Source organism: Ambystoma mexicanum, chromosome 1p (genome assembly GCF_040938575.1).
Source record: "Ambystoma mexicanum isolate Mex_15411 chromosome 1p, UKY_AmexF1_1, whole genome shotgun sequence".
In the NCBI taxonomy this organism is placed as follows: Eukaryota; Metazoa; Chordata; class Amphibia; order Caudata; family Ambystomatidae; genus Ambystoma; species Ambystoma mexicanum.
The window spans coordinates 648,690,314-648,762,402 of NC_090921.1; the positions used below are offsets into that span (position 1 = coordinate 648,690,314).

Genomic DNA, 72,089 nt, shown 5'->3' on the forward strand with positions numbered 1-72,089 from the left:
TTGTAGCACTGACATATGTTAAAGACCTGTTAGTAATATTTGCATTTCTATCCCCCCCTTTTAAATGCCCAGCACATATAAAAGTGAATCCTAAATACATGCCTAATACAAACATTGAAAGTGTGATAAACTAGCTACACAGTGCATAACACAGGTATACGTGGAGGAAAATGCTGTTATAAGAGAATATTCATGGACACAAGAATGAGACTGTTTATAAATTGAGTTTATAAACAGTTTTGCTCCAGCTTTCTGCAACTGGGTCAGAACATAGCGCATTTCAGCTATATGTATTTATTAATTAATTTTTTTAATTTGTAAAGCGCACTAACAGCCCATGGGCATCGATATGTTCCTCCACAGTTAAGCTCTTGATTAACACATCATCTACATAGGTCAGGTTTCCCCTTTTGCCCCCTTACTGAATTAATTTGGTCAAAGGCCTTTTTGGACAGGAGGGTGGCTTGGGATCCAGTATCCACCAGCGCTGGGAATTCACATTGACCCTGTATCTTGATGGAGGCATAGAATCAGCTTTCTCTCTCTTCAAGGGGGCAAAGACAATGTGCATTTTGTGCCAGCTTGGCAGTTATTATTTTTATTTTGAACTCCAACACTGTGCGATCTTGGACCGTTTTCTGTGTCGGAGTCCGGGAATCTGTAAAGAAAATGATGCACTCATCAAAAAATGGGCTGGGGAAGTCCCCTTTTTCCCCTGATTCTTTGCTGTCCCACTTTTCCTGGAGACAGTTGCCTGAACCTGTTTGGGGGGAGGATCCCTTATTGCTTTCAGAGTCATCTGGGTGACATCACTGGTGTTTAGGAATTGGTTGCCCTGGGTCAGTCTCCATACTTACCCAGTCTAGGTTAGGGTCTTTTGGGACCCATTCTTCCTTGGGAGGGATCCCTCCATCCCTGAAAGATAAGATGTTCTTCCCTGAATCCTCCATGGATTCATCCCCTTCAAATGGCATGGCGCGGACTTCCTCCATAAAGTGGGTTTTCTTTCGGTCTAGATTTCTCCTACTTACCCTCTGTTCCTTAGCTTCCAGCTTTTTCAGGGGTAGGAAATTTGTGTTCAAGTTCAGAGGTTTCCAAGGTTTCTGCTCTGGTGAGAAAGGAAGTTTCCTCTAGGGCTTTGCATCGACCTTCCCCCGGTCCCCCTCCTCTGGAACTTGTTGTTTGTCTGTGTTTTCTTCCCGTCATTGCTCCAGGGCACCAGACCTAGGTGTTGAGCTGTTCTGGGCAGCAATTTCCATTTGAGGGCTCCGCTGAGCCCTCAACATGCGACCCAGGTCTTGTGCCAAAATTTGGATCTGGCGCTCCAGTTGAGACATCCTTTCTGGTTGGTATGGTGGCCTAGATTCGTACCTCTGCTGCTCTCAGAAAGGGTAGCCGTTCCTTCTCCCAGAGTAGCTCGGGTATTGAAGGTTTACCTGATAACCCTCCATCCTTGCTCTCCCTTCTCCCTGATTTAGGGATATATTGTCCTGAAAGCGGGGAGAGAGAGGGGGATTGTTCTGAAAATTGGGGGTTGGAAGGTATCTGGGAAAGAAACTTAAGTTGGAGGGTGGAGTATTTCTTCCCTTCTGAGCGAAGTTCTGAGGGAAGATTTGAAGGATGTTTTGAGGGAGGTTTCCTGCAGCAGTACTTACCTGATTGGTCACCCCCTTGTTCCGGGGCAGTCAATACATACCACAAGATGGGTCTGTTACCCTTGTATATCGGGCTGATGGAGTATTTGTTGGGTACCTTACCTGTCTACAACCTGATTGGGATGGATCAGAGGGCCTCCTCTGCTTTTCATTCTGCTTATTTGGATTAGTGGGAGGAGGATGTTTAGGCCCCCCATTTCAAAGTCCAAAATGGGGGTATTTTCACCTCCACCACCTTTGCAGCAGTGGGGGTGTTTGACGGTTTGGAATTTCTGGGATTATTTTTGTTCTCAGATGGCTTTTGGACTTCATAAATCTGGGTGGCCTGTTCCACCACCCAATCAAGTGTCCTACGTTCATGGAAGTCCCTAACCGGTTGAGACATAATATATTTCGGGACTGCGTGGAAATAAGTATTAATGAACTCCCGGCTATTTGTGCGCACCCATCTAGAGGTTTGGGCAAATGCCTGCTTCAGCTCTTGCACAAACTCTCTATATGCTTGGTCTTCTCTGCACTACAGGTTGTAGGCCACCCTGCAAGCCTCCTGATGGTTCCTGTGAACAGAGAGATGCTTTAAGATGGCCGCCGTATAGGTGGACCATCTTTGGTGATCTTGATCCTCCAGCCCTGCAAAGAAGCTGGAGCATACCGGGGAGAATGTCCATTTGACAAGCTCCATGGAATGTTGATCATTTTTGATGCCAAATGACATCATCATCTGGTTATACAGCTCTAGATGCTCCCATACTGAGTATTTGGCATTCTTGTGATATGGTGTCACAAAGCTCCTGATGGCTTTTTTTTGCCAAATTGGGTCTTATACCAGACCTCTCTTCTGTTTGGCAGCCTTTTTTCTCCGCTGCACCTGAGTCCACTCGACCTCTGACTCAGAGCTGCTCCTATTGGTAGACCACTCACTGTCCTCTAGGCTCTCCCTACCTCTATGAGACTGGGAAGACCTCCCAGAAGGATGGGATCTGGTCTCTTCTCCCCTGTGGTACGGTGGGCTCTCTGGGTTACTCCCTTGGGCTTCCTTTTTCGCACAGGGGAGTACTCGTCTTCCTCATCCCTTCTTCCGGGTATGGCAGAGAATTCCCCCCACCTCCCTGAGTGTGTGAAGGTTTTCAAAATACTCTTTTGAGACCTGAACTCTAGTTCTTCTCTGTCTGCAAAGCGGATAAGGTGGCTCATTTGTAACTTGTGTTTCTGCCAGTCTAACTCCCTGATCTTCTCATCATAGGAGCCCTCCTCGTCAGATGCACATGTTAGGGTATTTCTAAATCTGGGTAGAGATGAATACCCGTCAAAGTCTGATAATGACTGGCATTCCGGCTCAGTTAGTCTAGGCCTGATTCAGTCCAGCTGCCTCATGTTTCCCTGTTCTTGCAAACTGGCAGAAATGAAAATGAAAATGAAATTAGCAGCGCCCTGTGCATATAATGTGGCGAATTGGCTTGAGGTCCCTGGTAAGGATCTCATCACTCTGTGATTGGAGGTTGCCTGTCCATACTCTAACTGGTCGGAGTGCCTAAAAGCCTGTTTGTATCTGGCTATTTCCTTCTCCATTCGCTCAGATTTGTTTTTCTCAGCCCCTTTCTCTTGCTGATAAAGGCCTGAGCTTTCAACTTTGATCCCAGGGCTTGAGTTGCTTCCAGTATTTTGTTTTGTGCCACTTGTTCGCGTCACAAAGAAACTCATTTTCCTTCTGTGAGGCTTGTGTTGTCTGGGCATACTCATAACATAACTTGCTTTGCTCCATGTCTTTCCTTAACTGACACACTTTCTGACACAGGGCACTTTTCTCCTGACACAATTTTCTATTCTGTTCGCTGAGGTGTTCTCACTGCTGTTTCAAAGCGTTCAGAATTTGGTGCTCCTGCTCTAATTCTGCCTGAGAATTGACCTCCCTTATGATCAACTGGCTATTCTCATCTTTCAATTGTTTAACCTGCATTTGAAATGCACAAATGTACTCTAAACAGGTTCTATTGTGCACCACTTGTTCACTTCATTTTTGTTAACCCTCTCTCTCAGATTTTCCACACCTTCTTGACATTCCTCTTTCAGTGCTGACAATTTTGATTCTTGCTCTAAATTCAATTCCTGCTGTGCCACTAACTCATATTTTTGCTGCTGAACAATGTTTTCTAATTTTAACTCAGAATTTTGACTCTCTTGCACTATTTCCTCTACTTACTTCAACTCTCTCTGTGCTTAATCCAAAAGCTCAGATTGGTTTTGCACAGAGGCTGGACTAACCTGGTATCTTTCTTCCATGATCATCATATGGAAGTACATACATACTTTGAGTTGAGCCATTTTAATTTGCTCATCTCTAGTGGTCTGTGTCATATAAAAGTCTGTCAGGGCCCGAGGTAACAGGCCATTATCCTGCCGCATATCAACATTTACAAAGGTAACCTCCTGCATCATTCTAGATTGCCACATTTCATGCTCCTGTTCTACCCATTCACCTTTAATAAACAATTTGGATAGAAGGTTTTTCCTGGCCACATTGATTTCTATGATGCTCATTATGAAATGTGTTCTGCACCTAATATGCTCTCTATGCAAGAGGAAAATCTCAACCCTGTTCTTGCTTAGTTTCTATTCACAATGACAACTCAATTATTACTTTTATCTACACACACTGCCCTGAAGCCCAGGGTACAGGTCTGGATGGCGTCTTCACAATGCAACACAACTTTCCATCCACTTACATGCAATAATACCTTCAATGAATAGTCTGCTGTTACTGCACTGTCACAAGTGAAAACTCTCTACCAATCCCGGCATGATCCCCCAGTTCTGTTGTGGCTTTTTACGCAGTCACACCCAAGTCAGGGAGATCCTTTCTCCACCATGAATATGTCACACAATAAAACGCTTTTAGTTTTTTTGTAAAGTTCAATGTGGTAAGGCCTCCAACCCGTCTCGCACCCCCCCTCAACAAGTATATGTATATTTATTCATTTAATTAAATCAAATTTCACGAATAGGTTAACATTAGCCACCAATGCTGTGGCAACACAAAAACAAAATGATGTTCATAAAGTACCAACACAGAGATGACACTAAAATATGCAGTTACAATAGTTTCCTTTTAAATCATCCACACTGACTGCAAATTTAAAACACAGGGGGCCTGTTCACGACCTCGGCGGTTACGCTAACGCTATTAGCGCGGGGGCTATTAGCGCGACCGATCACGAGTTGGGCGGACTTGGAAGTCCCCATTCCCCATTGAGCCCATTCGGGAATGCCCCATTCCCCATTGGGCTCAATGGGGAAAATTCGTGCTGAAATCTGTCGACGGTAATAGCGTGAATTTTCGGCGGATTTCCCCCCAGCCAAGAGCTGGGGCGAAATCCGCCAAAGCCCTGATTCGGCAGACCCTTAAATCCGGCGGTAATAGCGCTAGCGCCGGATTTAAGGGTTACCGCCAAGGTCGTGATCAGGCCCAATGTGATGATACCTTTCCTCCCAGCAACTCTCACCCTCCAAACATCAATCACCTCTTTGAATGGAAGGCAGTGGCAGAGAGAGGGAGCTCAATGGGAAAATTGGATTTTGAGTATTAATCAAAGAAACAATGTGGGAGACAGAAATGTAATGGGAAAATTCGTTTTGCTACACCTAACAAGAACAGTTAGGGCTTTAGAGTTTTGGTGAGATCACAATGGGAAAATCGTTTTTTTTTATTAGGATCACTGATGCAATGTGAGAAAGAATGAACAGCAATGGGAAATTCGTTTTGCAGAGCACAATGGGTACATACGGGCAATTTCGTTTTTCACCATGCATATGCACAGGCACTAATTGGCTCCCCACTTCTGATTTAAAATGAAGGGGATCAATGGGGAATTTCATTTTTAAACCCTGCGCAAACACATGGAGCAGGGCTTTGGGATTAATTATTTTGGCAAGTCCTTATGTCTATAGCGGTTCAGAACACACTGGGCCAAGATTTTTGGTTTTGAATGCCAACAATACCCATTCCATGATTACTATAGGTGAATTAATTGATTTACTTTGATTAACTATGCTAGGGATCTACACAGATGAACAAGATATTTTTCTATGGGGAACTAACTAAAACAGTGCTGGAGAAATATAGGGCCTACGCAATCTATGGCTTTGAAGTGGTTCTACTTACAGGAGAGGCCTGGAACTGGGAATCATGGAGCATCAGGGCACCGCTGGGACAGCTAGGGGGTCAGTCAAAATTCTCCTATCTTTCCTCGAAGGGGTCCCAGTCAGCTTCTATGTCTCCTGGCTCCTGTCTCCAATGCAAATTAGGCCCCTCTGCTAGGATTTTGTTCACCAGTTTTCAGCAGCAGGTTGCCTCTCGGAATTATTGGAGGAAGTCCAGCTCTGACGCAAATTGACTTATTTATATATAGGTCAAATGACATCACAAATTTGTCATGATTCTCGCAAAAGGGATTGGTTGATGGTCACTACCCCCTCCCCCTTGTGTGCTGATAGGCCAAGGGGTTGGGGGAGTGATTTGGGTTAGCTGTGGAGGAGAGAGCTTCATCATATCACTTTGACAGGTGGGCTCGGCATGCTTTAGGACATAGAAATCTCACAACATGGCAAGTACCCTAAATTTCCAAATCTTTACATGTATGAATATATTTATAAGAACTACATTTTAAAGCAAATCAGTTTAGACTAGTCTAAAGTCTGCACGTCCTTCCTGTGCAGAGATAAAGTTTTTCTTAATTTACTCGGGAATCATATCAGTAAAAAATATATCACTTTATAGTCGTCAGATTAATTATTACTGGCATGCTTTTGCTAACTTTCGCATCTCTTAATCAAGAGCTGCCAGAATAAACATAGCTTATCAGTTCCCCACTGTGTTTTCCATCTAAGGCATTGTATTTATTTCTATATAGTGAAGTACTGGCTTTAATTGATGACACCCAGGCCAGGTTTTCAGGGCAGCAGAGGGAAGAATGCTGGAGGTTAGTTTCATTTCTGAAGAAATGTTTTAAACTGAAACACAATTTCACTTTTAAATGACCTCTTAGAAGGCACACCGTTTCAGCATATTTATAAGTGTCACTTCTAAGCTGTCCCTTACATACAGCTGTTAGATGAGTGTAAAGACTGGACGGGTGGTTATCTGTACTCCTGCCTACTATATGGCAGAGTAGGAACACAGAGCACCCCAGCCAAGATTCTCTATTGTTGGTAGCAATGGACGAGCAATCAAGGCTTAGCTGTCAGGAGGTGATGCAGGCTGGTTCTTAAGTGCAGTGCAGTCTCCACGCCCCCACAAAGGAATGTCCACACACTATTTCATGTGATAACATAGTTCTTTATATAAATAAGGTTCAGAATAGATACACAATCAATAACACACTTTGTGCTTTGGCAGTACTAATATGATAAATATGTGCAAGGTCTATGTGGAACCACAGTTAACTCTTGACTCCTTGAAAAGGCACCAACTGCTGGCAGTCTCAATGGCATACAAATAAAATAGTAAAGTGAATCAACAATAGACATGGGGAGGAAGGCAAGTTGCATTTAACAAATGGCAGAATACTGGGCCTCTACCGCTAGACAAAGTTCTGTGTGAGGATCCGCCCACCTGGGTAACCTGTAAATAAAGTGTATCAACAAAACCAGTCCATATATGTTTAAAATAGTCTTGGTTTCCTTCTAAAATGTTCTACTACCCCGATGTACATGAGTTTAGCAGAGTTCTTCGATGGTTTGTTGACATATCCCTCTTGAGTGGACTCCCTTTAAGACAGGAGCCACGGGTCATCGAGATTCCTCGAAGAAAAGGTGAACAATGTCATGGAGACCGAATCTTCTGCCTTTGCGGTGCACGTCCATGATCGGTTGTGGACGTCCTGAGAAGATGAGGCGTGCTGTGCACCTCGATGACGAGAGGCCCAGCACAGGTGTCGGGGCATTGGCGTCAACGATCGGGACTCGACCATGGCTGGCTTTCGCATCTTCATTGACGTTTTTGTGGACTTCGGTTGGCGGAAAAGCCACCAACGGATTCTCCTAGATTCATCGACGACATCGACTTTCTCCAGCGGGAAATAGCGGTTGATGGTGATGGCAAGGCAGTCCTTGATTTCAAAGTGTCTTAGGCAGAGCATTGCGGCTCCAGTTGAAGAGGTTACAGCGGTCCTCCGAACCTCAGTCGACGGTGATGGGCATCGACAGCCTTGATGTCCTGATGCTTACTTCAATGTTTCTCTGCAGACCCTGTCTCCGGTCAACAGCTGTTCGGCACTGACTGCCAGGGTGCCTTGATGAAGATGAGCTTGTGCACGATGTTCCCTCATAGCTTGGGAAGAGGTCTCCTAGCCAGGTCCTCTCTTGGATCAGCTCTTGGAGACACAACAGTTTTTGGATTGCGTCAAAGGAAAGCAGCAGCAGAGACTTCATCTTCCAGCTGGGCTTCAAGGCTAAGCATCAAGATTCGACTTCAGCTTCTGAACAATTCTGATAAGTGAGAGGTCCCTGGATATACTGTTCTGTCTCTCATTCACACTGCTGAGCCAAGCTCAGGCAGCCAATCATTCAGAAGGGCACTAATGCAGGCAGCCAGCCAATCAGGCTCACAGCGCATTCAGGCGATTCACTTCCACCCAGACATCTATAACAAGGAATGTGGATTGGGCCAAGCACCCAGCCTTTCAGCACACCACACTGAATTCATGTCAGTTACGGGCACGGCTGTCTCATTATTTGAGTCACACACACAGATACCAGACACCCATGACATGGAATGCATATTGGTCACACACTTCATTCACCCAGGTCCCACCCAAAGGGTGTACCCACAACATACAGTTACTGGGAAGGCTCCAGCGAGTCTGGCCAGGACTTGCCCACAATACCATATATGGTTCTTCCACCCAACAGCCAGTCAGGGGAAGGGTCAGAGTCAGGGTTTCCCAGGACTTTGGGAAAACAAGGTAACAGGTTATAGAAACCAAGAAGCTACAGGGGCCATCTTGTCTACTATCAGGAATCCACTAATTCCTATGGCAGGACCTGGGTATCCCAAAATGGAGGATACTCAGAGCCCCCGTCAAATTCAGCATGTACCTACCACCAGCCCATACCCTGCTCTGTGGGCCGCACAAAGGTGCCCAAAAACATACACTAGGGGTACAGGGTTGTACCCCCACCCATGGGTGCCATAAAGGTATCCCAAGGATCTGTTCACCACAACCAAAAAGAGGAGGAGTTGCACTGCCAGGAGTCACACGTGGAGTCCTGTGCATAACAAAACACAGAACACACATGATAAGGGAGTACAGGGCAAGGACATGGAGGCCCTGTCCCTCCAAAACATTTCCAGCATCACAGTCGCTTCCTCCCCTCTCAAACTGAGGTTAAGGTGGACTAATCTCCCACGAGATTGACACCCTCATCCAGATGGTCAACATACCTTCTGGAAATGCGTTCTGTATTATCAGGACTCTTCCCTGGTCTATGCTCAATAGTGAAGTCTAGCCCTTGCAGGCTAATGGACCACCGGAGCAGTTTCGGATTTTCACCCTTCATATCATATCAGCATAAACCATTTTAATGGCTTATGGTCTGTTTGGACCTTGAAGGTAGAACCTGTAAGGTAGGACCTAAAACGCCTAAGTTCTCTACCTTTGAGTTGCCTAATGATTAATATGATAGGATGTTCCCTCCCTTTTTAATCTAACTGGGACAAGACAGCTCCAATTCCGGTGTTGCAGGCATCAGTTTGAACAATAAAGGGTTTGTTGTAGTCAGGCAGACACAACACAGGTGCCCTACACAGACTTTCCTTCAAGCCAACAATGGCAGTCCTCTGACAATCTTCAGTCCAATTAACCTTCCTCAGTTGTTTGGGCGAAATCAGAGCTGTCTGAGGGGCAGCTGTGGTTCCATAGTCCGCCATGAAGTTACGGTAATACCCAGTGAGGCCCAAAATAGCTCTCACCTGGGTTTGAGTAGTGGGAGTATCTCAGTCAGGTATATCCTGCACCTTCATGGGGAGAGGTTGGATTCTACCCTCCTACCTCATAACCAAGGCTAAGTGACTTTCCACTGAGCTATCTGGCACTTGGTGGCTTTGATAGTGAGGTTAGCCCTTCGTAAGGCCTGCAACACCCGATCCAAATGAGTCAAATGCACGACCCAGGTGGAACGGAAGACAGCAATGTCGTCTAGGTAGGCCACACAAAAGGCCTCCAGCCCACTGAGCGCATGGTTGACTAATCTTTGGAAGGTGGCAGGTGCATTCTTCAACCCAAAAGGCATGACTCTAAACTGGTAGAGCCCCTCAGGTGTTGAGAACGCATTCTTCTCCTTGGCATGGTCCGTCAGAGTTTTTTGCCAATAGCATGAGGTAAGGTCAAAGGTGCTCACAATTTTGGCAGCCCCTATGGTGTCCACAAACTCATCAGCCCTGGGCAATGGGTGCACATTGGTTTTGGTGACGGCATTGACCCCTCTTAGTCCACACAAAACCGCCAGTCCTTGGTACCTGCCTGAGAACTTGCCTTGGGGACAAGGACCACTGCACTGGACCAGGAACTGGTTGAGTGTTCAATTGCAGCCAGATCCAACATCTTGACGACCTCAGCCTTGATGTGGTTTTTCACAGTGTCTGACATCCGATAGCACCTGCTTTTGACAGGTACATTGTCATCAGTGTCGATTTCGTGGAAGCACCATGGGGTGGGGCCTGGTGTCAGTGAGAACAGAGGGCTATACTGCCGGATAAAAGCCCTGCAGGCCCTCTGCTGCTCTGGTGTCAGATCGGGAGAGAGATGCACTCCCTCCACTGAGCCAACCTGAAGGTTGCTATACAGCAAATCAGGAAGGGGCTCCCTCTCATCCTCCTATTGCTCTGAAGCTAGCAGAAGACATGAGACTTCTTCTCTTCTGTGGAAACACTTGAGCCTGGTAACATGGAATACTTGGGGGGCTACCCCAGGAACTCTCATGTCAACCAGATAGTTGACTTCGACCATCTTGGACAGTATCCTGAAGGGTCCTGTCCACTTGTGAGTCAAGGCTCTAGGCTTGGTAGGCTCCATCACAAGGATCTCTCTGTCCCGGAGTCCAAGCCACCTGTGAGGCTTTAAGGTTGTGCCAGTACTTGTTCAATTATTGACTCGCCTTTAGATTTGCTGTCGCCTGGCCCATCATCTGTGTCATACTCAGCCTGAGGCCTAACACATAGCCCCACACTTGCTTGGCCATACCTGGAGGGGTGGCTTCCAAACCTTCTCTGATCAAGGCAATGGAGTATCCCCACGTAATGTCCAAAGGGAAGCTCAAAGGGGCTGAAACCAACACCCTCTTGTGGCACTTCTCTGTAGGCAAACATCAGGCATGGTAGGAGGAGATCCCATTTCCTCCTTAGGGGCTTTTCCAAAGCACCCAGCATGCCCTTGAGAGTTTTTTTTCAAATCTCTCAACCAGACCATTGGTCTGGGGATGCTAGGAGGTGGAGAACTTATATGTTACTCTGCATTCCTTCCAAATCACTTGCATATAACTAGACATGAAGTTGGATCATCTATCAGAGACCACCTCTTTAGGGAATCAACTCTGGTAAAAATTCTCAGGAAAGACCTGGATACCACCTTGGCAGTCATGGTCCAAAGGGGTATATCTTTAGGGTACCTGGTGGCATTATTAACCAGGACCAGGATGAACCGGTGTCCACCTGATGTGGGAGGGTCAAGGGGATAACAATGTCAATGCCAACCCTCTCAAATGGTGTGCAACCACTGGCAAAGGCTGCAGTGGAGCAAGGACACTGCCTTCAATCTTTCCAGACAATTGACAAGTGGGACAGGTCCGGCAGTGGGACTCCACTTCTACTCCCATTCAGGGCTACTAGAAATGTGCAGAGAGACTTTGCTTAGTCTTCTTGGTCCCAAGATGACCAGCTAAGGGTACCTCATGCGCCAACTGCAACAGTAAGGGCCTGTAAACCTGGGGTAACACCGACATCTTGAGGGCACCAGATTCAGGCTTAGTGGGCTCACTACAAAGGAGCTCACCCTCCCAATAGATTTTGAAAGACCTAGGCACTTCACCTTGTGCCTGCTTTCTCAGACCCTCGAGAGAGTGGCACTCTCTCTGACCCTTACAGAAGTTGCCCCTAGTGGGCACCCTTCAGCCAGCAGGCATTGAAGGTTGGGGTGATCCTCTGGGTTGAGCACCTCTCCTTCAGGAGGGTCTTCTAGCTCTTCTCCCTCAGGAGTTGAGTCTCGGGTTACCACTGCACCCAGCCCGTCCGGAGCCTGAAACCCAGTGGGTGCTGCTGAAGCAGCAGGAAGAGAAGGAGCCCCCTTCGCAGAGGTGGCCTTCTTGCTCTTCCTTCTTGCCTTCTGTCTCCCCTTTGGCTTGGGTACCTGACTAGCAGTCAGACCCTGTGTGTCCTGTGATCTAGCGACTGCAGCAGCAGTCAGGAGTAGACCATCAGAGATCAACCCCAACTCTACTAGATCATTCCCCAACAAAATGTTAGCAGGTTCATTGTCCTGAACCTGGACGGGAAGCTTTGCTGTCTTGTCCGCAATCGTGATGGTGACTAGGGCACCAGGAGATAATTTGGGAGGCTCACTAGCTAACCTGGTAGTTCTGAGAGGAGTACCTACATAGTCCTCTGGCATGAGCAGGGTCCTGTCCACCACTGTCATACTTGACCCAGTGTCTCTCAAACCAGTAGAAGGCTGGCCATTCAGGAGGACACTTCTCAAAAACCTGTTGGATAGCTGCCAGTACTTCTGCATACTGGTCCCAGGCCCCAAGGAACACTAGGAAAATCTCTGCAGGAGCACCAAATGCGATTCCTTTAGAGCAGGGGAGGACTGTGGCCTCCACCTCAGGCATGAAGTAAGGGTAGGTCAGGCTGACAGCCTGGACTCCAAGTGCCTTACCTTTACACTTGGGGTCACCCTTCTTGTGGTCCAGAGCTCCGCAGTCACAACAAGTGCCAGGAATGTGAGGTACGGTACTGGAGCCACTGGGAGCCTGCTTTATAGCAGGAGGGCCACTACTCTTACTTCCAACCCCATGAGACTTATCCCCACTAGATCTTTGGGTTTTAGGTGAGGAGGTTTTAGGGTTATTCGACTGAATGCTTTTGGGACTCCTCTGACAGGCCCCCTTGTCTTTGTCCTTGTTTTTCCCACTGGGTTCCTTAGGGCACACCTGGTGGGAGACCCACTTGTCAGCCAGCCTGACCACCTTAAAGGGATCCAAAATGTTCTGGTCAGCAACATACTGATGCAGCTCTGGTGAACAGGCTTCAGAAAAATGCTCAAAAAACAATAAGGTGAGACAATTAAACAAAGGTTTTCACCTTGTATCCATCAATCCACCCCATCATGTTCATATGTGCAGCACTCACCCAGTCAACCCATGGCACATTCTCTATCTATAATCCCTGAACCTTTTAAGGTATTGGGTGGGTGTCTTGCCAAACTTGGCAATCAAAGCAGATGTCATGCACTCATACTGACCCCTTTCTTCCACACTCAGTTTCAGAATACAGTCATAACCAGTCTGAGGCACTCTATTTAAACACTTAGCCCAATATCGTTTATCAACATCATGGATTCCACAAGCCATTTAAAACGCTTCAATCCATTGGAGGATGTCAGAACCCTCCACATACACACCAACCAAATCTTTCATAAACTTGGTGGCAGGGGACCTGACAATCTCAATTGGTTTGGCTGAAGTCTCCTCTCTAGCTTTCTCCAGCTGGATTCTCTGACATTCAGTGTCCATGTTTTTAAGTTCAAGATCCCTGTCTTTGAGTTCAAGATCCCTATTTTTGAGTATCAATTGCTGTGCCAACGCCTCCTTCCTAAGTTCAGCTTCAGTTTCCAACTTTTTATATTCATAGGCCAATTTCATCCATAATATCTCAAGTTCCAAGGAATTCCCTGAAGTAACAATGCTGGGTTTCGGAATAGAGGTGGTGGGCTTGGTGGCATCCTCAGAAACAGATTCAGTAACAACCCCAGGGGCAGGTTCCTCAATGGTTGCATCACCCCCTTCATCAAGTGCATCACAAAGAGTCCGGTAGTCCACCAGGGCAGCTGTTAGCTCAACCCTAAACTAATCTTCAATGTCTAACTCCCTGGCTTCACAAGCACAATGGAGAGCCTCTAAGCTCATCCTAGGCAATCTACCATTGGCAATAGATTCCATTGCTTTTAATTTAGTTATCCTAGTAGACAACTAAACCTCAAATTAACAAAGTGTGGATATTTAATAAGTGCAAAGGTTACACACTGATTTTTAAAACCATTAGCATCCCACTGCTGCCACCAGTTTAAAGACTGGAGGGGGTTATCTGTACTCCTGCCCTCTATATGGCAGAGTAGAAGCACAGAGCACCCGAGCCAAGATTCTCTATTGTTGGTAGCAATGGACGAGCAATCGAGGCTTAGCTCTCAGGAAGTGATGCGGGCTGGTTCTTAAGTACAGTGTAGTCCCCAACACCCCCACAAAGGAATGTTCACACACTATTTCATGTGATAACACAGTTCTCTATATAAGTAAGGTTCAGAATATATACACAATCAATAACACACTTTGTGATTTGGCAATACTAATATAATAAATATCTGCAATGTCTATGTGGTACGACAGTTTTGACTCCTTTAAAATGCACCATCTGCTGACAGACTCAATGGCATACAAATGCAATAGTAAAGTGAATCAACAATATACATGGGGAGGAAGGCAAGTTGGGTTTAACAAATGGCAGAATACTGGGCCTCTACCGCCAGACACAGTTCTGTGTGAGAATCCCCCCACCTGGGCAACCTGCAAATAAAGTGTATCAACATGCCCAGTCCATATATGTTTATAATAGTCTGGTTTCCTTCTAAAATATTCTACTACCCCAACTTACCTGAGTTTAGCAGAGTTCATCAATGGTTCATTGACGGATCCCTCTTGAGTGGACTCCCTTTAAGGCAGGAGCCACGGGTCATCGAGATTCCTCAAAGAAAGGGTGAACAATGTCGTTGAGGCCGAAGCTTCGGCCTTTGCTGTGCTTATCGGCGATCAGTCGTGGACGTCCTGCGAAGATGAGGTGTGCGATGCACCCCGATGATCAGTTTGTTGCAGCAAAGCAGATTGATGAAGAACATAGGCCCAGCAAGGCCTTTGCGTCATCGGCTTCAATGATCAGTACTCGACCCCGGCTGGCTTTTGGATCTTCGTCAACGTCTTTGTGGGCTTTGGTTGGCGGTACACCCACCAGTGGATTCTCCTCGGTTTGGCGACGACCTCAACTTTCTCTGGCAGGACAAAGCGGTTGACGCTGATGGCGAGGGAGTCCTTGATTTCAAAGTGTCTAAGGCAATGGAGCGTTACGGCTCCGGTCAACAAGGTTACATCGGTCATGCGACCTTGGTCGATGGTGATGGTCGTCAATGTCCTGGTGCTTACTTCAATGTTTCTCAGCGCACCGGGTCTCTGGTCGACAGCTGTTCAGGACTGACTACCAGGGTGCATTAATGAAGATGAGCTGGTGCATGATGTTCCCTCATAGCTCGGGAAGAGGTCTCCTAGCCAGGGCCTCTCTTGGATCAGTTCTTGGAGACACGACAACTTTCGGATTCGTTGAAGAAAAGCAGCAGCAAAGCCTTCTTCTTCCTGCTGGCCTTCTAGGTTAAGCATCAAGTTTCGACTTCAGCTTCTGAAGAATTCTGATAAGTGAGAGGTCCCCAGATATACTGCTCTGTCTCTCATTCACACTGCTGAGTCAAGCTCAGGCAGCCAATCATTCAGAAAGACATTCATGCAGGCAGGCAGCCAATCAGGCTCACAGTACATTCAGGCCATTCACATCTACCCACACACCCATAACAAGGAATGTGGATTGGGGCAAGCACCCAGCAATTCAGCACCCCACACTGCATTCATGTCAGTTTCGGCCAGGGCTGTCTCATTCTTTGTGCCACACACACAGACACCTATAACATTGAATGCTATTGCTCACACACTCCATTCACCCAGGTCCCACCCCAAGGGTGTACCCACACCATACAGTTACTGGGAAGGCTCCAGTCAGTCTGGCCTGGAGTTCCCCACAGTACCATATATGGTTCCTCCACCCAACAGCCAGTCATGGGAAAGGACATAGTCAAGGTTTCCCAGGACTTTGGGAAAACAATTTAACAGGTTATAGAAACCAAGAGGCCAAAGGGGCCATCTTGTCTCCTATCAGGAATCCACTGATTTCTATGGCAGGGCCTGGGTTTCCCAAAATGGAGGATACTCCGAGCGACTGTGAAATTCAGCATGGAGCTTCCACCAGCCCATACCCTGCCTTCTGGGCCACACACAGGTGCCCATAAACATACACCAGGGGTACAGGGTTGTACCCCCACCCATGGGTGCCATAAGGTTATCCCAAGGGTCTATTCACCTCAACCAAAAAAGAGGAAGATCTGCACTGCCAGGATTTCCACATGGACTCCTGTGCAGACGACAACACAGAACACACATAAGGGAGTACAGGACAAGGACATGGAGGCCCTGTCCATCCAATGCATTTCCAGCATCACAATGAAAACATCATATTCACACTTTTTGTGGTTTTGGTGAGCATTTCGCTTAATAGATTGTCAATTTGGATGAGGGAAAAACGGAAATGACATTCTTTTATTTATTTTACGTGTAGTGAACTCCGATTTACTTTAGCTGTTTGGAAAACAATCTGGTATTCCATTGAAGATACTGTGCACTGTGGGTTCTTGAAATATCAGTGCAGCTCTTCCTGGATTTGTCAGCCACATGTCTTCCTTTTTCTTCCTGAAATGCATTGCGCACATCTTAGCATTTTTGGATTGAGGCCCACTTTCTTTCCTTTGTGATTAGGTTCAATGGGCCTGATGTCTGACCTTATTTCTGTGCTGGCCTTATATTTAGGTCAACATTCACAAGTGACTCTGGCCTCTTTCTCGCATCCCAGGGCTACATTTCACCCAACACAACTTTAGTGAGGCCTCCAACCTATGTAGTACCATTCAGTAAATACCCTCTTTACCACCAATAAGCTAGAACCAGGCCGGTTTATAGTAAAAAATACATATTCATTTAAGGTTTTACAAAGAATAATAGAACAGTCACACAAACATCAGCCACCAACGCTGTGATCTTACACAATATCACAATTTCGAATTACTTGCATCAATTGACTGACTTATGTTTCTAATGGACTTTAAGTTAATTCAACACACAGGTAAAATTTAGAGATGGGCAGTCATCAGATTACAGCAGATTTCTTGCATTTGAACCCATAGACAAATGTAAAACGCACAGCGATTGCTTGGTTTGTTACCATGCTCTTTTCTCTCAGCAACCCCCACCCTCAAGCATCAAGTAGATAGGACCCCTTTTGTGTGAAGGCAAGGTACAGGGAGTGGGAGTGCAATGGAAACATTTTTTGGCTTTTTATTTGAAAGGCAGGCTTTGGGAAATAAACCAAATGGGAAAATCGTTTTGGCTTTTTATTAGAAAGGCAGAGATGTTATGTTATGGTAGCAGTATTGGTCCCCAGGTGCTCTGGCAGATCTGTAAACAGGAAGGGTGGGGTAGGGTTAGTCGGGAGGAGGGGAGAAGGAGAGTGGGAGAAGTGGTGTGCTGTTGGCAGCTTCAGCTCGGTATACACCGAGTGCTGGGATTTGGTGCTAGTATCGGATCGGATGAAGGCCTCGAGTGCTGTGGGTGAAGTTTTATGTGTTGTTGGTGTGGTGTGGTAAAGTGCGTGCGGATTGCTGCGAGAGAGACGGTTGTGTGGTTTTGCGTGGGTTTAAGTATGCAGAATATTGAGGGTTGGGTTAGTGGGGTCTGTATCCTGGTTCAGGTACTTATGATTCCGTTAGAGTTGTATACGTGTGGATTCGGATGTTGCTGGTTCCTCGTGGGCAGACTCGATTTGGTGGTGTTGCGCTGATCCAACTGTATCCTATTGAGTATAGTTTGGATTGGTGGGTGCGTCTGAACCTAATCTCAGGTGTGGGACTGGGTGGGTGATATCTATTCTCAGGTGATCTAGTGTGACCCTGGTCGGTTAAGGCTTTGGGTGGTTCACGGTCGGGGTCGTGTTGAAGTGTTGTCCTAGTGGATCTGTCTTGGTGAGCGTGTATATTCAGACGTTCGTATCCTTCTGTCCTGAATGGTTCTTTGATTTCCGTGGGTTGATGAATTATACATATGTGCCTTGGACAGAGCTGGTGGCAGCTGTTACTATTTATGTGTTTTACACTACCTTCAATGGTCCAAACCGGGTTTACCGAATTTGGCCCAGGACAGTGGGTAGTGCTGAAGATGGCCATGCCACGAGGTCCTTTGTTCTGTCCTTTGGCCATCTTGTCCCTTTGCCTTCCCCAGGTCGAGCGTAGCCCTGGGAAATTCCTTATTGGTCATGCAGACCCCCATGCAAACCAAAGCTTTTGCAGGCTTCGGCATGCCTTGTGTGTGTGCACCCAGGATGTGGGCTGGAGCCGTCTAGTTCCAATACACATCCTGGGTGCCAGGATGTCTGGTATGCTGGGATGACTGCGACCACCGTGGTCCGTGATTGGTCGGCGTCTGGGATGACTGTATGTGAGCAGATCTCCTATTGGTTTCTCTTCGTTTTGGCGCAAAGGAGACTTTGGATAAGAGAAGGCATATTACACCCATTCCAGTTCGATCTTCTGAGTTCACACGAAGTTAGTTGTCATGGCCATTGTACAAGGGTACAGGCTTTCCTCACCCCCAAAGTCCAAATGGACCCCGTTCTGGTGCCTCTGGCACCAGGCTCATGGAAAAATGTGCTTTGTACACTCTGTGCCTAGGGCACGTGCATCAGGGCCGGGCTTGGCCATAGAACATCATTGGAAGGCACATGCAAGAGTCCCTGGGAGGGGCAAGGTGGAGCCACAAGGCAGGGCCAAAGGGAGGGGCCAGGGCCAGCCTATTTAAGGCCAACCCACCCACAAACCTGTGCTTTGCGTTATTCTGCTTTCAGCAGTGTAACGCTTACCGCTGTCCTTACTTGTTCTTCATCTCGTCGTGCATCCATTTGATTCCAACTGCCCCATCGCTGAAGGCCATCTTACCTGGATCCCCCTACTTCATCAAGGAAGGCGCATCTTACCAGATTCCAGCTACTCCATCACTGAAGGCGCCTCTTACCTGATTCCAGCTACTCCATCGCTGAAGGCGCACCTTACCCGATTCCAGCCGCTCCATCGCTGTGCGCGCATCTTACTTGCATCCCATCGCTATCGGAGTCAGAGCCTTTCCTCACCTGATCTGGGCATCCAGCGATGCGGGAGCTCCACTTCTATTCATCATCTTCGCTGTACCTTCATCCTGCAGCCGCGGAGCTGCTCCCGAGCATCCAGACTCTGCTCTACACTGCCAGTCTTCTCTGAACTGTCTGGGGAAAATAATTTTTCAACATACAATAAAGTGTTATGCAAGGCTTTGGGGATTCTGGTTCGAGAATAAATGGGAAATTTCATTTTACGCCACTCATATAAGGGTGGGATTCTTGTTTGAAATGATTGGGAAAATGTGTTTTACACACTCTACATTCACCTGAAAGACAGAGTTTTAGGGTTGCTTCTTTTTGGGATTAAGGACACCCCCTTCTGTACAGTTAGTTTCAAACTCCAACAACACACATCCAATGATTTTTCTATACGGGAATTAATTGCTTTTACTTTAATTAAATGTGTATTTGTCTACACCGTTTCACCCCCCCTCCACAATTTAACGGAAAGGATTAAGCTGGGCAGTTTCCAACACAATTCAATTTAAACTGAGAGGGTGGTTTTCTATGTAATATGTGCCAAGGGTCTACCCAGTTCCACCCCCATACCCGCTATGTGAGATGGAGATTAAGGCTGGGAGATTCCCCCCTCTTTTGTTGCATTTGGATTAATCTACTTAGTGGGAATTCTTGGTTATGGGGCATCCAGGGAAACAGCCAGGCTCTTCTGAGAGTAGCACACATCTGGTCAAAAGCTGCGGGTCAAGTATAGGCCCCAGCACCCAGTCCTCCACTGGCTTCCCAAATGGCAGGCCCAGCTAGCTCCTAGATTTCCTAGTCACTGTCCCCTATGCAAGGTTTGAGGCCCTTCCAGGTAAACCGCCTTTCTCCTGGCAAGGTTTACCCTGATGGCATTGGTAGCTCTCCTTGCCTCTTTGCTAGTTGTTTTTCGCAAGACTCTAGCAGTAGACTATCCCCAGGAATAGAGTCGGAAAGTCAGTCCAGAGTGCAAAAGTCTCTCTCAGATTGAAAACCTATCTCTTATAGGGCAGCAGACACTCACAGATTATAATAATTCCCATGATACGGATTGGCTAGCTCTCTCCCTCCCCCTCCCACTATACACCCACCGCCTGCTGATAGGACAAGGGGTTGGGAGCTGTGGATGATGGAGGCTGAGGGAGGAGAAAGATTAATCATCCCAAAATGACAGTGGCTTTACCTTTTCAGTGTTCTTATAAATATCACAACAGGGCAGCCACCTTAATTTTTCAGATAGCTGTATGCACATATATATATATATATATATATATATATATATATATATATATATATATATATATATATATATATATATATTGAGTTATATATGTTATGGTAAGTCGGAAAATACTAATCTTATTTCAGCATGCCCTTCCTAGGAGGAGCTATAATTTTTTTCAATTTGCTCCCGAGCCGAAATAGTTATAAATTGGACACTTCAAGATTCAAACATTAATCTACCACTCTATCACCTCACCAATTTTCAATTTCCTCTGAATTAGGAGAGGGCCAGAATCATAATTTTCTTCTTAACTCAGATTGTATACATCACACAAAATTCATATTTACATGGTTATGATGGGCTTCTTATCCCCTTTAATGTGAGCCTGGGATGAGCTTGCTGGGGCACACAGTTCTAATTGTATTATGGAAAATGTAATCCTAGGTTGATCAGCCAATGCTTCACATGTGCCCCTCCGTTTCACAATAGCCCACAACTTTTTTAAAGTTTAATTTCCCTTCTGTCACATGACCAGGACATCTTCCTGGCTGATATTACTCTCCCCTCCTCAGCTTCAAAAGACCCTGTGCTCGGCTAATGGACAGTTAATGGGGATGTATGACCTTAAAGGTCATTTCTGCAGGCCATGTTATCTACAGCCTCCACAATCCTGATCTAATTCTTTGTAATTATTAGCATTCAAACTGAAAACCAGGCCTGCTTTTTCTGGTGGGCCCAGCCCAAAGGTGTGGAGGTCAAGGTTTCAGAGGTACAGACATTTCAGTTCAGTGGGGGAAACAAGCTACATACATAATTCTAACAGAATAGCATTTTAAATTGAAAAGTTTGTTCAACATGACCTTCTGTATGGCATCTGGTCCTGCTGTTTACAAAGCAATTACATACTGTTTGAACAGATATAAGTCCACTTTTGGTATTATTCACACATAGGCCACAGTATTTTTTTTTTACACAAAACAAAATAGGCCTTTCCCTTTAAAGGTGGTCATGTTATAGGATGAAAATAATTCTTTTTTATTATTAGCAAATGCAAAATGCTTAGCTTCACTTTGGATTTCTGGATCACCGCTTTGTGCTGTATAGCAGTCCATGTCACATGCTGCTATCTTTCTCTTTAAGGTGAATTTGCAACTTTTTATATTGTAAGAAAAAACAGCATCTCCAGCCAAACGTCTTATTTTTCCATGCACCGGGCACATTCAGTAATTTTAAGCTCTCGTGCATATTTTTCTTCACTTGAGCACCTGCCCATTTTAACACAGTGGAAGGAGGACCATTTCATTCATTTCACGAGGCCTTTTGTCGAAAATCACTGTTTTGTACTGGCTTTTAGATTTCAATGGTACTATATATTAGCCACCTTCACTCTCACAATAGGGGCCTAGCATGGCCTATAAGTGTCCGTCACTCTGGGGCTGTATTTTAACCCACAGTGCGCTGCACCTTTTTCCCAAGTGGGTTGTATTTTTTCTGGTGTGTGCATTGAGGGGTTACTCTACAGTTAGGAGACACTTGATCTGCCTTGCCCATTCAAGTGCTTGATTGGCTCGTGTGAAGACAGGTATGAAGGATCTTTCAATTTTATAATATGATAAGTTATCAGGCATGGTCTCAAGCGCTCTTCTCCAAAAGGTGTGTTAATCGCTATATGAAAAACAGGGTAGTTGGGGGAAGGGTCTAAATAAAGTTAGTGAATGTAATTGGAAGGTGGTAGGTAAGAGGCTTTGGTAGGTTTCCCCCACTTGCCGTGGTTGCTGGGTGGTTCTACCAGTTGGAGTGTCCTCTGGTCTAGAGCGTAGTATGGCCTAGGCATGGACTCCTGCTTTTCCTCTGTGTATATATGCAATTTGAGAAGAATTTTAAAGGTTTCCTGGATTAGAATCTGTTATGAGCATTCAGTATTTGCCCGTGTCCATGTACACAGAAAGGTGTCTGCTTTGAGTCAATGGGCCTCATTACGACCCTGGCGCTAAGTGGTTAACGGCGCTGTAAAAGGCTGCGGCGCCGTTAACCACTTAGCGCCTTACTACGAGGTCCCTTTACGGGACCCAACATTAAAGGCTGGTCTGGACCAGCCGTTAAAGTAGGGACCCGCAAAGGGACCTCACAGGCAATTACGGTACCGCAATTTGCGGTACCGTAATTGCCGCCTTCCCCATTCCCATTGAGCCCTATGGGGCAAAAATGGGAATGGGGAAGGGCCATGGCGAAATGGGGAAATACCGCCCCGCCAACCTTGGAATGGGGCAGTATTTCCCCATTTCACCATGGCGGACTCGTTACAACACCGGCATCAACCATGGTGCTAATAGCGCCATGGTTTAGCGCTGGTGTTGTAATGAGGGCCAATGTATTCTCACATGGATTTGCCACTGTCTGGTTTGTATAGCTTACATTTTGAAGGCGGTCATCCCTTGCTATGTGGGATGTGGGATTTGGGTTTGGCGTGAGCAACCTGGTGGGCATCACGTCTTCTTTGAGAAATCCCTTTCCTTATTTTATCTATAGCCAGTCTTAAAGGAGGAGAAGCAATTTGATTCCAGACGCAATAGGGGAAAATGTAAACCCTCTACAACTTCAACTTAAACTTCCTAAAATTGAAGTTTTCTCACGTAAAGATATGGGCGTGAAGAGGCTGCTTGACACAGCCGCTCTGTTCCTTCTGCGAATTGTCTACTGGAGCCACTGTGAGGTTGCATGTACTGCTTTGAAAAAACAAGAATTAAATTGCATTCTTACTAATAAATCACATCTTTCGAGCCATTGTGATTCGTATCGGAGAGTCAATATGGTTTAATTTCATCCACTCAACAAACACGCGATTACCCATTTCAAAAGGTCGGCTTGCTTCATCCATTTTTCAACCCCCAGTCTTGCTGCGCTTCGTTAATATACACTGTTACGTGATGTAAATACGTCATTGTCAAGTGCCAGATGGGAAACTCAAGTGCGAGTACATGCTAAACATGTAGTGGCACAACTGATCATCTCATATGCAGGCTAAGTGGGTCAACAGTTTCTGAAAAGCTAAGTGGCAGTGGAGTGATTTCAGCAGCATCACGCATGTCTTGGCCGAAACGTGTGATAGATAGGTTCTGATCATCGTGAGTGCTTAGACTATCCCCACAGAGGGTTATGGAATTCGCGTGAAAGTGCATTAATAGACAGTTTTATAAATGCAACTACTTGAATTTGAATAGGTGCAATTATGGAATAAAGTCATGCTTAGGTTGTGGGTTTTTTTTTGCCAATCTACAGCTAAGCGTTGCAATTTTTTCTCTCGGTTTTCTAAATTCATAGATGACATTGGATTTTTCGAAAACGTACTTATAAAGCCCAGCCTTTGGAAGCGGGGCCAGCCTCTTAGGTGAAGTAAGGACCATCTAAAGAAAAAAAAACTAAAAAAGCAATGCTTCTGGCTTACCAACCACACTCTTAGATCAATTTCTGAGCTACTGGATGTGGGTGCCACGTGATGTGTGGTACACGTTGCTAGGCATGCCTGGCGTGTGACCGAGTCTGCCCCTGGGCTACTGGCCTTTTCAGCATAGGTCTAATGTATGGCCAGTTACCCATGCTTTCTAAGCTATTGCTGTGAAGCAACACCCTTCACATTGTAGTCACCCATTTCCATTGGACAAATGTAAGCGGCAGATCCTGCTATGGATACTTTGTCATTCCAGCGTGCGTGCAGAGGTGATGACACCAAACTGTTGATTAATAAAGACATCTTTTATTAAAGAATGCTAAAAGCACTCTTATAAACGATAGGGAAGAATAAAGAATAGACATCAACAAGTAAACAATTATAAATTACAAAAATATTTATTACTGTATTTAAATATAGAAAAATTAAACAGTGAAGGTTAATTTATAAAAGATGCTGCATTCTACAAATTATTATTTACAAGTGTCAGCAGCTGACGAGAGCTACAGTCAATATGACTTAATAGGGAACACTGCTGTGAGGGCAGGACAAGGGGAGTCTAGCTCATACTCACTGATCATTGCAGTGACTGGCCCAGAACATTGCAGGGTTCCACTCATCGCCCACTCTGTGGGCATCTTTGGAATTGTATATACAGGCACTGGCTAAACTGCACCAGAAGGAAACTCCAAACCACTGTTCTGTTGCTCTAAGGAAAGGACGAGAGTAGAGATATTGGCGGAGTAGCTCATATGGCAATTTGGAGAAATCCCAACAGACCGTGCCTCTGAAAGGCCAGAGGCACAGACCTACCAATCCCTCAAAATGTACAGGTCTTTCAGCAGTCGCCCCAATCACCCACTGGCCACTCCACTCGGATAATGAAAGGACATCCAGGAAGTAGTCAATAGTCAATCTCATCTATGGTCGTCTTCGACTTGACTTTCAGCTCTTGGTCAGACAGGTTCCTGGGGTTTCGGTGTATGAAGGAGGCAAAGGAAGGAATGCTGTCTGGGGGAGGCTTCTATTCCTGACCTGCAATGCAAACCTGTGGGGGTCTAGCAGGATGCAAGACAAGCCTCGGCAGTTTAAAGTAACTAGAAGCAGGGAAAAAGTCGAACATAAAAAGGTGCTTGCATCATGAAACATGTGACTGTTGTTTAACTCTGCCCCTCGGAGTTGAGCAAGCACATTCGTCCGACTCCAGTAGAAGTTAGATGGACACATCCCTAGCTTGGGAAACTACACAAAATCGCTCAGCCAAGCAAGGCTTTTATTCTCTATTTTACTTCACTTTTAAAAAGTCGCAGGGAATGGACATTCAAGAGACTGGGAACGATCAATGGCCGGCTATTGTCCACCAAACCACTCTTCGATGAATTGGAAGAGTCCACCTTTGCAGCCAGTCTGGTGGATCGGCCACATCCACTTCCATTGCTGGTAGAACATACTAGTGCCTAGCACCCGCACGGCAACAGGGTAGGACATGGCAGACCCAGCCATTGCTAGAGCGATATTTGCATTCCAGCAGTTATGATTACTCTTCCTACTGGAAGGGCTCCTTAATCACATAATCAAACGTTGGACAGGCTATACCTGGAGCAATCATGGATGTTATCCTGCTAACAGAAGCAGGGTACGTTCTGCTAGTACACACCATTCTTCCACTATGTGAGCCTATGTCGACGCTGTGATGCATGGGAAGTGCAAAGGTCATGGCTGTGCATGCAAAGAGTCTTAACCCATGCAAACTGCAGCTTTCACATTGCTCCACTTGCCATGTCTATCGGCTTACTGCTGTGACCCAAAACTCATGGCAGGGATGTCCTGGAAGGAGAGTGAACCAAGTTCTACTTCATTATGCAGACTCATCTCAAAAGAAAGTTTGACAAGAAGTACATCTTTGTGTAAATTAAGAAAATCTTGGAGCCTTAGAGTTAAGCCGGTCTTTCAATGTAGAAACGGAACAGTGGTTTTAAAAATAAAAGGACTGTCCTAAATTGGAGCGGAAAAACATATACAGCAGTCAAACGTAGCACAATTCATGTAACACCTGTGGCAATAGCAAACGTTTGGAAATACACTGTAGCTTTGATGAGAACAGTTCTCTTCACAAAATATATACAGTTGACATGTAACAAGTTGCTATTCTAGTGCGCCTAAGGTCACTTTTGTACAAGAGTCCACAATTCCTTTCTCTGAAACAATGGTTTGCACACAGAATTGGGACAGAGTTCAGACTTGCATTGCTTTGTTGCGTAAAAAGTAAAGGAGAGTTCAGTGTTCTGTGCTTTGGCTGCAAGGATGGCGTTATCCTTTCGCTAAAGCTCTCCTCCCGTAAGGACCGGCTGCATTTCTTGTCACAATGTAAACATCACATTGGAGCACACTTCAGGGTGCCCCTTTCAACTATGTGACATGTTGATGGCTGGGACAGAGATGCAGAGGCCGGCTCAAGCGTTCCTTCAGGGCTATGCCTCCACTTCAATTGGCCGGATCTTCATGATGGCAGATTTCAGCGGGTAATACCTTCCTTTCCAGGTCTTCCAAAAGATGCCCTGCTTCCTCTCGTGGCGCTGGCGCGGGATGGAGCGAAAGTATTTCCCGTTGAGATTGGCAGGACCACAGGAACTGAACCACCAGCCACCTGCAATAGAAGCCACAAGATTAGCCATGCCAATGAATCATCACAGGGAGAATCTACAGCGAAGAGAATGAGCTCCACACTTGAGCAGTCAAGCACTCCCCAGCACTCCCACCTCAAACCTGGGTAACTCAGCAAGAGTAGCCAAAGGGGCGGAGCTGGAGATCAGCATGTCCCAGAAGCCCATCTACTCAAGTGTATGGATATTTAGCCCACCAGCCCTGGGGAAGAAAATAGGTAAGGGGTTGGTGGATCCCTCTAGAAGAGCTCTTCTGGAGCTTGGGGCAAGGAAAGGGCCAGTGGGAGGTGGAGAGGAGTTGCATTATGCGTGGAATACGTTGCAGCTGCTTTCACCATCGGAGATTAGGGATAGTGTAGACAGCCAACAGGAGGCAACTAATAGCAGAAGGAACTCAAAGCAGTGCCACTTTGAAAATAATTCGTACAAATTAACACTGTGCTGATTGCATGCCATGGGCTTGCTTGAGACAGATTCATGAATAATAGGACCATTTTATAAGGTATTTTTAAATTTATGAACACACTTTATCCACAAGTGCAAATTCCATAATCCCTGAAATGAAATCCTGTATTTGAGCGACTAGTGTTGCACACAAGCAGAAACCATGTGTGCCAGGATAGAGATTATCACACATGCGGGAACAATGTAGGTGTGTGTCCATTCCATACAGGAGTGCAGCCCGCAATCTTAACTGGTTGTGTTGTATTCGTGTTCACCATTCCCTCGCCTTGCCCGGCACCTGCCCAGAATAAGTGCAGGCACAAAGAGGTAATGCCCGAACCTGGACCTAATTGCAAAGATGGGACATTTTCTGAAGAAAGCTCTAAAAGAAAAGAAGAATGCTGATTAGGGGGGATTGAAAGGAAGCTGGTCCATTATGGAAGCTTTGAATCTATATGATGGAATTTGTTAAAAACATGATCGAAATCATTGTGGTACTGAATGTCAGTGCAAGATGGTGAAATGTACTAGCAAAACACTGCTCCTGAGACACAAAGGGAAACTTGCAGAAGGAAGGCAGTGTGGATAGGCTCAAGAAGGCTAGCGAATCAATGGACCAGCGTACTTCACAGAAAAATCTGTGCACGATCTTGTGTACAGTCAGACTTGGTAGCTAGAGCAATGGTGTAAAAAGTATGAAGGGTAATTCACAGACAGGAATCTTATCTGTCATCAAAGGCTATGATGTTATCTTAGTGTCCTGGGTACATATGTCTTTCTTGGGCAGTGACCATTGAGGCATGACACATACACACTCATTTTGAAAGGAGAAGAATACAGACACATCCTCGGCCCTAATGGAGATCTCCCTACCCTACTTCCCCCATGATCCCAAATCACTCTCCTGCCGCTGAACCATCGTCAGCCCATCACTCATCTTAGCAGGCTCTCCTTCACTCACTGAACATGCCGCATTGCTCTGTGCTCACCTGACAGATGCTTGGCACAATTGAGGTCCGACTTGAGATCCTGATCGTGGTCTCGGGTGGAGAACGGCAGTGGTCGGGTGTCACCGATGGCATTTTCCAGGTCCCCGGAAACCAAACCCTGGATCTTCAGCTCATAGCTTGTATCCTGGCCGCCAAGGCTGAAAAGCATCTCGATAGATTGCATGCTCTCCTCCCAGTCCTGGAGGTCAATGTGGAGGATGTAACTGCCCTGCTGGGTTATGGCGAACAGGTTCTCCAAGCCTAGCCAAAAATCACCTAAAAGAGAACATAAGACGAGATGAGAACATAGAAAGTCTGGACACTGCTCCGCATGCCACATCTTTCTTGCACGTGTAAAAGATTTCATGAATACAGTTGTTTTAGCACAATTTATCAAATGGTGAGACTCCAGCACACACACACAGGAAGCAGGCAGTGCAGCCAGAAAGGGCAGCAGCGTGCCCGAGCGTAGGTAGGCGTACAGCCTGCTGGAAAATCTGAGGCACCGACATGTTGCTGACTGACCACCGCCCTATCAAATGGGATGGGCCTAGTTACTGTATACATGCATGATCACAGGAACTCAACGTACATCAGAAAACACATACAATACATTCATGATCATTCTGCCAACAGAATCATTATTCTAAATGTGAAGTTTGCCCAAGGATAATCTGCACCACCCCATCCCCCCCTCAGTCAATTAGAATAACCATTTGTGAGACCAGTCTGAGGGCCACAAATAGTCATTCCATGGAATCAGATGCAGAAGAGGGGGTAACAAGCATTGCTTCTTCATGGCTTGCTCCAGGCATTATGCATGGTGAAGAGAACATGGGTATTCCCTGCACACATGCACTGACCCTCCTTTTCACAGGCTTCTCCGACAGTTTATCCGCCAAAATTGGAAGTTCTTACAAATGGTCAGAACAGTGTTACTGGGCACTGTATACAAAAATTGAACATCACATACAATTTCAGTAGCTGGGCAACTAACAAGAGACTTGAGAATCGGAGCCAGTAAATGGATTTACAACAATAAGCTTATCTCATTTACTTATTGAGTACTGAAACTGTAGCCGTACACACCAGTGAGATTTCCAAATCCGCTTCTATAGTCTTCCCAAAGACGGTCAAAGTCTTCTGCGCCATCGCTTCGCCGTTGAACCACAGTCCATCCCCTTTCTAGATAAAAATATAAATATATATATATGTATATTATGCACTTGTTTCAAGGTTATGGTCATTCCAAGAATCCTTGAACACAAAGGGCCTCATTTAACAAAAAAGGATTCATTTCACAGAGGAGACCACCTATTGTACCTTCATGCAAAACGGTCCCCCCTCTAATCGGTCACCTGCACTACCAAGTGCAAAACAAGTGTTAAAACAGGCGAAATCGCCTGAACTCTTTTTTTTTTACCTTGTTGTGCAAAAGTGTAAATGCTTTCCACAAGTAATGCTGGCAGGATGCATTTGCAATGGATTGCTTTGGAATTCGCGTACTTTTAGCAGGTGCTAAAAACATACGGACACGGAAATCTGGATATGTTGCAGCGTCACCTGCAAATATGTATAGGCTCATTTTCTAGTTCCCTGTAATTTGGCCGTGGGGACCCGTTAAGTTTACAAGTAAGCCAAACGTTTCTCTCATTTGCAATGTGGAGTGCAAAAAGGCATGTAAAAGGCAGCGTACATGCTTATATGTTATGGATGGGTTTTGGTAAGAAACACAATCGCCCAGATGTGCAGCTCGTCTTGTTTGCCGCCCGTTTGCACTCTGCTGTGCAAATGAAGTAAACTCTGCCTGCCATGTACTCATGGAGCCAGCGTTTACAACAGATTCAGATGGAACCCATCTGATTTTTGCTGGTGCAAAAAAGCGGGCAGACTACATATGAAACTGCAATATTTGCGCCGGTGCAAATGCAGAAGGTTTTGCATGGCAGAGAGGAAGGAGGCAGCAGAATCGAAACTTAAGATCCGCTCCTCCTGTCCGCCAAACAAATGAAGGGAAATGGGGAGCAGCATAAACCAAATGCGTACACGCCTTACACGAAGGGTTTTACGCATTTTGTTTTTGGTATACCCAGCTCAAAAGGAGCTCCTATGCCAATGTTTAGCGCCGATGTTAGCGCTGCGGGGAAAGCAAAATGAGCAACAGTTCAATGTCTCCCTCCCTTTATTAAAGGCGCTCACATTTGTATAGCCGCCAGGCAACCAATACATGAAGAGGAGGCTTTGTTTAAAGTACTGACCTGGGGTGATTTCACAGAATACTAGAATTGGCGCCGATCCGCGCGGCTGGATGCGGAATGGGCCGCTTGCGCGCGCTCCTTCCAGGAAGGCCTGTTGGCAGTCCGAGGGGAAGTCTGTGAAAAGATGGACAATTGCATCATTATACTGTACAATTGTGTTGGGTATGTTACTTTACACGTAGCTTCTACCGTGACAGTTCAGAGGCACGGGAGAGTTGCAGAAGAGCGGGTATGAGCATTGCATCCATTATTCATCCCTGGTCCTTTCTCATGCCAGGAGTCGATGGACCTATTCCTTTCTAGTCAACGTCCCTCGTCTACACAATGATGGCGAACAGCCAACCACGGTCGGATTCAGACATTAAGTGCTTTTATTTTTTTTTATTATAAATTGCATAGGAAGCCAGCCGTCATTTGCACTTAGTTGCATATCAGCCCACGTCTTGCAATGTGTCATTTTCATGATATAAAAGAGTTAAACCTGGCAGAAACAGATCAACACTTTTTTTGTCCTTCATAGAGCTAAAAGTGCCTCCTTACACAATTTACTCCTGCAGGGCATTTACAATCTAACGCATTTCTGAGAGCAGGACATTGATATGGAAGCGAACATGCATTAGAATTCTGCAGGCCCTCATTGGGGCAAGAGGAACATGCCCTGGAATGGTGTCTAAGAATAAACGATTTACGCATTATTTTTACGCCTCCCATAGCACTCTGGCGCCGTAGTATTGAAACTTCTTTATGCTGAGCATCCCCTCGAGTATAAGTAGTTTTGACGACCCCCAGAAACACAGCTACTCATATTTCCTAGGAAACAAGCCACTGGCCTGTACTCTTTCTGAAGAGCCTCGTGCCGCCACCGCCCCTTACCTCATCCTTCCGGAAAGGGGGCGGAAATGCAATTTATTATTCTTCAGGACAAAATGGTCCCCTTGCTATACACGGTGATGTTTTGGGAAAAATGTACTGCAAACAATGCATTTTAAAGCACCTTTCTTCAGTAACAGGGATCACGTTGCCGCTGACGCAGTTACTCAAACTGTCCCCCTTTGTCCCAGGAGACTGGCCCACACCAGCAGAGTGGGTCAGCCTCCCTCAGAGAGGGTTGGGGGGGCAGTTCAAGCCTGGCAAACACAGGTCTACTGGGAGAAATGGGTTTCATTTGGGATTCTGGGATCTACGCAACATGACCCAAGAAAACATACATGCGTTTCTGGTTACATGGTTCTACTGGCTCGTAAAAAATAAACTACAACTTTTTTTAAAAAAATGTATGCATTGGACTACAAAATATATGAGTTCCGGTTCAATATTCCAGCCAAAGTTGGCTGCAACAGAGCGAGCACTACACATTCTGGGCCTTCCAGCACATTCTGCCCCAACATAAGCCCTATGCGTTATAGAAATGTGTGCAATATTGTCCGATTCACTGTGCAACGTGGTCATGGTGCAATTCTGGGTCTGCGCCACACCCTGCTTTCTGCTCCACGGATAAAGACTGAAAGCAAACCATGAAAAGGGCACTAATATTGCAACTAACGCAATTCCCGAACCTGCATGACCAGTCCATCTAGACCACACCACAGGACACGCACGATTACCCATTTACAGCATATCCTGGAACATGCAACGATTGGCCATGCAGAGTAGCACATCATGGGACATACACGAACGGGGGCATTCAGGATTGCCCGTTTTATAGCACATCCTGAGACATGCAGCGATTGCACATCCAGAGCACATCCTGAGACATGCAGCGATTGCACATCCAGAGCACGTCCTGAGACATGCAGCGATTGCACATCCAGAGCACGTCCCGAGACATGCAGTGATTGCACATGCAGAGCACGTCCCGAGACATGCAGCGATTGCAAATCCAGAGCACGTCCTAAGACGTGTTGCGATTGCACATCCAGAGCACATCCTGAGACATGTTGCAATTGCACACACAGAGCACGTCCTGAGACATGCAGCGATTGCACACCCAGAGCACATCCTCCTGAGACATGCAGCGATTGCACATCCAGAGCACATCCTGAGACATGCAGCGATTGCACACCCAGAGCACATCCTCCTGAGACATGCAGTGATTGCACATCCAGAGCACATCCTGAGACATGCAGCGATTGCACACCCAGAGCACATCCTCCTGAGACATGCAGCGATTGCACATCCAGAGCACATCCTGAGACATGCAGCGATTGCACACCCAGAGCACATCCTCCTGAGACATGCAGCGATTGCACATCCAGCGCACATCCTGAGACATGCAGTGATTGCACATCCAGAGCACGTCCCGAGACATGCAGCGATTGCACACCCAGAGCACAGCCTGAGAAATGCAGCGATTGCACATCCAGAGCACAGCCTGAGACATGCAGCGATTGCACATCCAGAGCACATCCTGAGACATGCAGCGATTGCACATCCAGAGCACATCCTTAGATATGCAGTGATTGCACACCCAGAGCACAGCCTGCGACATGCAGCGATTGCACATCCTGAGACATGCGATTGCACACACAGAGCACATCCTGAAACATGCAGCGATTGCACACCCAGAGCACATCCTGAGACATGGAGCGATTGCACACCCAGAGCACATCCCGAGACGTGTTGCAATTGCACATCCAGAGCACATCCTGAGACATGCAGCGATTGCACACCCAGAGCACATCCTCCTGAGACATGCAGCGATTGCACATCCAGAGCACATCCTGAGACATGCAGCGATTGCACACCCAGAGCACATCCTCCTGAGACATGCAGCGATTGCACACCCAGCGCACATCCTGAGACATGCAGTGATTGCACATCCAGAGCACGTCCCGAGACATGCAGCGATTGCACACCCAGAGCACAGCCTGCAAAATGCAGCGATTGCACATCCAGAGCACAGCCTGAGACATGCAGCGATTGCACATCCAGAGCACATCCTGAGACATGCAGCGATTGCACATCCAGAGCACATCCTGAGATATGCAGTGATTGCACACCCAGAGCACAGCCTGCGACATGCAGCGATTGCACATCCTGAGACATGCGATTGCACACACAGAGCACATCCTGAAACATGCAGCGATTGCACACCCAGAGCACATCCTGAGACATGCAGCGATTGCACACCCAGAGCACATCCCGAGACGTGTTGCAATTGCACATCCAGAGCACATCCTGAGACACGCAGCGATTGCACACCCAGAGCACATCCTCCTGAGACATGCAGCGATTGCACATCCAGAGCACATCCTGAGACATGCAGCGATTGCACACCCAGAGCACATCCTCCTGAGACATGCAGCGATTGCACATCCAGCGCACATCCTGAGACATGCAGTGATTGCACATCCAGAGCACGTCCCGAGACATGCAGCGATTGCACACCCAGAGCACAGCCTGAGAAATGCAGCGATTGCACATCCAGAGCACAGCCTGAGACATGCAGCGATTGCACATCCAGAGCACATCCTGAGACATGCAGCGATTGCACATCCAGAGCACATCCTGAGATATGCAGTGATTGCACACCCAGAGCACAGCCTGCGACATGCAGCGATTGCACATCCTGAGACATGCGATTGCACACACAGAGCACATCCTGAAACATGCAGCGATTGCACACCCAGAGCACATCCTGAGACATGCAGCGATTGCACACCCAGAGCACATCCCGAGACGTGTTGCAATTGCACATCCAGAGCACATCCTGAGACATGCAGCGATTGCACATCCAGAGCACATCCTGAGACATGCAGCGATTGGATGTGCAATCACTGCATGTCTCAGGATGTGCTCTGGATGTGCAGAGCACATCCTGAGACATACAGCGATTGCACATCCAGAGCACATCCTGAGACGTGTTGCGATTGCACACCCAGAGCACAGCCTGAGACATGCAGCGATTGCACATCCAGAGCACGTCCCGAGACATGCAGCGATTGCACATCCAGAGCACATCCTGAGACGTGTTGCAATTGCACATCCAGAGCACGCCAGGAGACATGCAGCATTAGCAGACTTGCCACATGGATTGAGTATTCAGGGGTCATCGAGGATGTGGTATGTGGGTGGTGGTGGCGCGGTGGCAGGGAAATGGCATAGGTCAAATAACATTGAGGCCTTATGGTTCGCGTGTGACAAGACCGATTTTGTTCCACACATGTATAGGTCCTGATTCACAGAATCGTTTTATAATGGCGCAATCCCATCGAAAAATGCTTTGTGAATCAGGCCCACCTTCTAGCCACTGTCAGTGTGGGCGGGCGGGTTTTGCTGTGACACGTGTCCCTGGGCCAGGAGGCGTTATTCATCTGGGGAACCTTGGACTTCGGTCGCACTGTAAGCTCCAACATGGCAGTGCGAGTTGTACGGTTAAAGTCCACCTCCAAGCCTCCAACTCACATTCCTTCAAAACAGAGTGTTGCGAAACTCGAGAGAAAAGAGCAGCAATGCGCTGATGGCAGGCCATGAACCTTACCCCACTTATTTCCTAACCTCAGCCACAAATGTTTGGTCAAACAAAACAGCTTGCTAAAAAAACACTTCACAAAGAAATGATATCATGTCGTGCACATATCAGGCTGCCTGGCAAAGGGCTGACTGTCCCTGGGCCCAGGCGCAGAAGTTCCTCTAGTGGCACGAGCCTTTCGCGTATTGTCCCAGTTTGGGCTCCAGCATATGAGCGAGGAAAGCTGCCCCTTTAATATCAGGTGTTGCTTCCACACCGAGGAGATTATCATCGGCTAGTGTCATAATAATGCGCCGCAGAGCAGCCTGGGAGCGTTCTCTGTGCTCTATGGGGCCGTGAAGATATTCCAGCCATGGCGCACAGTGACACCGAGTGCCAGCGGGGGAAACAGGAAGCCGCTGTACCACCCACGCTGCTGAGTCGGGGCAACCCTGCCTTTGTTGTTCTTCATGTGTGAAGTGGTGCACTTTTGCTTACATGTGTAACTGTCTTCAAGTAACCTTGTACTGCTCTGCGCCCAGCTACCCTTGTGGGTTTGGTTCCGCGCTATATCAAATAAACAAACAAACAAACAAACAAACTACTGCAGGTGTACATTTCTTTCTGGCATGCACTGGAGCTGCTGAACTTTAATCCAAGGCAGGGAGAGGCTCCAGGGTGCCCAGCGCCAAGCACGCAGGGCAGGGGATCCAGAGTCCATTTTGGCCAAAAAAACACAATTCTACTAACTTGTGCGGCCAACGTAAATAGGCGGTGAAGGGTGCCAGGTGCGGTTCATTGAACGAAAAACTTGTTTTCTCTTTCCTAAAACGGCAGTGCGATAAGCACAGCAGTGCAGGGGCAACCACGGAAAGGCCAGAGGCTGTTTTTCACATTCCATTTACAGCAACGTACACCTCCAACCCGTTTATATTAAACGAGCCATGGGCTACCATACCGAGAACAGCAATCAACAGCCACAAGGAGGGGGGGAGGGCGGGTATGCCCAAAAGGTCACCCAACGCAGTCCAACTGGAGGAGGATGGGTTGTGATAAGACATCCTATGGTTTGGCAAGTGCTGTAGTGAAACCCTAAATCCTGTGTACACGATGCCCATACCCCGAGGCCCCTCAGCGCTACTGGCAACACAGCGTGGGGGCATAAAAGGGACTTGCTCATCAGCTGGACGCATCCTAACATTGTATTTTTACCGCAGTAAGTACACCATGCTTAAGAACAATGCCAACTGCGGCAACAGCCAATGGCTACGTGTTGACGATGAGACGCCGTTGATGTCCCTGTACGAAACTCTACAGCTGAATTCATGTCACTGAGGGATTGGAAGTAAACAAAGGAAGCCTGGACATTCACAGGACTCGGGAATGCTGAGCAGGAAACACTAGTCCGTTTAGGATCTCCAGAAAGGCGAGCAATGTGGCCGATGAAACACTTTCGTACAGAGCCAGCTCCCTCGCTAGATCGTGCAAGGAAAGCAGATTTATTTTGTACTGCTCTGATTTCACCCATGATGGCACTGATGTAGAGCAAGCTGCGTGCCATTGCAATGCGATTGGGTTATTTGTTGGCACTGGTATTAGGTACCTAAAAGGAGTGGATGCTCCTTCCAGGAGTGGTCGGACCCCAAAGTGTTTTGCTAACTGTATATGCGTCTAATAAGCGACCAATACATAAAAGCATTTTGGAAGGCTGCCAGTTCTGGACATCGAACAGAAGATGTCCATGCCCATTAGTTGAGGAATATGGTCTCATTGTTAGAAGTACACAGCCGAGAGAAAAGCCTGTCCCCCAAACGCAAAAGAGCAACACCAAGGAGATCCAGGAAGGCGGTTGCAACACTAACAAGATCATGGAAGCTTCTCCCTTCAGAATAGGTATTCCTGCTTTCTGTGGTCAGAGTTGGAACCCTGGTGTGACTGAGAAGGACAGTGTCGTCCATGGCAAAAAGAAACAAAGTAAAAAGAGAGAATGTAGGAGGTTAACAAGAACTTTCACCCATATTCTCCTCAGTGAATTATCTAGACTAGAGGCGTACTGGGTGAATAATCTAGACCAGCCTCCTCCAGACCACCTGCTCAGTTCTTCTCTTCAGAGAGGAATCTAGACCATCACCATAGCATCTCACCTCGGTGAGAAGTGTGGACCAACCTCCTCGGAGCCTCTCCTTGTTCGGGAGGCTGGATCTGCAGTCAGGAACCTATACTAGCCTACTCAGCTGCCTTTCATCTTTGTGGAATCTGGACCAGTCTCCCCAGATTCCTCTAAATTCCTTACTGTGGATACTCATCCACAGTAAGGAATCTAGACCAGCCTCATCAGCTAGAAATATAAACTAGACTCCCAAGTGTCTCTTCAGTGCGGAACCTAGACCAGCCTCCACATGACCTCCCCCCTCCACAGTGGAAACCTACCCCTGCTTTCTCAGCAACTCTCGGTGAGGAACTCAAACCAACCCCCTCAGAGCCTCTCCTCAGCCAGCATGCTGGACCAGCCTCCTCAATGAGGAATCTACACTAGCCTCACCCGGCCTCATCACTGAGGAATCTGGACCATTCTACACAGACACCTGTCCAAAGTAAAGAATCTAGAAAAGCCTCATTGGTTAGGAATCAGGGCTAGACTCCTCATTATCTTCCCACAGTGCAACACTTAAAGCAGCCTCTTCAGCACCTCTCTTACCAGTGAGGAATCTAGACCAGCCTCCTCGGTGTTGAGATTAGTTCACCCCACCTTGTCTTCGTGGCTGGGAATAGAGCAGTTTCCCCCTCTGTGCTGAATCTAGAGCGGTCTCCCCAGCAAGCTGAGAACAGCGTTGTCTATTGCAAGTGCTTAGCATAGAGTTGCCTGTATATAAACTGCCCTGTGCCCCCAGTCCCTCCCAAGGCGGGCACTGGCGACCCCGAACATCAATTATTTTTGAAATGGAGAAAGATAACCTGAGTTGACACCTACTTGCTCTGAATGTCCTAGTGACTACAAATCTCAAAGCAAGTCGCACAATGAGCTCATAGCAACACACAAGAGAAAAATAGAGAACATTTACCCTCCCCCTCCCGTTCTCTCTAAAATGTATAACGATGTTGAGCTGAGGGTAAACAAATAGTTTCCTTCTCCGGGTTGGCACCTGCAAAGATGCATTCTGTGATGGAGGGGGTTCTGTGTAGTCGTCAGCCTGGGGACTGGCATTGGGTGAGCAGAGGACAGTGTTAAACCATGCAGGAGGTTGCCAGCTATTCGCCAGTGTATTTCACATAGGCACGCATGCCTCCTCCGAAGGGCGCACAAGGCAGGAGAGATGCGATGAACTGAAAGGTGTCTGGCAGTTTTAGACTGCAGCAGCCTACGACTGTCCAGTAAATCCTGGGCTGGGCCGCATGGTCTCCCTCTGAACCTCGCAGTCCCCAATCGTCCCATGGCGAGCATTGCATCGGCCCGAGCCTCGTAACCTAACATTAGTCTCAGAATCTGCGTTGCGCGGCTCAGAGCCTCAGTCATGCACCCGTCTGAGCCCCATAGTGGCACGCTGGTCCGAGAACATGGGTTGCATTGATCCGAGCAGCCATGCAAGGCTCGACGCTGCATGAATATGCGTGTCACAGTCTTGCATCAGCCTGAGACTCTCACATCAGTCACCCGAGTCTCCAGTAAGTAGGGGAAAGGTTATGTGCTTGTGGGAAGTCTGCGGGAGGGGCGGGGAATTTAGCAAAACACTGAGCTCATAAATCTAGGGAGGATTCGGTCTTTCTAAAAAAAAAATCCCCTTTCACCTACTTTCCAGCTGAACCAATCCTCTCCTGGCTGCAGGAAAACAATGGGCTTTTTATGTGCATTTTTGTTTTTAGCAGTTGTGAACTTTCCCCCAGTTGGCTGCTCCCACGCAGAGGTTGTGCCAATCCCAGGAATTAATTGGAAACATTTGATGCCTTAGGCTTAGCACCTCATGCACTCGCCTCAGTGGTAAGGCAGTGTGGGTTGGGAGGCAACTGCAGTGCTGGTCACTGTGACACGGGTCCTGGGACACACGGTGGCGGTGAACAGTCGGCATAGGCCGCGTTAGGTGGGTATGTGGGGCTCGTGGCCCAGCAATAATGAATGCTACTGGGCTCAAGAAGCCAGGTTTAAACCACAGAAGCCGGCCCATCTCCAGCGAGGAGTCTTTCCTATGCTGGCACTGGGCATGAGGGACCCCATGTGCTAGCACGAGCACAGTAAGTACCCTGCAGCACATGGGGTCACCTGACCAGTGCCTCACCCGGCTGCCCCCTGAGGAGCATGATTGCAGCTCCTCCCATAGCTCGAGATCAGAGGGCGCCTGCCCACCCTCCTCCCAGCCCCCCCCTCCAAATACCTCTTTAACAGGCCTACTTGCATGAATGCCTGGACAGACTGCCACTTTTCATTTAAGGGCGGGGGACATAAAGCGTTAATGTATATTTGGTCAGGTTGGTTTATTATGGAATGTGTACTTTAAAGTAATCTCTAAAAAAGCAGAATATTTTAGCCCTGATAAGCAAATATTTCCACATATCAGTGCCAACTGGAGCAGGTTAGATCTTCTCAAATTCCCAAATACAGATTGGGATCAAATCATTGCTTCACAATGAAACAATTGGGCATTTGTTTAATCCCACTGTTTTGCTTTATAATCCTATATTGGATTTTCCATATAAAGAAATACTTGATTTTTACTAATGTGTTGGTCGGCGGTGGAACTTGGTTACAGCTGCTGATAGTTGAGGAATTTAAATAATTTAAAAATGATATTTTACTCTCTCGTCTGGCTAAAGAGAGGCTATTACTTGTAGTATACGGTTCAATTAACAGCAAACAGACAATGAACGTGTACAAGGAAGAATTAAAGGGGAGTCTTTTTTCAATAATGTTGCAGTCTTTGCTGTGCCTGCACATTATACTGAAGTGCTTTATTGGGAAATTTGGATTGATGAGGCCGAATTAGGGGGTCTACCGGTCCAGGGTCATCTGAGTTCGGTATCTCCCTCTGTTCCCTGGGAGATGTTTAGGGGAGGGAGCTTGCTTACCTCTTGGAAATCCTGACCTTTCTTCACTGGCGGAAGCTGCAAGGCAGACTGTACCTTCAGCCAGGGTCCAAATGATTCCTTCTTACTCCTTTCGAAGTCATAGAATGATCTGCTAAGTGAGGAGCTCATCCCTCTTTTAAAGCCAAATGGGCCTCAGTGATTGGCGCAGGCTAAGCCTACCTTAATGAATCCAATCCCGGGTCCCCAATAACAATCTTCTGTTATGCGTGAGGTCAGGACCAGAGTGCTTTGTAACAGGAAAGGGTAGATCAAAGTCTGGTTAACTGAGCCTCTGTGGCTCTTGATCAAAGTGCAGGTCTCCCTTGATGTTTGTGGTGAGAACAGACTTCTGTCTCCCTCAAATCACATACTTCGTCCCTCTGAAAGGGGTCCACTCTGCAGGGCTTGCCTACAGTAAATAATGGACCCAGACATGCCATTCAATGTCCTTCATACAGAGAGGTGAGAACTAACTTCAAGTTGACACGTTGCTTATCCAAGAGGTGTTAGTCCTGCCATCCTCTTGTTCATTCTGTGATCAAGTCTGAAGCAGGCCTATTACAATTAACTTCTATTAGTATGCACTGCCACCGGCAGTTTAGACAATAGGAAGGCAGATCCATGGAGCCTTTGATATTTTAATTAGGCTGCCCATGGCCACGGGAAGGTGTTGCCTTCCCCCTTCTTCAGATGCTTGGATTTACCTGTGGCTGTCACATTCCATCTGAACATGACAGGGGAGGACGCCACCTGCAGGCAGTGTCCTCCCAGAGTACATGTGAAAATGCATGCAAAGAGCGGGGAAAATGTGTGCGGACTGGCCTCATACATTTTTGGCGCTTGATCTCCCATCATTAGTTTTCATTTCCAAAAAATCAAAAAAGCCCAAGCGAGTGCACACTCCCTGTGTGGATGGTCAAATTACTCACACAGGTAAAACTTGGTCCCTTTCTCTCTGCCACCTCTCTCTCTACCTGTGGCGTTCCCCAGGGCTCCATACTCTCACCCAATTTGGCCCACTCTATTTGGCCCTTTTGGCCCACCTGATTTCTACCTTCTCCTCTAACTTTCAGTATTTTGCGGATGACTCAGCTTTTCTTCAGGCTCCTCTCCTCTCTCATTCATTCCTGTCTATCCACAATTTAGGATCAGTGTGCCTCCAACGATCTCTGCCTTAATGCCAGTAAGACAGAGATCCTTCTCATTGGGACCTCGGCCCTTGCTTTTCCTCGCTCATTCTGGCTGCTTGCCTTGGGCCCTCTTCCTTCGCCTTCCTGCGAGGCAAAAAAACCTTGGTGTCAACTTTGACTCCACTCTCTCGTTTTCTCCTCACCTCTCGACGTCACCAAGAAGTCCCACTACCGCTGCATCTCCTCAAAGGGACCTTTACCTTTCTCACTTTCCCCAGAAGCTCACTGTCTCCAGAACCTAGTTTTCTCTAGGTTGGACTACTGCAACAGCCTCTTTCTCAATATGTGTTCCTCTACTCTCCGCCCTCTGCAACTAATGCAGAACAGGACTGCAAGACTTATCCTGGGCCTCAGGCTCAGGGACCGTATCTCTCCAGTGGCTGCCGTGGTTGCAAGGATCAAGGTCAAGGCCCTTTGCATTGTCCAAAGGGCTTTCTGTAGACGGTGCTTGCACTACATCCAACGGTCTCTTCCAAAATACCTTCCTTCTCGAGCCCTTTGCTCAGCTACCTCCAACTCTCTAAGGGTTAGACGCTTCTCCGGGCAGAGAGTGTGGGGTAGATCTCTCTCCTCTGTAGGTGCACCCCTATGGAATGGCCTCCCTGACCCTGTCAAACTTGAGCCAGACCACCTGAAGACCCGGATGCAGCTCAAAACGTTCCTCTTCTTCTCTGCATTCTCTCTCTCCCATCCCAGCTGACCTACCTGGCCTACCTGCCTTCTTTACCGACGGGTTGCTAGATTATCCTCAGAGTCTCACTGGGTACCAGGCTCTTTCTTGATCAGTCACCCTTGCACTGCCTCCGGGCCTACCAAGCACTTAGGGACTGTAACTGTAACCCTAGAGTCCCTTGCTCTCCCTGCACTACCCAGAGGCGTGCTGACCTGGCTGCACTTACTCAGAGCATTGCTGCCCTGTCTACCCCTTCCCTCTCCCTCCTAGCACTCCCTCCTTCCCTTTCACCTTGCACTTCTCGTTCCCGCACTTGCACAATCTGAATGACACAAGGCCTAGTAAGATTGTTTGTCTTGTCCTCCCTCCGTCTTCCCTCCCTTGTCTTGTCGCACCTAGAAATACTTGTGTACAGGCGCGTTATACATGATTTACCATATCATGTAGACTATATGGGAAAGACCTAGTGCAGACAATTACAATTGTGTGCTGTCCTGCTTTGAATTCTGTGAGGGGCAGGTATTTGACAAGATTTCTGAATGATGAAGTTAGGGGGGACTGTGATTGGTTTAATGGTTGATGGAACGGCGTGACATTTTGATGATTCTCGCCCTAGTTAGCTCGCTCAGTTGGGTGAGATCACATTTATGCAACTGTACAGCTACATTTTATGCAGTGAGAAAGATGTATAGAGTATGGTTTTTAGTTTGCTTTATTATTGCAAATGAGATTAATAATGGAGTGCTTATATTTGTGATTGTTTTGTTTTAATTTTATATGTGGAAATAATTTTTCTATAAAATGTGCTAAGGTTTTTCTAAACTAATGACACAATACAAAGTAAAAAATTGAAGTGCTTTAAAAACAATGCTTATAAAAACAGCATTTCTTTATATTGCAATGATTTTGTCATGTTGGAACAGGGTTTCAGTGCAGGGTTTGCTGCATGCTGGAGGATTCCAGTGCTTCGCCCCGGGCAATACGTGCCATGATAAGAAGAAAGCAGGTGGGTGAGGGCGAGAGGAAAGTGTTCTATTTAAGCAACAATGCTGTGACACGAAGACCATACTGGGTGGCTAACACACCCAACCACGGCCCCAAAAAGGGGGTATATGGCTAATAATAGCTGCCTGGAGCAAACACCCTGGGGGTGCTAAGGGTAAGGGAACTATGGAAAAACACGTGTGTTGGCAAACGAGAGACACATAGATTCCATTTATAGGAGTAGAAAATTCATGTACGCCAATCACCCTTGTCATTTCGGCGAATAAAGGGCTAAAATTCAGCAGGCAGCCCATTAACCTTGCTTGGTTAAAGGGCATCCACTGCGTGTTAGCTCTTTACTCGGGAACAAAAGGAGAGGCTGTTCAACCCAGCCATTTTCCTGTTTAGGAATAAAGAAAGATCAAGCAGCGGTCAGCCCATTGCATTCAAGGAAGGAGCGAACCCCGCAGGCATTTCTTAAACAATGGCTCCTTGAATGCAAGGGCTCCGGGGATCTTGTTGAGGGGCATGGCCTAAGCACTAGTACTTAGGCCATGCCCCCTAACGAAAGCCCCCTCAATTTACCACCCCACTTAAAGCACAATGCTGCCTCTCTAGGACTGGGTCCTGCAGAACTGCTTCTGGGTCAGGCAGCGGCAGGGAGTGTCTAGCTGTAAGTACGTACTGTGGTCAGGGGGGCTTCTGGTGCAGAGGAGCCAGTACCCCACTCTCCCTTAAGTGTGAAAGCTACAGAACTGTACCCATACTTGGGTGAAAAGAAAGGCATTGTGAGCCTAGTGACTTATGGGTGCTAAGGCTCGTGCCAGTGAATGGAATACTTGATTTACAAAAAGGGGAACCCTACTTCCACTGGTGGCTGGGGTTAAACGCTAACATGCACACATATTAGTTCCACTGTTGGACCTTAGTCATAGTAACTGTTTTTACGAATTGATATTCATGGGTACGGGTATCCCTGCCAGATATCCCTATACATACTCCAGGTGTGGTGATCTGAAGAACTAATACTGTGAAGAAATAAGTTGATTCAAGGAGGTGAAAGAAAGACTATTTTGGTCAAAAAAGGGAAAAGGACCAAGCAAAAGGGTTATGTGAATTTTACAACACATGACAAGAAAAATGTAGATCGACAAGAAGTAATGTGTATATATACAGAATGTGGGTTGCATTAAAGGGGATTTTACAGCACATGGCTGCGAGTAAAATCATAATATTACATGAAAACCCGTAGAATATCCACAAAATATAATGCACAAAAACAGTGAAAGCAAGTACTTTCCGTGAATTTTAAACAAATATGTAGGTGAACAGCTTAATCTGTGAATCTCCCAATTTCGAGATTACTGTATTTAAAAGTTGTTCGCTTAGATGAGGGTCTGTTTAAGGTGAAGACATCAGTTTCATCGACTCCATTTTCATAGGTTTGGGTCTGAACTACTACCACTGACCCTCACCCAACCTCACTTGCCCCTGCTCCCACAACATACCCCGACCACCTGCCCCGCGCCTCCACCGTCAGGCCACTGCTTGACACACCAGTGAAACGTCGGTGGGAGGCATTGAACTGCGCCCCTTAGTTCCAGAGCACCCTACCTGCACAGATGCCATGCTGGGGTGGGTGGGACCAGGCGGCCAGGTCTCTATAGTGCGGGAGGGGAGACTGCTCGCGCACAGGCGGTGGAGATAAATAAAGAAACACCTGTTGCTGAACAAGACAGCAGCGCCAAAGTTCGTGCTTTCCACAATGGGGCCTTAGACGGATTTGCCGGGAAGTTTCCTTGAAATGATTCCAGTAAGAACACATTTAAGGCCGCGGTCGGCTGGATTAGAGTGAGTAAGGACTCACCCTTCCCCTAGTTGGCAGACAGCCAGGCTGTACAGTGCACGGGCAGACATGGGCCTCGCCGATGAAGTGATTAACCCCCTCCGTGGAGCGGAAGCTCCTCCACTCCTTCAACTCTCACCCACTTGGCTCTTGGCCCAATGGCCAGACGCACATAAAGAGGCTATTCTATCGTTGGCAGGGTGCCACGGTACTGTTCATTGGCATGACGCACAACTGCATATACATTTCTAGGAGGAACTGTCCTTACACAAGACTGGACGTTTAGTTATTGTGTACTGCTATTTCCTCTCTTTTCAATTAATCTCAAAGATGATTTCAGAGCTGACCCGGCTGCCTGGAATAAAACGGCCACTTCTATTGAAGGAAGATGCACGCACATAGTTAGGACTGATTCAAAGTGGCTTTGCACTTCTGGAAAGTGACCTGCAACAGTTCAAAGTCACTTTGCACCGTGCAAAATAAAAATGCCACGAATCGGCCCTAAATCGGTACAGCCACAGTAGGAGTGAGCAGGCAGAGGAAGCCAGAGGGCACGAGCAGACAATGCACAGGGACAGGTCACAGCAGAGAGTTGCTTTGGAAACAGAGGGACAGGGCGCTCAGAAGACAGGGGAGTCGGGAGGGTGGGATGTGGTGTGGGACCCGCCCCAGTGTGTTGCCCTTTTAACATCGGACATGACTCAAGCTAACAGAGGAATGACTGAGTCCGTGTCTCATTTCCTGTAGGCTGCAGGCCTACCAGTGGAGGCACAGGCCTGCATGCCCTGATGCTGTGGGACCCTCGTGCCAGTACGGTGGCCGAGATGGTCCTGGGCATGGCTGGCTGTGCCCCCAAAACCCCTCCGGTGCTGGAGTCCTATAGCACCATGGGGCCTGCCTGATGCCCAGGGCAGGCCCCAAACCCCACAGGCACTGGGCCTGTCGTGTGCTGACGTGTATAAAGCTGCGATTCTTTCCCACACACGTACATGGCATGGCGTTAAGAACATGTGAATAGCCATGAAATAGCAGAGTTTCTTTTTCTGTGCAACACACTAGCAGGACTCAGATATAAATTACACTTTAAAAGGGGAGTTGTATTTCTGCTGACTTTCATTGCATAGCAATAAGGGAGTTGGTAGATACCTGGGGGCTGTGTGTGAGCTTTCAGTCAAAAATGTGCAATCGGAAATCCAAACACATAAACATGTACATATTTGAAAAGGCTTTTATTTTCACCTGGCCCCATAGTTCAGTGCCGGTTTTCTCCTTCAAGCTGCATAGTGTCAAAAATAAATAGTGCGCGTGTTGGGGGCCGGTAGGGGCAGATCCATGCAATCGCTGCGGGTCGGTGGGTGTCAGGAAAGGGGCCTGTGAATCCCAACACAGTACTTGACAATAGCTCAGCCTGGTGGTGTTACCTTACAGGGTGGGCACCCTTGACCCAGTGTTTCTGCATACATATACGCCAATATCATTTCCCTGCAGCCATCTCCCACTTGGGGGTAGGGTGAGGTCACATACACATGTTCTAAATAAGTCTGGATTATTGAGAAGGAGCCGCTTCTGACACAGCCAGCATTATCTCACGAAAAACACTCCTGCGATATGTAGCAGGCAAAACTGGTGAACACTATGGGAGAAACGGCTAGCGCCGGAAAGTGTTCCAGGAAGGCTTTTAGGCGTTCTACTCATATAATAATTATTTGTTATAACAGAATTCATTCAGAAAGGTGCTAACAGGCTTACAGTAAGTAACTCAGAGTTCCATTAGGAAAGAAGTAGCCAATCCAGCTCACTGTTCTCTGCCCTGGAATAGACGAGTTAGTATTAACTCGCCCCCCCCTCTCCCCTGGCAGACTGGCCCCGTCAGCAGCCTCACCTCACATGTGTGACTAGGCAGCCTTCTTTGGGTCCATTAATGTCCCGTTAGGCAAAGGCCGCGCAAACCCAAAGCAAGGCTAAAGAACCAAACTAGAAGAACAATTAAAATAAAAGGCCTCTGCTTGCTGGACATGTACGCGAGATGTCGCTCTGTGCAGATGCCATTGCACGGGGAGCTTTCTGGACAGGACATTATTGCCAGCTGTTTCACGGGCTACATGTTGCTGCTATGTTATCTTACAGCTTATTGTCCATATTCAGGGTGGGTTTGTGCTCAATGACCATGCCAAGGGTGCGTGATGGAAAGACCCCCTCCTCCCCCCCATGATCCAGTACCCTGCATACATGCATTGTATGTCACATTTCATGGTGCACAGTACAGAGCCGTCTCCACGCTGCACTTACTTCTTTCTGCCTGGGCACTGCTGGCATTCTGCCCCCCAGAGGTGTCTCTCTCCGTCTGGACGGGCCTCCACTTTGGACTCTGGGTCTTGTTGTCCTGAATCTAGAAAGTACACTCTATGTTAACAAGCGCCAAGATGAGTTGGTAATACTAGCATATTATAAGCTTGTTGATAAATGCCTAGCCATTCTGTGGGGGGCTTGATACTACGGGCATAATTCACAGCGGCGTTTTATAATGGCAAAGCCCCATTACAGAACGCTGTCTGAATACGGGCCTACATCTTTAGGGACCACCGAAGTCTGTTTTCCAGAACATATGCTACATACACGGGACCCGATTCATGGAATATTTGCCCTGCTGAAAAGTGACTTTGCACTTCCGACACAACCCCCGATTCATGGAACTGTGCAAAGTGTATTTTTGCAGTGCAAATTCCGGGAAAACTCGTTGCATAGTCATTTTTGCAGTACAAAATGACTTTGCCCGGACCTTGCACAGCAAAATACACTTTGCACAGGTCCATGAAGCAGGGTTTGTGTCGGCAGTGCAAAGTCACTTTTCAGCAGGGCAAATATTACATGAATGGGGCCCACAGTGGCAGCTTTACTCCATTCCCACATGGTTACATGATCTGCATGTGCAAGAGAATCACAGTGTCAAACTCCCTGGACACAGCACTGGCCCCGCAGCACGCTGGCATCCCAGCCATCTTTACACATAGGGTATGCTCATCTGCGCTCGCGGCATGGCTCAGGATGTGTTCCGGGCAGCTCTGGGCAGCGACACAACCCAAGTTGCACTGGACATTAACCTGGGCTGGAGGCTGGGCTTGGAGCAGGGCCAATCATTTTCATCAGGGAGTTAACATGGACATTTTCCTGGGCTTTATATAGAGAGACATTGCTTGAGCTCATAGCCATCCTGGTATTTAGAGAGAGAGCCGGGCCCCACCCTGGACATGCTCATGGGCTTCTGGCTGGCCTAGGAGCTGAGCCTGTGCTCTGGGCAGAGAGACAGTGGAGGTGGCTTCAGGACTGGACCTAGGATCCAGACAGGGGGCCGTGTGGAGCTGTGGCCTGGGCCCGGAGCCGGGCGTGTGCGCAGTCACCCTCAGGCCCTCACCTTCCTCTGCAGGCTCTTAATCTGCAGGTTCTGCTTGTCCAGCTTGTACTGCTGCAGTTTCAGCTTCTCCAGAAGCTCGTCGATGCGCTGGTTCTGTGCATCCATTAGTGCCTGGAAGGAAGAATATAAACAGGATTATTGCTTATTTCTGATCTGTAGGAGGGAGAATGCTCTGGGGCTGGGAGCTCAGGCTCTACTTTGGGCTTATTCGCCCACTCTGATGAAGGCATTTCGGGGCCCAACAGCTTAGCTTTTGGCCATTTTCACCATGGTAATGCACATTTGCATCTAACAGAGAATGGAGATCCAGGAGGCCTAAATGGTCAATTTTGCAACAAAGTTTGAAATCATCAACACAGCAAGTGTGGTGCCGCGTGGCCTCGTTTATTGTAGTGTTGCATAACTTCAAACCTGTTTCAGGCCGGCAATGTCAACATGGAACAGGAGGAAATAAAATAAACACCACGATACAAATATGTCACAGGAGAGCATGCACTATAAACAAACATATTGCAGAGTCTGCAATAGCAACTCAGTAGTTAAGTTGGATGTTACAAAGGAAGAACACTGTTTGGGTGGCTTATAACTTTGGCACTGTTACACTAATGTGCACGAAATTTGCAACAAAATAATATAGACCCAGCTCTTAATTTCTCTGTAAAACTTTATAAAAAAAAACACATGTCCCGAAACACACGCCTTCTCATTCATTCTCCACAACAGAAACCTGCGATCAGGCACTGCACCCCTCCCAGTGATGATCTCCTTCAAATCAACCTTCTCCAGCCAGGCCCCCACTATCTGGAATCAATGCCACTTAACATCTGAAGCATTGTACTTCGCAAGGCTCTCAAGGCATGGCTATTCCCCCTGGCTCGCCGACAACCCCTGTCCTCTCGAGCTAACCAATGACTCTAGGCAGGCCAGGGCAGCAAAGCACTTCCATGTATTCACAGCATGGAGGTAAGAAAAAATGAATAATTTCCAGCAGAAGAAAGGAGAACGTCCGTGCCACAGCTACGAAACCAAGAAACCGGCAGGAATCACACTCCATGCTTATGGAGGAGAGCCTAAGGCAAAGCCACTCACCCGCACACATCTGCAAGCATGCTCCATTCCCAATGACATACCTCGGCCATTAGAATGCAGCTATCCCCACGACAGAGATTCTGTCTAGCTGCACACACAATGAACCTTTTACCCTCGCTTTTTCTCTGGTCAACCTCAATGCACCCACACATTCTAAACTCCTCTGACGAATTTCCTATACCGGAAATTCAGGGACCATACCAATGGCGAAAGGCGCTATACAGAGGACAGATGATGATGGACAGGCACGTTTTTGGTCACTGCTAGAGCCCAACCCGCTAGATGAATTTGCATTCCAGCTTTGTAAGGACTTTGCAATATGGCTTCACTTGTGATTCTTTTGTCATTTGACGGAAATCCATCCAGTGGTTTCTGCCCAACTTAACAGCGTTTAGAAGAAAGGCAGGCTAGGTTGTCTCAGTCCAAATTCCAACCTTCAACTTTCAGGTTCCAGAATCTATGCAGCAGGTGCATCAACCCTCAATGGGACACGGTAACAGAGCAACAGGCTTTTTTTCCGGATAGGTGAGGCCATTGAAAGGTGCACGGTATGGGGAAGTGTAGGGACTCCCTGGCTCGGGTGCGTTCCTTCCGGGTGCAATAACGTGGAATACTGGATATGGGCAATAATACAGTGGGAGATATAGGCCAGTAGCCTCGAAAAGCCAGGTGGGCTGAGGCAGAGTCAGTCAAATGAAAGATGTGGCGGGAATTGGGCTTCGCTAGATGTGTCTACCCTTGGTCCCGGCATGTCAGACAACCTGGATGTATGCCCCCACCACAATGGGCTTCAAATCCTCCCATGCCCTCGAAATCAGACCCACCGCCCCCCAGTCCTCTCTCAAAGCTGAGCACCGCCCACCGTAAACACCACACACCCCACCGTAAGGGATTCGCCCTCTCCTCAGCGAGCACCAGCACACCCGGGTTCCCCTGTCGGATTCATTCGCCCTCTTCTGGGGGGTCCCACACCCCCAGGTTCTCCACTAGCAAGTCTACAGTCCGATAACACTGCCTGCTTTGTTAGCCAGGGAAACGCCGTCCCTGCGAGGGTCCTATATCATTCTGGTGTCCGGATAAAGCGCATTCTTCAGATTCACCCCGACTCCTGTCTCCCAAATGCTAAATCGCACCCCTTGCCGATATACCCCGCTCCGCGGCGCCCTCCTAACGCATGGTTAGGCGGGGCGGCTTGCCCCCTTCCTCTTGCAGCCGGCGAGCACGTCCTGCATGCCAGAGGCGTCCGCCCCGCGCCAGGCTGCGGCAGGCTGCAGGCAAGCCAGCTCCCGCCCAATGCACTGTACTTACAGTGAGGGCAGCCACGGGGCGTTTGCTGTCAGCAGCAGCTCACACTGGGGGAACCGCGCGGAGGCATATTACACGGACCTCTCAGCAGTCCACAACAGAACACTCACCCAAGCACATACAACATGTATGGTATTCCATGCGACCCCAGAAGCCGTCTGGTCTGGGGATACTGCCCGCCCCCCCTGAGCCTCAGCAGCCCGATGTGTGATACGCCATGCACCACTCCAGCTAACAGTGTGTAACCAACCCCCTGTGCGATACTCTGTGGAGAACCAGCGGGTCAAAGGGGGATACTGCCTGCAGCGCCCACTGTCTGTACGATACGTCATGCACCAAAGCAGCTCAAGGAGGGCGCTCCCGTGTCCCACGCGTGTCTAGCGGGAGGTAAGGGGTTGAGAAGTGGGAGTTAATGGGTTGAGGAGTTGGGGGTCTGTATTGCAAGGCTCTGGAGCCAGGAACAATGCATAGCGTTAAAGCGACCCTTTTCACACAAGTGTCATTGGCAGGTTCCAAATTGGTATGAGCCGGCCAGTGGATTCGGTTGTGTACTGGAGTTGTCGGGGAGTCGTCCGCAGCCAGACAGGAAAGGAACATGCAGACATGGGCATACATCAGGTCAAAGCGGCACCACGACAAAAGAGGGTGCAACCTGGACACGCGTGACCCCACTCGAATGGGCACGTGTGCTCGGAAGCAGAGGGCGCCTGGGCGCTGTGCTGCGCAGGCAATGCAGTGCACGAGCGGCGGGCCGTCATTTGGCTGCAGTCGTCCTTCACACACAATAGCCGCTAACTGCTGTCCATTGCGCCCGGTGCTGACTGCGAGACGCTCGCGTGGTGCCCGGCGGGTACTGGCGACGCCACTTCAGGTTTTGCGCCCTCGCCACTGCGCATGCGCCGCACGGTTCCTTCTACAGCCCTGCTCAGCTGTTGTAGATCACAGCCTGCCTGTACGATCGCCTATACATGTCCTGAACACGAGATCCCATCACAGTGTTTAAGTGCTTTTACCAGTGCAGGCCTGTATGCATTGGACTGCAATATATATGCACGCCGCCCCCTATAACTCACAGTTGGTGCATAGTGCTTTTAAATGCACGCCATCATATAGCAAGTACATACTCTAATATCATTATTAAATACATCGTGCACCATAGGTCACGCCGCTACAGTCATCTTCTAACTGGGGGCTGTCCCCTCCCTGGGTGTCACAAAAGATGTGGGGGCGGGGGGATTGCAGACTCTTTGGGCTCCTAGTGGAACCAACTTGGTGGGGGGCCAGAAACAATATTTTTACTCAAGTGGGAGAAGGGGCGGGGGTGGGTGGGGCTCGGTATGAACACGTTTGAATACCACTGCTCTACTTGAACACACGCCATACATGGCACACATGTTAGATTCACACCTCTACAGCATTGTTCTCCTATAGGTCACCAGGCATCACCGACTCGTATACATTCTAAACGCCTACCTGTGGCTGTACCAGAGTGTGCCACAATGTAACTCCTATAGGTCACACTGCGGGTACCTGTCCTGCTCCTTAGCCTCACCGACTTCGCACACACGTACAACAGTGCTGTGCCGGCTGGTGCCCGGTGGCCTTACCTGCACGGCCCCCAGGGCCCCGGCTCCCTCGCTACCGGCGGCGCCCGGCCGCTCCAGGTGCTGAAGGCGCTCCTCAATGCTCTCCACCCGGCCGTCCATGCTGGCCGCCCCGCGGCTCAGCGCGTGCAGAGCGCCCTCCTGGCTGCGGGAGGCGTTCGCGAGCTGCCTCTGGCGGCCCTCGAGCTCTTGCACGCGCCTCCTCAGCGCCTCGGCTTCGCCGTCCACCTTCCGCGCGCTCCGGCCGAGCTCGGCCAGGCTGAGGTTGTGCGCGCCCATGCGGCCGCTCATCTCGCGCAGCTGGACCTTGGTGCGGTCCACGTGCTCCTTGAGGCCGTGGCCCAGCTGCAGCAGCCCGTGCGCGATCACGTTCACCTCGTCCCACGAGGCCAGCTGCACTTTGCGGTCCTTGGCCTGGGCGCTCTTCCGCTCCGACACGAAGCCGCGAGCTCCTCCGGCCAGCAGGGCGGCGCAAAGCGCCAGGAGGGCTGTGGGTGAGCACAGCATGGCGAGAATGCGGTAGCGTCGGGCTGGTCTGGTAGCGGATACCTCAGCACGCGCAGACTGTCAGCGAAGAGGCTGTGCACAAGTGGGGTTCTGCAACCCTGCTCCAACTTCAGAGACTGCTCTGAGCGACGCTCTGCACTCTCTGGAAGAGACTCTGCTGCTCCAAAATTAGCGAAATAGTAATGAAAAGGCTTTCTGTGCAGCCTTCGGGCAGCCGCAGACTTTTATACAACAGGACTTGCACAAAGCCGCCCTTAGAGGGCAGGGCCAGGGCAAGGGGAGGGAGCTGGGGGGAGGGGCCGCACCGACAGCCTTGCCCAGGCTCGGGTTTCCCCTTTTGTCACAGGAACACATCTTCTTGTGTCGAGCAAATTATCTTTCTGGGGCTTCCTCTACCAATCAATGGTATTTCTGCTTCAGGCAGTAGAGAATGAGCTTGCCATTCCGCGAGCAGACCTTAGGAGGACAGGGGGGTCGCAAGCGCGGTCCGGTTGGGGATCAGAGGCACATACACTCAGAGTCCCGCCCATACCCCGATTTCTCCACTTACTTTTTGTTTCTCTCTTCGCCCTGTTTCAGTGCCGAACATTTGTGATTATAATTGTAACTGCTGCACCCATGTGCATGCATTAGGTAATGGCCGACCCCTTACCCGGAATGATTAGGCTCACACAAATCTTTGTCAAGTGTTGGCAATAAAAGGTAGTAGGATTTTATTGTACAGCTTTGATAATGGAGATAACAATAATCACATATCATAATAGTATCATACTTTTGTGCACCAGATCCTGAGGTTACCCCCTCTGGCCCGTGCCGCCTTCTCATGTCCCACGACTTGTTGTGGGCACCATACAGTGCCTTGTACCTCTTTTCCTTTGTTCTTCTCCCTTATTTTGTAGGGTGGGAGGGTTTTTGTGGTAAAGAAGCAAAGGTTGGAAGACACTGAGTACACAGTGAACCTCCTGTTTGATTGTGTCCCCTTTCAGGCCCACAAACAGATTTTTTTCTCAGAGCATGCTGCTCTTATTTATAATAGCCAGGGGATCTCTGGGTCTTTGATGAGTATTGTAGTGGGGGCTGTGGGCCGACTCTCTGGCCCTCTGGGTGGGGCAGGTCTTTAAACCTGGGCCCTGCCTGACTGTTGGTTTCCTTAGGTGCTTAGCACCTTGCTACTTGGAGGAACAGTGAGGTGATTGCTCACACCTCATCCTTCCTTGGCTATTGTGTGGCAGAGACTGCGTGTCTCTGTAGCTGACAAGGGGAGAGGAGAATGCAGGAGGGGGGTTGGGCTGCTCCTCTCCAGGCCTGCTGATGGTAACAGCAGTTACCCTGCCTCGCCTTGTGCTGCACTGTGGCATTGCCCAATGTGGGTTGTATGTTAATGGCGCACAGAACCCCCAAAGAGAACATCTTGGTTTGCTTTGCTACTGAGGCTTCTTGAAATGGTCATGGGATAGGTGTGCGGGATGCAGGACAAACAAGCAGTGTGGGGTTGGTGGGGGCACTGATGTAACCAACAAAATGTACTTTCACTCCAAATATAGGGTCAGATTAAACACAAGGAACACAGACTCCTAACTCATTCAGAGAGGGAACGCACGTGATCTAGCAGTGCTGACCCTACCCCATTCTCTTTAACTGATACACACACGACCTGTATTTTGGTGAAGTCGGCAGCCCCGGGCTTCTCACTAGGATAGGAAGATAAGCAAATAGTTGTGTCTTCTGTAAACAGGGTTCTGTGTACGAACACACGTAAACAGGGTTTGTACTGCGTGTTTGGAAGAGAGAGCAGAGAGAGAGAGGGCGGTGCACACATGTTTACAACAAAGCAATACATGCCACATATGTTGCTTTGATGTAAATAACTTTTTAAGAATTGGTGCATTATGCTTAGACTTATCTCTAGGGTGCAAAGCTGCCTATACAAGTCAGTAGTTGTGGCTTGTGTATGCCCACATGCGTAGACAAGGGGTTGGCATAGGGAATTTGGAGGAGAGGATGGGCAAAGATTTTAGGATACACATATTATTATTATTATTATTATTATTATTATTATTATTATTATTATTGCATTTATTGTGCTTGGACCTAGCTTCAAGAAGCAATGGCGCGCCTTACAGAGGTAGACACCTATACAGATATATATATGTTGCACTTTTCTTTTTGTGAATTGGTGCACACATGCCGTCTATTTGTAAATTGAACTTTGGCGGTGTAGTAAACAAGTGGTGATAATGTAAATTGAAAGTCAGCATAGCCGCCTGGATTTGTGTGTGGGAAATTTCCTACACACAAAACCATTACTGCATCCGATATTACTGAATGTGGATCCCCAGAGGAAATACTGTCAGGACTCAAGTCGAAGGAACATGTGGGAGGACGGCATCCACCCACTTTTTTCAGAGGGTGGTCGCCATCCTCCCTGTGTGCTTTCATTGAATTAAACAAAAAATAAAGAAAATGTTCTGCTCCTACATGAATTTCCCACACATGTGGGATTTCAACACAGGTCGCATGGCGGGGAGGCAGGAACATTAGCCACAAGACCATGCAAATCGTGTAGGAAGTGTAAAGAAAGATGTGACCCAAAACCCGTTCGATAAAAAATTATCCAAAAGGCCAAATAACCACTGCACCGCTTTTAAAGGGAAAACAAGGTTGTTTTATATGCAAACATATCAGACAGTCCTGTAGAAACAAACTGACACAGAGCTCGTCATGCTCCAAGAAGCTGCAGGTTATAGAGCGGAAAACCGCATATTAGCATACATAGTTACAATGTCATCCCACCACCCTCATTGGTTACCACCTATAGAACATGGTAATACCACCCTATATTCCCTGGACCAATCCGCCACACCTTATCTAAACCCATTTCTCTATACACGTGGGCCACTACATCGTCACTACTAAGTCCAGGTACATGATTGGCTAACAGATATATTGATACACAATAAATCGTAACCGTCACATGACATGCCCCCCTCCATTTCAGACATGTTCAAAGTAAGACTGGCAAGGCCAAATCTGCTTTGATAAGACAATGGGTCTTCTCATTTTTACCAGACGCCACTGTGCACACAAGCTGCACCCCTAACCGTATACTAAATTTACTGGCATCACTTCTACTCCTCTATTCCAAATCATAGAACGTTCCAGACACGGCTGTCCCCTTATCTCCTTCAAACCCCAAGTGCCTAGTAATGACGTGACCCGGGCACCACTCTTAAGTCTGAATTTTGGGGATTTATTTGCTTTAGTTATGCATCTACTTGTGGAGGATAAGGTAGCTGAGAACGCTTTATGGTTTCAAGGAGATGCAAAGATGAATAAAAGACAGTACAGAAATAAACTTGCTATGATTTCAGCAAACGATAATATGATCACTTTTTCTCTGACAATTCACTCCCCCCCTATGCAATGTAAGGAGATGGAAGTAACACACACAGTCTTCAGGAATACAATCACAGTACAATACGAATTCAGTTCCCCCCTAGCAAGCTTATAGCACCAGGGATGATTTTGAAACACAGGCGAAAGACTTTCAGGTGATTTGCAAGGGAGAGAAATATGCTAAAATTGATTTTAATTCCCTCTAGAGGTTCAGGGTGAGTGAGAGATACTTTAAATCACTTCAGGCCCACACTAACAATGATTAATGAGGGATTATCAGGTTGAAAACGGATTTCAGGAATGGAAGCAAAAGACAGATGTTTTTGACAGGAGCTAAATTTTCAATTCGCTGCAATTTTTTCGAGTGCGTCGAGCGTAATTACGGAGGCACTATAAGAAGTAGCAAGTCGGTTTAGAGCTTGTTGGAAAGCTGGGAATCGTAGCTTTACAATAAAAGTTAAATTCCTAGGATGCATGGTTCCAAAGATACAGACGATTTTGTAAAGGTAGTTTTTCAGAAATGAAATTACAGTTTCGGATTGACAGATGCGCTTTGAAAGGTTTGAATCAACAGGAGGAACACACGATTTCTTATGATGCAGTTCTAAACAGGTTCAAATGTAATGAATCAGATTATTTTAAGCTAAGAGATGGGTTCTGCACAGTTCTAGTTGGGTACTCACACTATAAATTTGAAAGTATTGGCCTTGTCACGGATCTGGTCAACAAGTTTAGCTGCGGTTCTCTCTGCTCGGTTCACAGCGGTCTGGTCTGGGTCTCTGGTTCTGCTGGTCTCGATAAAGTGGTTTCTGGATACCGCACTGCTTTCTGGGTACTGGTTCTGTTCTGGATACACAGGACTCTTAGCAAGTAGCAAACCACACAGCCCGGCAGTTTAATAGTTTGCAAAAGACTTTGAGGCCTGCTGAAGAGTTCAGCTCTTTGAAGGTTTTGTTCTGGAGTTAGTCTGGGTCTCTGGAGTTCTGGATTCTGGAGTTCTCCGTCAGCGTGCTGCGCAGGAATTCAGTTGAAGGTTGGAAAATGAATGTCCCTGTCTGGCTTCCAGTGGCTCTTTTTATGTCTTTTGAAAATGGGTGTGGATGCTAACTTTCTATGCCCCACCCACACATGATTTGATAGGTCAAGGATTTCTCTTTGACCTGATTTGAGAAGGGAGCAGTGAGACATCCTATGTCATCAGGTGTCATGTTTATGGCTCCAAAGAAAGAACACTCCCCTTTGCTTTTACCCTAGAAAATCGTTTTCACTTAAAATGTGCACAGAAAAATCACAAGAATAATGATATAAATTATATAACTTTGACAAGTCCGTACTATGAATTACCCATCTTTTTAAAATTATGCTCTGGCCCAGAAGGGTGTGGTTTCCCAAAGCACAGGGTGGAATTTCTGGTTTGTCCACTTCCTCCAACTCAAGTTGCTCACAGAGGCACTGCCCCTCCCCGTTTCTCTCAAGAGGAAGCCATTTACGACCCCCCCTAATTTAATATTTGCCTGAGCCAAGGAAGGCTCATTGTTCTGTTTCCCTCCAGTCCTAGGTGCTCCTCCCCTGATTCAATCAGGGAGGTGTCATCTCCTTTTGGTGGGGGTAGCAGAATGCAGCCAGGCCTGGGAAGAGTGACTGAGCAAGTTTCAACTCCTATCGGGGGTAATTGCTGGGCAGAATTCACTCTCTTCAAGCCAGGCTTCAGCCAAATGTAACTTTTGTTCCCAGTTTTTCTTCATCCAAACCAAACTTACAATTTTTACACATGGAGCTAGAACGCTGATTCTAAGTTCAAAATTATGATATTTAACAGTTGCAAACTATGTGACACTCAACAGTAGGTCACTCATTTATTTTAAACATTTAGATTTTAGTGTCTTTCAGTCCAATTTAACTTAGGCTGCTGACATCCACAGCTCAGCCAGTTTCATTATGAACATTATTTTAGGCTCTTTCTCTTTCCAGATTTTGTATGCACATAAGACTATATTCTGCCAAATGTCTGCTGGTGTTCATTGAGATTTTTGAATATCTTGCAATGTTTAAAATAGGCATTTTTAGCTTGCATTTCAGAGAAACAAAGGTGATTTCAAAGCGCTTTTTGAGCTAACAGGCACTGCTGTTTTTCCTTTGGCACGCATTCCACTCATGGCACTCCTGGCCCATCAGGCTCGCACTGGTGGGTGGTAGGTCAGGCGACCATTTTGGTGTGCGCAAAAACTGCGCGGTTTTCCTGGATCCTGGCGCAAATGTGGGCTTTTCCGCCATCTTGGATTTCCTAAGCTCACAGCACCAAATGTTGCAGCATAATAGTCCAAACGTGGGTCAGGACACCCAACAAGCCCCCCCGCCCGACTGCGCTTTGATTTTGAGTCGAGGGGGAGTCGGGTGCAAAGGATGTTTTGATCCACGCGTTGGGATGTACGCATCATCTTCCGATTCCGCAGATGACAAAGTTCAACATCTTTTCCTCCATCAGGGTGGATCGATCGGTTCTCCATGCCGGTCCTGATTGGAGTATTGGGCGGTACCCCGGGCCCCTCGGATCTTTGCTCCCGGTCCCCAGGTCGTCTTCCGTGGTCAGTCTCCAGGTTTTCTTTCTCCTAGGATGACAAAGCAAAGCGGCAATAACTATTCGTAGACATTTCTCCCCCACTATTGATATAGTGGGGTGGCATATACATTTTAAAAATCAATAGACATTTACATTCTTATTTAAAAAAAAACAAGATATAATAAGAAGACATTTTCATTCAAGAATCATAATATTTTAGAGACTATATGTGGGATATTTTAGGGTTGGAACTGAATTACTCGGGAGTGGCCCCCTCTAGTATTGCAGAGGACTCCTGCAGTTGCTGCAGAGTGTGCCTGGGATGGCACCACTTTAACTCATTTATATGGACCCACTTGTCTTCCCCTTCTACCAAACTACCTTTGGGGATGTGGATCTTGTAGGCAACTGGGGAGATCTTGTCTATAATTTCAAACGGTCCCTTCCAGGTAGGCAAAATTTTTCGCTGTTTGGCCTGGTTCCTTTGGAAATTGTATAGATAGACCGGGTCTCCCACATTATATACTTTCCTGGAAGTTTTCAAATCATAATGGGTCTTCATGCCATCAGCTGATCTTTCTAGATTTCGCTGAGCATAGGCAAAAGCATCTTGGAGGTGTTTCCTTAAATTCTCCACATACTCATGAGTTGTGGAGGCATTTATCAACGTTTGCTCTTGGGTTCTGTAGAGCAAATGCTGCGGAAGCACCATCTTGCGTCCAGTCATCAGCTCAAATGGTGACATTTTAGTTGCAGATGAAGGGGTAGATCTGATGGCTATTAGGACCAGAGGTAATCGGATATCCCAACTTGGCCCTTAATCTGCCACAAACTTTTTTAATATGCTCACAATGGTCCGGTTGTAGCGTTCTACTGCCCCAGAAGAAGCTGGCCAGTAAGCATTATGTAGCTTCCTTTTGACCCCCAGTTTCTCCCACATCTTTATCATCACTTCACTAGTGAAGTGACTACCTCGGTCCGACTCGATCCGCTGGGACAGTCCAAACCGGGAGAAGATATGTTTTATCATCAGGGCAGCTGCAGTTTCTGCCTTGCAATTTGGGGCTGGGAGACATTCCACCCACTTGGTAAACAAGCATGTGACCGTCAACATGTACTTATTCCCCCGAGAGGAGCGAATCACGGGCCCTATGAAGTCGATTTGTAAATCTGACCATGGCAGTGTCATCCCCCTCTTTTGGAGAGGTGCACGGTGTGTAAGGGATGTCGGCTGAAATTATGCACACACAAGACACCCCTTCAGGTATTGGTCGAGATCCTGCCCCATGTGTGGCCAGTATGCAACCTCTCTTAAGATTTCCAGTGTTGTGTGAAACTCCCTATGACCGGCGGTGGCCGCATCATGGGCGTGACTTAACATCAGGCTTCGGAATGAGGTAGGAACCCCCCACTGATCATGACCAGCTTAGGATTTGCTTACCAACAAACCGTCTTGGATTCGGAACATTTTTGGACATTTCATCAACACTCTTAGGTCCTCTCTCCCAATATAATCGGTATCCGTCAGGGGAAAGTTCTCAGGGTCCTCAATGTGCTGATAAAATTTACCAATTATTGGATCCCCTTTCTGAGCTGTAATTAAATCAGCATCAGGGGTCTCCTTGCTCCATTGGGCAATGGAAAGATCATTGTGAGCATTTGTCTGGGACCTAGTGATAGCAGTGACCCGGATTTCCCCCAACAGGGATTCAATCTCTATTAGATTCCCTTGGATGGCCCCAGTTTTGGCCAGCTGATCAGCTAAGTCATTTCCAGTTTTGTCTGGTTCCTCTACTTTGGAATGACCCTTGATCTTTTTCCAATAGATGGTCATCCCATTCAAGGTGACCAGATCATCAATGTTTTGGATCAACTTCCCATGTTTCAAGGGTTTGTTGTTAGCACATAGCATGCCTCTGTTTTTCCAATTAACCAGGTACTCCACGAACCCGTTCCGTACATAATCCGAATCTGTGATTATGACCAGTTCGTGGAGTTGATGTTGGACAGCAGTGAGGATGGCTTGATGCACAGCCATCAACTCTGCCACCTGACCAATTTTGTACCCAGCGGAGGGTTCTGGAGACTCCTTCACCCATGCATTCCCTACGCCGGCCACCAGTTCTTTCTCCCCGTTGTTGTCAACATGGTAAGAGCATCCATTCACATAGACAGTGGGCACCCCCTCACACTTGTCTTCTTCAAAGACTTTGTGTAGGGAATTAAGGAATGCCTCTATGTTGTCCTTGATTTTTAGACTTTCATCCTCGAGACAGTTTTCTCTGGCATAATCATGCAAGTCAGCCAGACCTTGCGCGAGGGGACTCTTCTTGTTTTGGCCATATCTGACCTCCACAGGAAAGCCTTGCATTGACAGAATCCAGGAAGTAATTCGGGAATTACTAACATTTCCGGCTCGGATTCTGTCACTTTGGAGATATTGCAGAGGTTGGTGTGGAGTCTCCACTATGATGTGTTCCCCCTGAATGAACGGGCGGTATTTCTTCAATGCCCACACCGTTGCCAGGAGTGCCTTCTCACAATCGTTGAATTTTTCCTCCACAGAAAATAAAGTTTTGCTCGCATAAGAGATTACTTTATTGACCTTGTCATGCTTTTGGTATAATACTGCCGTCAAGCACTTATTAGAGAACCCGGTCTCCAGGAAAAACTCCTTGTTTCTGACAGGGTAAGGTAGGCCGGGCGCTTGTGAGCGGCTTCTTTTGAGTTGTCTTACTGCCTCAGATTGTTCTGGACCCCATTCCCACTTGACCCCCCCCTTCAAAAGATGAATCAGGGGTCTAGTGATCTCTGCGTAGCCCTCAATGAACTTTCTGCTATAATTAGTCAGTCCAAGGAGGCTCCTTGGTTCCCGCAGAGTTGTGGGGTCTTTCAGTTTCTGAAGTGCTTCCACTTTCTTTTCCTGGGGAGAGAGCCCCTGAGGAGTAATCTCATGCCCCAAGAAATTAACACAGGTTCTACACCACTGTGCTTTCTGAAAGGAAAGTTTTGCTCCGGCGGCCCTCAACTGTGTCAGAACATAACGGATCTCCGCTATATGTTCCTCCACAGATGAACTTTTGATGAGGACATAATCTACATAAGCCAAGTTACCCCTTGCACCCTGGTCGGGCATGGCCTTGTGTAGGAAAATGTTGAACTCATTGCCGGAGTTGAGGTATCCAAAGGGAGTCCGGGTGTACTGCTGGCCCCCAAAGGTAAAATCCAGTTTGTGTTGGTCCTCCCTACTGACAGGCACGGTCCAGTATCCATTGGTCAGGTCTATTGCAGTGAATACCTGTGACCCCTGAATCTGGGCCAGCCCTTGGTCAATGTAGGGCAGAGGCCATCGGGAAGTATGGACCCGTTTGTTGAGCTCCCTAAGGTCGGCGCAGAGTCTCCACTGGCCGTTTGGCTTCAATATTCCCAGCACCGGATTATTGAAGGTGCTGTGGACTGGACGCATTATTCCCCGGGACTCAAGGTTCTTAATTATTTCAGTAAGGGACTCCATGGATGCGAGCGGCAAACGATATTGCTTCACAAACACTGGAGTCATGCCAGGGTCCGTGGGAATTGTTGTCGTGTGGATGTCGGTGTGACCACAGTCATATGAGTCTACCGCAAAGAGATCTTGGAAATCCAAGAAAACTTGTTTCAACTTTTGCTTCTGTTCCAGAGTCACACAGGCATCAGCTAGGTTGACTCTCTCTTCCACCATCTGCCTGAAGCCTGGAAAGACTTCTGGTTTTGCTATCTCAGCGGCCTCCTCCAGCTGGGTGGAGAAGTCCCTGGTCAGAGTGCTGATTTGGACTGGAGGCTTCGGGTGGGAAAGGCAGCCCTCATGGACCTGGAAAATCACCTCATCCCTTCTGAAGTCACAAGTCACATCTTGCTTACCCTAAGGGCAGGAAGTGTACACCAGGAAGTTCCCCCCATGCCGGGTAAAGATCCTCTCTGGTGTTGTATTGTCATCACTGTCACTGTCAAAACAGTCCTTGGGGATTGGTCCTAACAGTTCATTTCCTAGATCAATGGAAAAATGTTGGTCATCAACCGACATTCCAATAACGGTGCCTGCGGCTAGAGTAATACTCTTTAAGCCGCTGTTATCCACCTCTATTGGAATGGTGTCATGTTCTATGTTGACTAATGGTGTTGGGTTTACCCCTAACCCTTGCTGTTGAAGAGAAGCATTTAGATGAATATATGCATCAGGGTTTTTCAATTTTTGTCCTCTTTTAACTTTCACTCCCAGGGAGAATTGTCGGGTCCTTTCTGGGATGGTGACTTCCTCTTTAATCTGAATTTCAACTGCATAAGGTAGCAATTGAGCTGACCTAAATGCTTTTTCTGGATCATCAAAGCCCATGGGATTATCCGCTAATCGGGACCAAGCTTTGAAGTTTATTAGGTCCAAACTAATGGCAAAGCGATTGAGAATATCACTGCCTAAGTAAAAAGCGGCAGTGACGTCTCGCATGACCCAACAATTATGGACTATGCTCTTGTTGCCAATGGAGATTTTGAGCATACACCTGCTTGGCAGGAGATGTTTGGAATTGGGAGTTTCCAGGTCCATTTCCCATTTGTTTATCCGTTTGAATGTGGGAATGGATGGATCTTTTGGGAATTGGCGGAACATGGCTTCGCTGATGAAGCTCTTACCGTTGTTCACACACCCTCGAGCGAGAACAGGGTCCTTCCCATCATTTAACTGAACAGGGATGAACAACTGCTCTCCAATTTGCTGAATATCAGCCAGGCTCTGAGCTGGTTTCACATCTTTCTGGACTATCGGAGTGGGAATGTCTGATTGTGGATTAGTAAAGAATTTCAGAGTGTTTCCTTCCAGTGTGGAATACCACCTTAAACTGGAGGGAAGGTTGATTTTCAGAAATAGAGAGGACTTCCCCCCCCCCATCACCAGTCTGTAGTCCTACTGCTATTACTGTTACATCTGGAATTTGGTTATTCTGGAAGTGAAATTCTACTTGGTCAGATTTTTGTTCAACCATGTGGCAGGTGCCGTTTAAACTAACATCGTTGACACTCTGTTTTAATTTCATTGGTCGGCTAGTTTGGGTCCAGAGGACCTTGTTTACGCAATCTATTAGGGGTGACAACCTTCTCAGGAGGTCATTCCCTAGTAAACAAGGGGTGCCCTCTGGATTCATTACTATGACCGGGTGTTTCACCTTGTGTCGCCCAATTTTGATGTCCAAATCTGCAGTCCCCTCGACGGGAATTTCCTTCCCGTCAAAGTTCTGGAGTTGTCCAGGAAGAGAGGTAATTCTCCCCCCTTCCTGCATTTAGATCATCAAAGGCCCTTTTGGACAGAAGAGTAGCTTGGGATCCAGTGTCCACCAGTGCCAAAATTGTACCCTGCCCCTGTACTTGTACCGGGGCATAGCATCTTCCCTCCTTCTCCTCAAGGGGGCACAGATAATGCATATTTTTGGACAACTGGTGGGCTAATTTTCTGGTTTTGGACATTGCGAGAGAAGAAATCTGGGCAGAATTCTGTGGAGAGTCATGGGAATCTGCAAGAAAAAGTTGGCAACTTGAAATGGGAGTGTTTTTTGGTTCCCCTGGTTCCGGTTCTGGGCCGCCCCCCTCTTTTTGGAGGCAGTTATCAGGATTGGTTTGACCCATGGGATTTTGGTATTGTTGGTTCTGGGATAGAATGATGGGCGGCGACAGCTCAATCCCCACATCTACCCAGTCTATTGATGCGGTTTTAGGTTCCCCTGGCTCCGGTTGTGGGCCGCCCCCCCCTTTTTGGAGGCAGTCATCAGGATGGGTTTGAACCAGGGGTTTTCGGTATTGTTGGTTCTGGGATAGAATGATGGGCGGCGACAGCTCAATCCCCACATCTACCCAGTCTGGGTTGGAATCCCTTGGGACCCATTTTTCCTTGGGAGGAGTTCCCCCATCTCTGAAGGAGAAGATCCTTTTTGCCAGGATCCTCTGAGGATCCCTCTCCCTCAAATTGGAAGACCTGTACCTCCTCCACAAAATGGATCTGTTTGGGTCCTTTGTTTCTCCTACCTCCTCTCTGCTCCTTGGGTGGCATTCTTTCAGGGGTAGGAGATTTTGTTTCCGGTTCCTGGGTTTTCAGGGGCTGTTTACAAGTGGGGAAGGAAGATTCATCCAAGGCTTTACACCCCCCTTCCTCTTGTTCCTCCTCCCTGGGAACTGGTGGATTATCGGGGTGCTGCCCCCGTCATTGTTCTGGAGCACCAGGCCCAGAGTTTGGGGCATTCTGCGGTGGCATGCTCATCTTAGAGTTCTGTTGAGCCTTCAGTATGTGACCCAGGTCCCGTGCCATATTTTGGACCTGGCGCTCAAGTTGGGAAACCCGCTTAGGCTGATACGGGGTTCTGTTTTCTCCCCTGGGCTGATCCGGGGAAGGGTAGCTATCCCTTCTCTGGTAGTACCCTGGGTTGAGAAGATTTGGGTACCCCTCCACCCTTGGCCTCCCCTCTCCCAGATTCGGTTGTCTGGGCTCAGGGAATTGGGGAAAGAAGGATGGATGATTTTGGGGCTGGAAGTTGGGTGGATACCTCTGGAACAAATTCTGCCCAGGATTTGGTGAATTTCTGCCCTCCTGGGGAAAGTGCGGAGGGAAGTTCCCTGGGTTGGGCGCTTGGTTGGATCCCCCCCTTGGGCCGGAGGAGTACACACATAACCCAGGATTGGACTGTTTCTCTTATAGTGGGGACTTACATAGTCAGGGGAGCGAGGGACCCCATTTGTGGGACTGCCTCCTTGACCCCCTGTCTGTGACTGGCCCAAGGGCCTTCTGGGCTTAGAATTATTCGGTGCAGGCATGTTTTTAGGCCCCGTCATCTCCAAATCTAAAACGGGGGCAACCTTTACCTCTGCCCCCTTGGCAACAGCAGGGGTGCTGTTGGTTTTGGGGGTTTTGGGCTGATTCTTATTTTCCACTGGTTTCTGTACCTCATAGATGCGGGTGGCTTGCTCAATGACCCAGTCTAAAGATCTTTTCTCGTGAAAGTCTCTCACGAGCTGGGTCATTACGTATTTGGGAAAGGCATGGAAAAACGTATTAAATTCTTTACTGTCCGTGCGTACCCTTTTTGTAGGCTGCGCAAAAGCACGCTTTAACTCCTGCACAAATTCTTGTGGGGCCTGATCCTCCCCACATTGCAAATTGTAGGCTGCCTTGCGAGCCTCTTGGGGATTTCTGTGAACAGATAAATGTTTCAAGATGGCCGCCCTGTAGGTGGACCATCTTGAATGATTTTGGTCCTCCAGCCCCGCAAAGAAACTGGAGTATTCTGGGGAGAATGTCCATTTGACAAACTGAATGCAGCTACTGCTGTCCTTCAAATGGAAAGTCTCCATCATTTGCTCATAAAGCTCCAAGTGTTCCCAAACAGAATACTTGGCTTTCTTGTGGTAAGGCGTGATGACACTCCTTATTGCCTTGATCTGTTTTAAGGGGTCCTTAAGCAAGGCCCTTTTTGCCTTATTGCCCTTTTTGGTTCGGGTAACCCTGGTCCACTCATCCTCTGACTCAGAGGCACTGCTCCCAGAGGTGCCCGTCTGATCTTCCAGGTTTTCCCGGATTCTGCAAGCCTAGGAATGGCTGGCCGAATGTGGGGACCTAGTCTCCTGTGTCCGGGGCCACTCAGAGGAGTCTTCAGATCCCTCCTTGCTGCCAGGATTTGATGGGTACCCCCCCACTGACCTAACTGGGCAGAGGTTTTTAGGATGCCGTTAGTGGGCCTACTTTCCTGGGGTTCCCCACTAAATTGCACTGTGCTTGGGTGCCCATACCCGGATGCCCGCCCATCCATTCCTGGGAGGTACTGGCCTATGTACCCCATACTTTTGGCTGGATAGTGATCTGCCCTCCCTGTGGCCCTGTGCTCATGTGCATCAGGGGACATGGGGGTGGCAGAGTCCCAGGACTGGGAGAGATGAAGGCCTCTGGTACTAGGGCTCCTGAGGTTATGCTGAGGTGTTTCCCTTTCCCAGCGAACTTCATCTCTGTCAGCCCCTGCTCCCTGTTGCAATGCAAGAGCCTGCATTTGTGCTTTCAGTTCTTCAGTTAAGGCCTTACTAGACTCTATCAGTCTCTCCTGCATGGCTACCTGTTGCTGGAGCCTATCATTGTGTTGACAGAGAGCCTCATTTTCCCTCTGTGCTTCCTGATTGGTCCTGGAGCACTGGGTCAGTCTTTTCTGCAGGGTGGTTACCTTCTGGGCACCGTCCCTACTGGCCTGCTCCTTTCTTGTCAGAGCATCTTCCACCCTCCTGGTGTGCTCTAACAAGTTCTGATGCTCTTTTTGGAGGTCACCCAGTCCTTGGAGGGTCAAGTGATTTTCTTGAATTTTTCTTTTTAAGTGGCAGACTTCCTGGCCTAAGGTGTCCCTTTCCTGAGCAAGAGCCTGCATCTGTGCCGCCAGGTCGTCCCTCTGCCGTTAAAGGGCACCAGCTTTCTGGCGCTCTTCATCAAACTCTGCCTGGGTATCCAGGTCTTTCAAAATCACTTTATTGCTTTCCTCTTTCTCTCTATCTAGTTGGATTTGCAGGGTGGCTACCTGCTCTGTGCATGCCCTTTTGAAATTGATCTGTTGCTCCAGCTTTTTCTGGCACTGCAGTAAGGAGTCCAAACTGTCTTGGTGCTCCTTCTGCAAAGCCAGAATTCTGGTATCCTGGTCAGCCTTTTCCTGTTGCAGGATATCCATATCCTCCTTTATTTTAATGATGTACTGTCTACTATCATTTTCTGACTCCTGGCTCCTGTGCAGCCTCTGCTCAGAAGAGTCCAGATCAGATTGGGCCTTCTCTAATGCCAACAGTTGTCTACTTGCCAGATCTTGGCCTTCAATACATTTGTCCTGCATGGCTCCCATATATAGATACAAATATGCCACTATCCTGACAATCTTGTCGTGTTCATCTTTAGCTTTAGGAGCCATATATAGTTCACTCAGGGCCACATGTAAGGGACCCTGATCTCTCCAGATATCTGACCCAGTTGCAGTGACCTGTTGTGTGATCGCCTGCAACCATACATTTGGTCCTGTTCAGACCATTCATCTCTCACAAACAGTTTATGTAAGAGGTGCTCTCTAGCTGTCTTCATATCTACCAAGGTCGTCATTCTGGAAATTGATTTCCTTCCTGACTTACAGACGTTAGTATTTTATTTTGCAAAACAGACCGTCTCCTTAGAGCGTCCCTTTGAGGAGTGCTTTACAGCGTACCACAGCGTGGTGATCCGACCGGATGTATGTATCCCGTCAGTTAGCACACTGTATTTAAGCTGCACAAATGGTAGAACTGATCCAGAATCCCAGACGAGCCCCCACTGTGTACGCGGCTTCAATTGAACACTACAGCTAAGTCAATGCCTAGTCTGGGATGCTGATGGAAACCCTTATTGATGTATTTTTATGTCCAGTTCATTTACTCTGGATGACAACCCTTATATAACACCCCTCTCTTAGAATCCCCCTGACCCCACTGAGCCAAGAAGTAGGTTTGTTTTGCAAATTAAAAGGTTTATTTGAAAAATTAAACAATAGATATATATCACACTTTTATAATAAATTAATATTTGATATCACACTTAGACATATGACAGTGATCAACAATGGATGATGTTATACTAGCACACTGGTTTAATTACTTAGGAGTAGTATAGAGGATAAGGTAGCTGAGAACTCTTTATGGTTTCAAGGAGATGCAAAGATGAATAAAAGGCAGTACAGAAATAAACTTGATATGATTTCAGCAAAAGATAATATGATCACTTTTTCTCTGTCAATTCACTCCCCCCCTATGCAATGTAAGGAGATGGAAGTAACACACACAGTCTTCAGGAATTCAATTACAGTACAATACAAATTCGGTTCCCCCCGAGCAAGCTTATAGCACCAGGGATGATTTTGAAACACAGGCGAAAGACTTTCAGGTGATTTGCAAGGGAGAGAAATATGCTAAAATTGATTTTAATTCCTTCTAGAGGTTCAGGGTGAGTGAGACATACTTTAAATCAGTTCAGGTCCACACTAACAATGATTAATGAGGGATTATCAGGTTGAAAACGGATTTCAGGAATGGAAGCAAAGGACAGATGTTTTTGAAAGGCAGTAATTTTTCAATTCGCGGCAATTTTTTTCAAGTGCGTCGAGCGCAATTACGGAGGCACTATAAGGAGTAGCAAGTCGGTTTAGAGTTTGTTGGAAAGCTGGGAATCGTAGCTTTACAATAAAATCTCATTCCTAGGTTCCAAAGATACAGACGATTTTGTAAAGGTCGTTTTTCAGAAATGAAATTACAGTTTCGGAATGACAGATGCGCTTTGAAAGGTTTGAAACAACAGGAGGAACACACGATTTCTTATGATGCAGTTCTAAACAGGTTCAAATGTTTTGAATCAGATTATTTTAAGCTAAGAGATGGGTTCTGCACAGTTCTAGTTGGGTACTCACACTATAAATTTGAAAGTAATGGCCTCGTCACGGATCTGGTCAACAAGTTTAGCTGCGGTTCTCTCTGCTCGGCGGGTCAATCAGGCACCGGTTCGGTTCACAGCGGTCTGGTCTGGGTCTCTGGTTCTGCTGGTCTGCATCAAGTGGATTCTGGATACCGCACTGCTTTCTGGGTACTGGTTCTGTTCTGGATACACAGGACTCTTAGCAAGCAGCAAACCGCACAGCCCGGCGGTTGAATAGTTTGCAAAAGATTTTGAGGCCTGCTGAAGAGTTCAGCTCTTTGGAGTTTTTGTTCTGCAGTTAGTCTGGATCTCTGGAGTTCTGGATTCTGGAGTTCTCCGTCAGCGTGCTGCGCAGGAATTCAGTTGAAGGTTGGAAAATGAATGTCACTGTCTGGCTTCCAGTGGCTCTTTTTTATGTCTTTTGAAAATGGGTGTGGATGCGATGCTAACTTTCTATGCCCCACCCACTCATGATTTGATAGGTCAAGGATTTCTCTTTGACCTGATTTGGGAAGGGAGCAGTGAATCATCCTAAGTCATCAGGTGTCATGTTTATGGCTCCAAAGACAGAACACCCCCTTTGCTTTTACCTTAGAAAATCGTTTTCACTTAAAATGTGCACAGAAAAATCACAAGAATAAAGATATTAATTATATAATTTTGACAAGTCCGTACTATGAATTACCCATCTTTTTAAAATTATGCTCTGGCCCAGAAGGGTGTGGTTTCCCAAAGCACAGGGTGGAATTTCTGGTTTGTGCCACTTCCTCCAACTCAAGTTGCTCACAGAGTCACTGCCCCTCCCCGTTTCTCTCAAGAGGAAGTCATTTATGACCCACCCTAATTTAACATTTGCCTGAGCCAAGGAAGGCTCATTGTTCGGTTTCCCTCCAGTCCTAGGTGCTCCTCCCCTGATTCAATGAGGGAGGTGTCATCTCCTTTTTGTGGGGGCAGCAGAATGCAGCCAAGCCTGGGAAGGATGGCTGAGCAAGTTTCAACTCCTGTCTGGGGTAGTTGCCGGGCAGAATTCACTCTCTTCAAGCCAGGCTTCAGCCAAATGTCACTTTTGTTCCCAGTTTTTCTTCATCCAAATCAAACGTACAATTTTTACACATGCAGCTAGAACGCTGATTCTAAGTTCAAAACTATGACATTTAACAGTTGCAAACTATGTGACACTCAACAGTAGATCACTCATTTATTTTAAACATTTAGATTTTAGTGTCTTTCAGTCCAATTTAACTTAGGCTGCTGACATCCACAGCTCAGCCAGTTTCATTATGAACATTATTTTAGGCTCTTTCTCTTTCCAGATTTTGTATGCACATAAGACTACATTCTGCCAAATGTCTGCTGGTGTTCATTGAGATTTTTGAATATCTTGCAATGTTTAAAATAGGCATTTTTAGCTTGCATTTCAGAGAAACAAAGGTTATTTCAAAGCGCTTTTTGAGCTAACAGGCACTGCTGTTTTTCCTTTGGCACGCATTCCACTCATGGCACTCCTGGCCCATCACGCTCGCACTGGTGGGTGGTAGGTCAGGCGACCATTTTGGTGTGTGCAAAAACTGCGCGGTTTTCCTGGATCCTGGCGCAAATGTGGGCTTTTCCGCCATCTTGGATTTCCTAAGCCCACAGCACCAAATGTTGCAGCATAATAGTCCAAATGTGGGTCAGGACACCCAACAAACACACTGCCCTATCTAAAACCTCTGCAACTGCAACATTAATATATTTTTTGCTCCTTCTGTGCTGCTATATGTGGTTATCTTTTAAGTGTAAAAATGAACTACAAGTGATACATGTGCCTTCTTCCATGCAAAACAACCTTCTCAGCCTGAACCTTTATGCCTGGCTGGGACGCTGTAAGTGCATCCCAACCCTCCCCCCTTTAATTAATACTCCATTAATTTACCCCGCTGCTTCCCTTCGATAGTCGTCATCTTTCGGTACTCATGCCCTACACACATGGTGTAACCGGCCACCCCTCAGGCAAACTCTTTTGGAATGCACACCATAAAACAACAACCCCTGCCTCCTGCTAAGTCAACCCTGTGCTCTACATAATTCTGAGGGTCAGGTGGAGGGGAGTTCAAGGTATCCTGAAATCCTGCTCTACTCTTACCATTCTTGGCTTTACTATTCTTGGCTTTACAAAACCATCCCACTTATCAGGCTGGGTGTACACGTGTTTTGTGAGAGTTGGAGCTCGACCAATTGTTATGCACACCATTATAGTCGTACTCTTCAGCAGGGTTTTCCTACAGCATTTCAAAATCATTTGCCACAAGCAAAAAATCACAACCAGAAAAACCACAATAGGAACCATTAACTTTATGGCTATTTCCAACCCTGACAGGGCCCACAAGAACATCAAATTGAACCAGTCATCAGCTTTTACTCCTGTTTCCTTCTCCATAGCATTCCTCAAGTTGTGAAGTGTCCCTATCGCATGGCCAAGGACCCATTCTCTGTGACATTTGGGGGGGCTGTATGTGCAACAAGACAAGCCAATTTTCTTGCACAAGTCCCCCTCCATAGCCTTGAGCAAATGCAGAGTGTATCTGTGCTGGAGCATCATGAGTCATAAAGCCTGTAATTCAGTCTTAATTGTGGGCTACATTTAAGGCCCTCAGCAGAAATCGCCTTCAAACCAAAAACCTGCATTGAAACAGTGCCACAAAACGGCTGTGCTTTGGCCCACCTGCCGCATGTGTGGCGAGCAATGAACACTGCCACCCAAAGAATGTCTCTCCATTTGCTTTACTTCAAGTTGAAACATAAGAAAATGACCTCCATTCAGATGGCACCACGTATGCTGTTCTGTCCTCTGAATGTTAAAGTAGCGCACAGCATTCAAAACGGCCCTATATTTGTTCTTTCTCTCATTTAAAACATCACACTGTTGTGCGCTCCATTGAAACATACCCCTGCGTGCTTTATTTCATCTGATTGCCAAAAAGTTAGGCAATTCCTCCCAAGAACGGCATTGTCTACTGAGAAATCACATTAGGAGCAAAGAGTTCTGCTTTTCACTCAGCACAGCTTTTTGTTTCCTTTTGCTGTGTACCATCACACTCATAATTGCAGTAAATGAAAGAAATAACGTGGCATTTCTTTTTCCATGTCAGTATCAAAGAAATCCTTTGCAGAATCCTTTTGAGTCCATAAACCAACTGTAGATGCAAAACCCCCTAGAAAATTAATTGAAAAACCATCCCGTGGTCTGCAGAAACCACATTTGTAAACTTGAAATGAACACATATGTGAATCTGCTCTTTTGAAAATAAGGAAAATGCACTTTAAAAGTTAATGTCAAATGACAGCTTTTGCTCGCACAGAAATGTGATTGAATATGTGGGTGGGGGTTTTGCTATATAATGTACATTATATTTGTCCCCACAAGACTAGGCTACTTGGAAAAGACACAGCAACCAGTAAAACTGGGTTTTTGGCCCAGGCACTGAATTCAATGACCAGCTCTGCCTCCCACTGAGAAAAGCCACAATGACATATGAAAAGGCAGCCCTGGAAGAAGG

The 72,089-nt window shown here is 47.4% G+C and overlaps 1 protein-coding gene across 1 annotated transcript; it reads right to left on the minus strand.

The window, feature by feature from the left end:
• Window positions 1–24,024: 24,024 nt before the first annotated feature.
• On the minus strand, window positions 24,025–52,316 carry ANGPTL4 (angiopoietin like 4). The gene is made up of 7 exons (XM_069649699.1): window positions 51,614–52,316; window positions 47,613–47,723; window positions 46,490–46,589; window positions 30,000–30,113; window positions 28,831–28,926; window positions 27,742–28,017; window positions 24,025–26,292 (listed from the first exon to the last, which is right to left on the minus strand). Exons 1-7 carry the CDS (start codon window positions 52,115–52,117, stop codon window positions 26,117–26,119), a joined length of 1,377 nt encoding a protein of 458 aa, XP_069505800.1. The 5' UTR covers window positions 52,118–52,316; the 3' UTR covers window positions 24,025–26,116.
• Between the last annotated feature and the right edge of the window lie 19,773 nt (window positions 52,317–72,089).

Excerpts from the sequence above, each read along its gene's own strand:
- ANGPTL4 (XM_069649699.1), bottom strand. The coding sequence starts at position 52,117 with ATGCTGTGCTCACCCACAGCCCTCCTGGCGCTTTGCGCCGCCCTGCTG. Across the intron at positions 47,724-51,613 it reads GGGCCCTGGGGGCCGTGCAG|GCACTAATGGATGCACAGAA; the intron begins GTAAGGCCACCG and ends TCTTCCTTCCAG. Across the intron at positions 28,018-28,830 it reads CGGATTTGGAAATCTCACTG|GTGATTTTTGGCTAGGCTTG; the intron begins GTGTGTACGGCT and ends GTTCTCTTTTAG.